The sequence below is a fragment of the Oreochromis aureus genome, linkage group 3 (genome assembly GCF_013358895.1).
Source record: "Oreochromis aureus strain Israel breed Guangdong linkage group 3, ZZ_aureus, whole genome shotgun sequence".
Lineage (NCBI taxonomy): Eukaryota > Metazoa > Chordata > Actinopteri > Cichliformes > Cichlidae > Oreochromis > Oreochromis aureus.
The window spans coordinates 70693905-70765993 of NC_052944.1; the positions used below are offsets into that span (position 1 = coordinate 70693905).

A 72089-nucleotide genomic window follows, 5' to 3' on the forward strand; every position below is an offset into this window, starting at 1 on the left:
ATGTTTCACTCCTGTGACCTCAGTTTGACGAAAATATGTCCAAGAACCGACGGCCTGTGGAATAATGGCTTTATGTGTCGGCATTATCATACACACATGCACTGACAGCATATTATCTTCAGTTATCAAAAGAAAACCATGGCACCTGTGACAATGGAAGAGTATACAGATATAGGAGTTGTGTTTTCTGCAGGACATGTCCGACCTTTGTGGCTGTGGAGGAGAAAAAGGAGATTATATTTTTACAGCAGAGCCATATCTGTGTAAACATGTGGGACTGCTAGTCATTAACCTGCAGTGACTCAGGAACGTGCAACCATATAAAAAGGTGAGTCATGAAGGTGGGCGAGCAGAAATAAAGAAGGATGAAATTTCCTGTTCAGTGTGAAAGACCAACCTTTGTTTAAAGATGAAGAATGAAACCCTGTGTGAAATGTTTGGTTTCTGACCTCGAGCTCAAAAGATGGCAGATGATGGCATGAAAGACTGAATGTGACTGAAGAGCAGAGCTGGAGAAAGCTGCATGTGTTCGCTGTCATTCAGGGATTCATTTTGTTTACAATCAATCAAGTTTTTTATCAAAGTTTCATCGCTTGCTCGGTGCATTTAAGACATTTTAAATCGAGTGTTACCAGAGCTGTGACCTCTTCGAACCTCATCCTCCTCTCCAACATGAACCTTTTCCAAAAATGTGTCTGTGACTCTCAGAGTAGAGCTTTAGGCCAATTCATACAGCAGCCACGAGGCTTTATGGTTTCTAATTCCTGAAGATCATTTCAGCTCTACTACATGTCAGAGAGTGAAGATAAAACCTAATCAGAGGCAAATCTCATGGCTGCAGTCGGCTCTCTTCCTTCTTGTTTATTCTGGGTTTATCCACAGTGACAAACATAAAAAAGGCTCAATTTCAGAGCAGGAGAAGCACGCATACTTTCTTTAAGAAAGTCTAAAACGATTCAGCTAATGAAGTTAAACCAGCTTCAGCTCAGATGAAGACTGAAACAGGTTTAATGAAGATTTTGGGACTAAGGAGGTACACAAGTCAAGAACAAGTCATTTTATTTATTTAGCTTGTTTAAGCACAGCAGACATTGATCAAAGTGCTTACAACAAGTACAAACAGAAGAAACAATAAAAAGATTTAAAGCAATAATAGTAATGTTTTAATAAATAAAATAGGAGGATAAAATACAAATGCGCCACTGCTACACCATCATGATCGCTCATCTCAGAGCTGCAGTGCTCTGGTGAATTTCATCCAGCAGTGTCAGCATCCAGGTCCTCCACAGGAGGTTGTAGCACTGACACATCAGCTCCCAGTTTATGTTTATCCAACTTAGACTGAAAGCATCTTCTTCTTACACTCTATTCAATTAAATTCATTTTATATGGCACCAAATCACAACAAAAAGTCACCTCAAGGTGCTTTATATTGTAAAGTAAAGACTCTGCAATAATACATAAAAACCCCAACAATCAAAAACCCTATGAGCCAAGCACTTGGTGACAGTAAGAAGGAAAAAGATACATTTTAATAAAATGAAATCTTTAGCAGAAACAGGCTCAGGGAGGGACAGTCAGCAGCTATGATGGGTTAGGGTGAGGAGAAAGACACAAGATAAAGACATGCTGTGGAGGAGAGACAGAGATTAATAATAACTAATGATTAAATGGAAAGTGATGCATAAACACATAGTAGCTGAAGAAGAAACACCCAGTGCATCATGGGAATCCCGCAGCCTTCGTCTATTGCAGCATAACTAAGGGAGGATTCAGGGTCACCTGGTCCAGCCCTAACTATATGCTTTAGCAAAAAGGAAAGTTTAAGCCCTAATCTTAAAGTAGAGATAGTGTCTGTCTCCTGAATCCAAACTGGAAGCTGGTTCCACAGAAGAGGGCCTGAAAACTGAGGCTCTGCCTCCCATTCTACTTTTAAATACTCTAGGAACAACAAGTAGGCCTGCAGAGCGGGCGAAGTGCTCTAATAGGGTGATATGGTACTACAAGGTCATTAAGATAAGATGGGGCCTGATTATTTAAGACCTTGTATGTGAGGAACAGGATTTTGAATTCTGGATTTTAACAGGGAAGCCAATGAAGGGAAGCCAGTACAGGAGAAATCTGCTCTCTTTCTAGTCCCTGTCAGGACTCTTGCTGCAGCATTTTGGATTAACTGAGAGGCTTTTCAGGGAGTTTTAGGACTTCCTGATAATAATGCATTGCAGCAGGCGTCACTCTGAGACAGGACGCTTCTAATTTTACAGATATTGCACTGATGGAAGAAAGCAGTCCCGGCTCAACAACGACACAAGGTTCCTCACAGTGTTACTGGAGGCTGAGGTAATGCCATCGAGTAAGTATCAGAGATACCATATTTCTAAGATATTTACAAAATATTTTAAAAGCCTTTGTATTGCCTATGCAGCAGAATTCTCTTCTTGCAAAATCTGTAATAAGATTGTTTGGTTAACAACACACACACCGCAGCAGTGCCAAGTCCTGTTTCTGAAGAAAAACCACAAACCCACACATTAAGTAAGAGCGCACCCTCAGGCTACTCTTCAGAAACATCAACCACATGAACAGGTTGTGTTGCAACACTGTCTTTGTTTCACATCAGGTCTGGACACAGCCCGCTCAGAAACATATTAGCATTAGAGCAGGTTTATAATCTGCAGCAGTGAGGACATCAAACGTTAACACTGATAACAGCTTCAGAGGTAAACATGAACTGTCCCAGGAGTCTTTGCACTTGAAAAATCAGTAATGACATGTTTGTTCACTGCAGTCCTGTTTCATCAGGTATGTTTTCAGATCATCAATTAGCAAAAGGAAAAATTAAACCCATGAAAAAAAAAAAATTAAAAGTGAAAGAAAAGAGAAACTGAGAAAGGATCCGTCCTTTATTAAAAGGAAACACGTGAAATATATTCTCGGGTTTGATGTCAGACCCTGAATTAATTTAAATATGAGTTTCTGAAGAAAAGCCATAAAATCAAACAACAACTCTGACGGCAGCCTCGGGTAAGTTTTCCTCAGAAACAACAGGCACGCTAACAGGGTGTGTTCAGCATCCACTTCAGGTCTGGACACAGAAACATCTTAAAAGCATCAGTCTAAAATTTATACCCCCCTCCAGATTAATAAGAAGAGAACATTTTGGAAAGACTGAACATGAATTATTGAGATACAAAATTCAGCTCTCTGGCGATTAGACTCAGATGAGTCCAGATGCTGCTGGTGACAAAGATGAAAATGTACAGTCACATTTTGATTGATAATAATTTATTTATCCCGAGGAAATTGTTTTAAAGGCTGTCAGATGATCCAGTGCCAGGAATAAGTTGAACAAAGGTTTTACTTTGAAATTAATTAAAGCTGCCAATCCCAGTAATGCTCCAGTTTTTTGTGGTTTGGGGTAAATGTTGTTTCATGTGAGTCAGAGGGTTGATATCAGAGTCACTCTGGACTCTGACTCACTGATGTGCCAAATCTGACCACCACAATTATGATGCATTCAAAATTTATGATGGTGAGATTTCATGAAAGCAGATGGTTGGATGGATTTAGGTGCAACATCAGCACAGTCAGCTGAATGCAGTGGGTGTCTGTTAACTGAAGTCACTGAAGTGTTTGTGGTTTTGGTGACTTTTGGAACATTTAATGCAATTATGACCTGCTGTGTGGTACACACCATTTAATTGTCATGGTTTTTCTAATCTGATGAGCAGATTCAGACAGCCGGGAGAAGTTTGAAGAGTTTATTTAAAACTGAATAATTGATAGAAGCAGACTGATGGAGCAGGTACTAGCTCCTATGTACGATGTATGAGAGGATTCACAGAGAGGAAGATGTTATCAGCAAGAGCTGATAATAAAAGGATGTGCTTCAAGAGTCTTACTTATGTTTCCTTATTTCGAGTTAGATTAAGTCGAGAAGAGAGAGGGGACACAGGGGATCAGGCTGGAATCTGGAGATGATACAAGGTTGAGTGGAGACTGGGGAGCAGGTATGCTTCTGTGAGCAGAGAACTAGGAAGCAAACAGAGCAAAGGAATTATTGAGGGGTAAGAACAACAGCTAGAGATTAACAACCATGGTGGAGAGAATGATCTGGCAGAGAGTGACTTACACAGTCGGTCCTTAAACACTCAGCTAATGATGAGCTATGAGCTCCAGATGGATGAAAGCAAGCTAAGGAAGGGTAGTTTCACCCACAGGTGGAGACATGAGAATCTGCCCACCTCTAAACCTGACAGAGGAGAGAAAATCTGAACACAAACAAGCAGTTACCCGTGCACTTTATGAACGCAACCTGCTGTTCTAGTGTTAGTGTAGTACAGTTTAACTACAGTGTCAGCTCATGAGTTAGCAGCCCAGCCTCCACATTGTGTCACTTATGGCCAGAGTTATTGTAGTTTTGTTTTTTCTGCTTAGATTGTATTTTTTAATTTATTTTTTATTACTGTTTAGTTTCAGTTTGTTTCCACAGTAAGTTGTCTTATTTCATCCCGGTTTATATTGTTTAGTCTTTATTAGTTTCAGTATTAATTTTAGTCTTTTAATTATTATTATTGTATATTCATATGTCAGAGGCCGGATTTAGAAAATTAGTACAGATATTACAACAACAACACAAAACCTTCTGAAAGCAGCCGACTCAGTGTTGTAGACACCCAGAGACTCAGTAAACACCAAAGCCTCATCAGACACACTGTAATAAGATTTTTACCGAGCTAACAGATAATAAAACTAAGAATATTCCCTCTGTACCTTTTATTACATGTTAGTTGGTTTTCCAAGTTCACAAACTAATTTCAGTGAGTTTACTTAATGTTCTGACTCTGCATTTAATGGTCACAGGGCAACAGACTCTGGACAGGTCACTGACCTGTCACATGGCTCTTTGACAGAGTGAAAGCGAGGGAGTACAGAGCACACAACTCCTCTGACTGGATCCTTCTTGTTGAGAGGCAACCATAATAATCACTGCACCATCCTGAACACAGTAAATCCTAAGATGCTGTTTTATATTGTTAAAACCAACGAACTGTTTATTAATATTTGTATGAACCCTATAGTTTAAGTCACAAATGACAAGTAATAAAAGCCGAGCTGATATGAAAACATGGAGAAAGTTCAAATAAAAAGGTTTCACAGCACATCAACACTGCAGTAAACCTGAGGCTCAGACTTCACCTGTGTGGGACTCAAGTAAATGTTAAAAAAAAAATGAATGTAAACACTGCATTAAAAGGATCTGGGTGGGGATCCTGATCCTTCTGTGCTGCACAGACGTGAACTCAAGAATAACTTTCACTCACAAAGGTGCTGAGAGCTGAGTGACACACAAAACTGCCCGAACAGGTACAAACAAAAACTGAGTAAACACTGAGACTAACTACCCTAACGAACCAACTAAACAACTTCACCTGTATTTTACTGCATTCAGCACCTCTGTAACGGTAAGAATATCAGCCCCAAAGTATGTGCTGTGCAAAGAAACCAGTAATCATGTTGCTACACTGATGTTTTATTCTTGACTCTTTATTTTATTTAAAATTTTTGATTATCTGCGAACTATACAAAAGTATTAAAAGTAGTCATTCTGTCTGAAAATGAAGAATTACTGTGATATTTTAATAGTGACGTAAACATGTAGTGTTGTGATGGTAGCTCAGTGGTTCCTAACCTGTCATGGTCCTGTTTTTTTTAGTTTGGGACTTTCTATTTTAATTTGTATTAAATATTGTTTGTGGATTCTTAGTTTGCTCTCATGTTCTATTTAGTATCTTCCATTTATTTGTTTATTTATTTGCAGGTTAAGTTTACTCATTTATAGTAACCTGTCATTTTGAAGGTCAGTTAGTTTTCTGTGTACTTTCTGTTCTGGGTCAGTTTGCACGTATTGATTTCCTTCTTTCAGTTCTCTCACCCTCTCGTGTTTCCTGTGTTGTTAATTCTCAGTTTCTTTGTTAGATGTTCTTTTATTTTATCACTTCCTGTTTTATTCTGACAGCCTGCTGTTCTTACATTTAGTTTTACTTCCTCTGCCTTAGTTGTGTGATGCTGTCTTGGCCTTTCAGAGACTACAGATCATTGTCTTCACATTGTGATCTGTGTTGGTTTTAACTTCCTTGTACAGTCACATTCAGTGAGGTCAGGTACAATATTCAGGCCAGGCATTTGACATCGTCCCAGGCTACTCTGTTCATACAAATCACCACACTGCTAACTTTGCAGGCTAACACCACCTTCTGTTAGGGACTATCTGATGTTCCAGTGTTTTACAGTGAAACACCAGGCAAGATTATTTAAAACCTTCACACATAGATTCACTGAAACTGACCCTGAGGTCCAACAATGTAAAATAAGCTGTTCCTTTTTCAGCTCTTGTTTTAGTCTGACCTGGTTTCTAGCAGGCATTTATCTCATTTCAGTCTCTAACTCCCCATCTTTCTCCTTTTATGTGATCAACCTGGTTCATCCTGTCTGCCTTGGCAAAGAGAGAGAGACACCAAAACTATGGAGTCAGTGTGGGCCATAAACTGTTAATTCAGGTGACTGTCCAAAACTACCCTTTGGCCTCAGGCAGGTACTCCTGATTGGTCAGTCCACTCCTGGTTGTGTGTTAACAGGGTAACAGGTCACATCCTACACCCCAAGAAAGAAACCAGTGATCACAGAAATGAGGTGAAGGTCTTAACATTCATATTAGCCAAAATGTGCTAATAAAACTAAGACTGTAGACAGTCACTGATCACCACACGCAGAGTATTTGTCAGTTATGTACTGACCCTTTTCCCTTCGTGAAAATTCAGCCTGAAAACGGACATCAGAAAGTCCAGCATCAAAATACAACTGAGGACAAACTCAACACCAACAACTCAGGGGATGTGTGTGATATTTAGTTAGTGATGTTCACTAACTGACAAACCCAGACCCAAAGTGGTGCTGCAGCAGCTGTCAGATGATCAGACTGCTTCTCCTCTCGTTGAACAAAAACACCAGAAGGAGCTACATCCCATCCACCACCAAACATCAACCACATCTTCAGGGGTTTGACCCAGTGTTTTTAAATTTGAGTTCAAATTTTTATTAAATAGACCTTAAATACCTTTAGTTTGTTTTTCATTTACTATTTTTGAGCTTTTGTTTTATTTCTTTTGTATGCTTATTTTTGTTATTTGTGGCAATTTTGAGATCTGTTCATTTTGCTGTGTAGTTTCTATTCTTGGTTATAGTTTGGTGTTCCTTCTTCTGGCCTCATGTGTCTTCCCTGTTTCCATGTTAGGTGTCCTGTTGTTTTGCTTCCTGTTGTTTGTACCTGCCTCATTTGTACCATCTGGTCATAATGTCTTCACCAGATGCCTTTGGTGACTGCAAATACTTTGTAATTTTATATTCCTTCTAAAAAAAATAAATCCATCCATTCATTCTTTTCACTTATCCAAATCAAGGTCACTGGAGTCTATCACAGCTGCCACAGAGGCGAGAGGCAGGGCACCAGTCTAACACAGAGAGATAGAGAACCATTTGCACTCACATCCACACCTATGGACAATTTAGACTTCAATCAACCTAACCCCACTAACTGCATGTCTTCACACAGAAAGGCTAGATGGTGCAGTTGTTTGAATTCAGCTCTGTAGATTGATAATTTTCATTTCCATCCAACTATGCTTAGCATCCTTTTGTTGGTAACACACTACCCAGTGCATATCAGTGTAGAAATCCAGCATGTTTTTTTTCCTATTAAGATCTGATGTGCTTTCAAAGTATTCCTATATGTTTTTAAGCTGTATATTTACAACTGAAAACCACAGTGACTGGCTTGGCCACTGAAGGACGAAATCAGAAAACTTAGAATTCATCTTGTCAAATCATCAGTAAACAGTAGTGACCCAGTTTTCACATGGCCATGCAATAACACTGCCTCCATAAGTCATTTCTCTCCTTCTTCATACCTTTCTCTTCCCACCATTCTGTTAAAAGTTCAGCTTGGTTTCTTCTGATATTTTTCAGATCTCTGCAAAGCCTTTTAAAGATCTTTTCATCAAAGTATAAATTGCTGCACTCCTCAAGTCTTCCCAAGTTGGTTACATTAAAGTTTGAAAACACATATTTAAAAAGGCATTTTTTTTTTCAACTGCAAAATATTCACATTTCTTTACAGCAGAACAGCTCAGGGGTTATAGTTAATTACATTTAGTTAATGTAACGTTTAGGGTTAGAAAACAAAGAAAACCCTTGCCCTTGTTTGGCACATTCTAAAGGAAAGAATTAACTTGAGACAGTTGTTTGACAAACCTGCTGTTATCAGACAAATTTCCTTTCAAATGTTATTTAAATATTTAGTGAAATATAAGTGCAGCTGGAAACACAAATCCATCGTATTGATTGTGTGGCCAAATTAAACATCTTGGCGCTACCCACTGTGTAAACGGAGCAGCTAAAAGTAGTTTTCTTTATTAGTAACATGTTATGCACCAAGAGCAGGTGGAGCCATTTCTCTACTCCGTCCTATTAAACTGCTGCAGAAAGAAGAAAGCACAGGACAATGACCTCAGATCTCTCATGGAATAAATACAACAGTAATTTAATATTTTAAACATATTTCAGGTGACAGGATGACAGTTCATACAGAAAACAAACAAAAAACAAAACACGATTATGTGGAATTAAGAAAAACATTGATGCGCTGCATCTGTTTTCATTCAAATAGAAAAAAAACCCCAAATGCCGAGTGTTGAAAGATGGTGTTAGAGGGTATTTGAAAGTATTTTTTATCAAGTACTGAGGACTTTGAGATAAACATTTATACTTTTATTTTTTACACAGATATATGGGAAGTGATTATGATCAAAGTATTAGAAAATTACTGTGGTGACTGAACAGCAAATATTTCTTTTGCACAAATGCAGCAGAAACTACATCCCTCCATCCTGACTTTTAACCATGTGCTAAACCACAGAGTTAAAATCTGTTCTGAACTTTTAAACTGCTGAAAATATCAAAAATAATCCAACATGTCCAAGCTGCTGTGCTCCAAAACTTAATTTGGTTCTCATAAAACAAACACATAAGCAACACACACCGTACTTCACACAGGTTCATTTTGATCAGCGTTGGGTTTCAGTTCCTGGGCTGAGGGTTCAGAGGACTTCTTTTTGTTTCTGCAGATTGGAAAACAAAACTGTGTTAAAAAAGTCATAACTGAGCAGAAATGTAGTGCTGTGAATTTAAGTAGTGGAGTGACACATGAGTATATTTGAATTATACTTGCCGATATGGCAACATAACTACAGCGGGCAAATTCACCCAATTTTATTATGATTACATGACAAAACGCTAAACTGTCTTTATGAATAAATCGTGATGTTTGCTGTTTAACCATCTTCATCATCCTCTGCAGTGTGTTCCTCCTCTTTCCTCAAAATAAGCTTTAGTTCATTTCAGTTTGTTTCATTAATATATTAAAAATAAAGTCAAATAAGCAAGACTGTAAAATGACAGTCACACAAAAATATGAGAATGTTCATAAATACATTAAACTTACTTTTTTATTCTTGATGTAACACCAGACAAGAATCCCAACTACAACAGGAAGAACAACAGCAAGAACAATAGCAACAACAGCTACAATCTTCCATGGTTCTGGAACAGAAGAGAACACTTTGGTGTAACTCAGACTGTGACTGCATGTTAGGAACAAACAGAAGGTTTAAACAGCGAGCTCAGTGATGTCAGCATGGATCCAACTTCCTGTTTCTGCTGCTCGTCTCCACAGCTCACAGGCTGGTTCTGGTTCTGCTCTCAGCTGTAAAGATGATGTTGGAGTTTTGTCTTGTATGAAGGATGTTTGAATCTGTGCTGCTGCTCACAGACTCCTTACTTTTTTTTTTTTTTTTTTTACAAAGACTCACATCTGAAAACATGTGTGAGTTTGTCTGTTATCGAGTTTACCTCAAAGATTGCAGAAAACAAGGAATATGTATCTGTCAGCATAATGACCGCCTGCTGCACTGTCAAAAAATGACTCTCTGCACCGGAGACCGTTAGGATCATTTTTTTTTTTTATGTATGCCGAAAAAAAACAAAAAACTTTTGATCCCCATATAACACCTCTTCTTAATAATTTCTGCTGGTCTTTGGTCTAGTAAAGAAAAGTTATTGCTAAAGCCACAAAAAAACAAAAACAAAAACAAAAACAATAACAAAAACAATAACAAAATATTTGTGACCATCATATGATATAAAATGAGAATACTGTTGTGCTCAGTGGTGGGATCATTACTCAGAAAAAAAATTAACGCATTGCTTTTCTTCTTTATTCCTGGAAGAAAGTAATCATTCAACACTACTGGGATAGGAAATTTGTAAAAACAAGCTGAAGAAAACTTCAGATAATAATATTTTGCAAATTTGTCTCCACACAGAAACAGGTGTAGGTAGAAATGGAGGACAATATTACACGCCTGACTCCTCATGACAGTTTTTGTGTTAAAGTTTAGGCTCTGGATGCTGGGCTCGAGTCAAAATACAATCATATTTAAATCAGTCTTGGTTCTCCCTAACTTTATGTAAGCATGAGGCAGATGAATTTGCAGATACTTGCAAAATGTGAATGTCACATTATCAGGATCCCAAAGAGGTTGACTCTGTTCATCTGGACACAGCATTTTCAGTGGGAGAAACATTTCGTCAGTCATCCAGGTGACTTCGTCAGTCTCAGCTGAATAAAGGTTTTCCCAGCCTTATAAACAGTACATTTGGACAATGACTGAAACTTGACAAATGTCTAGCTTGGATAACCACATTTACTCAGGGCCTTCTTGACGTGATGTTTTGCTGCTTCCCTGGCCGCTGTGTCTGTGGGGATGGTTTTGCTCTGTTGTAGCGTCTACACACAGTTTGTGCTCCAGTGAATGGTGAGAGTCAAACTTTAAATACAGACGTAGACAAATTGTTGGTACCCTTCGGTCAATGAAAGAAAACTAGCGCACAACCTCAGGGTGCTAGACTTGGGGTGAAACCCTCCATGCATGGTAAGGAGCTTTCTTGTCTTGATGTCAGTGGCTTCTATCTCCTCCTTTGGCCAGCCTATTACCCCAGCAGGGTACCTGATCACGGGCAGGGCGTAGGTGTTGATGGCCCCGGATCTTGTTCCCACTGCTCAGCTGACTCCTCAGGACTTGCCTGACCCTCTGCAGGTACTTGGTGGTTGCAGCTTTCCTAGCGGCCTCTTCATCGTTCCCATTCGCCTGTGGGATCCCCAGGTACTTGTAACTGTCCTCTATGTCTGCAATGTTGCCTTCTGGTAGTTCAATCCCCTCAGTTCTGACTACCTTCCCTCTCTTTGTTACCATCCGACTACACTTCTCCAGCCCGAATGACATTCCAATGTCATTGCTGTATAACCTGGTAGTGTGTATCAGTGAATCGATGTCTCGTTCACTCTTGGCATACAGCTTGATGTCATCCATGTACAGGAGGTGGCTGACAACCGCTCCGTTCCGTAGTCGGTATCCGTAGCCAGTCTTGTTAATGATCTCACTGAGGGGGTTCAGGCCTATGCAGAACAGCAGTGGGGACAGAGCATCTCCTTGGTAGATCCCGCACTTGATGGTGACTTGTGCTATGGGCTTGGAGTTGGCCTCTAGTGTTGTGTGCCACATTCCCATTGAGTTCCTGATGAAGGCTCTTAGGGTCCTGTTGATCTTGTACAATTCTAGGCATTCCAGTATCCAGCTGTGGGGCATTGAGTCATAGGCCTTCTTGTAATCAATCCAGGCTGTGCACAGGTTGGTCAGTCTGGTCTTGCAGTCTCGGCTGACTGTTCTGTCTACCAGTAGCTGGTGTTTTGCGCCTCTGGTATTCTTGCCAATCCCTTTCTGTGCCCCGCTCATGTATTGACCGATATGATGCCTGACAGGAGCTTCCATGTAGTACTGAGGCAGGTTATTGGTCGGTAGTTGGATGGGACCGGTCCCTTCTTGGGGTCCTTGGGGATCAGGACCGTCCGTCTCTCGTTAACTAGCAGCTGGTTCATTTGTGCTGCCAGACGCTCGTGGAGTGCAGTCAGCTTCTTCAGCCAGTAGGCGTGAACCATGTCGGGCCCTGGTGCTGTCCAACTCTTCATACTGGAGACCCTTTCTTGGATGTCTGCCACTGTGATGGTTACTGGACCCTGTTCAGGAGGTCGCTATGGTCTGCCCTCAGATCCACTAGCCACTGAGCATTGCCGTTATGGGTTGCGTCCTTCTCCCATATGCTCTTCCAGTATTGCTCCGTCTCCAGCCTTGGTGGTGCTGTTCTCTTATTGTTCCTTGCCACTGAGAGTACACCTTTGCTGGTTCTGTGGAGAACAGCTGGTTTATTCTCCTGCCTTCTATCTCTCTGGTGTGCCTCCTCACAGCCTTGGCCAGCCGCTTGAGTCTTTGCTTGGCAGTTTCAAGGCCTCAGGTATGGACAGCTTGCTGTATTTCTTATGCACCTTCTTTGTCGCGCCTTTCTGCAACTCCGTTAGTTGGCTAACCTCCTTCGTGCTACTTTGATCTTGCCCTCTAGGCAAGGCAAGGCAAAACAAATTATTTATATAGCACAATTCAACAACAAGGTGATTCAAAGTGCTTTACAGAGACATTAAAAACAAAATAGATAAAAAGCATGATTTAAAATTGATTAAGACAAGCAAACAAACAAACAAACAAACAAACAAAACAGTAGATAAAATCAGTAGTTAAAATGTAAGTTTTGGAATTTAAGCTTAAAAGTGTGGATTTGGTGATTTATTCAAAAGCAGCAGAGAACAGGTGAGTCTTCAACCTGGATTTAAATAAACTAAGTGTTTCAGCTGATCTGAGGCTTTCTGGGAGTTTGTTCCAGATATATGGAGCATAAAAGCTGAATGCAGCTTCTCCGTGTCTGGTTCTGACTCTGGGAACTGATAAAAGACCGGATCCAGATGACCTGAGAGATCTGGAAGGTTCATACTGGGTCAGGAGGTCACTGATGTATTTTGGTCCTAAACCATTCAGAGCTTTATAGACTAGCATCAGAACTTTAAAGTCTATCCTCTGACAGACAGGCAGCCAGTGTAAAGACCTCAGAGCTGGACTGATGTGGTCCACTTTTTGGTCTTAGTGAGAACTCGAGCAGCAGAGTTCTGAATGAGCTGTAGTTGTCTGACTGATTTTTAGGTAGACCTGTAAAGATGCTGTTACAGTAATCAAGCCTACTGAAGATGAATGCATGGACTAGTTTTTTCAGGTCCTGTTGAGACATCAGATCTTTTATCCTTGAAATATTCTTGAGGTGATAGTAAGCTGATTTTGTTATTGTCTTAATGTGTTTTTCTAAGTTTAGGTCTGCATCCATCACTACACCCAAATTTCTCGCCTGGTTTGTGGTTTTAGGTGTATAGATTGAAGTTCTCTGGTGACCTGTAATCGTTTTTCTTTGGCACCAAAGACTATTACTTCAGTTTTGTTTTTGTTTAGCTGGAGATAATTGTGGCACAGCCAGTCATTAATTTCCTCAATGCATTTACCAAGAGCCTGTACAGGGCCTCGGTCTCCTGGTGACATTGTGATATATATCTGTGTGTCATCTGCATAGCTGTGATAGTTTATTTTGTTGTTCTTTATAATCTGTGCCAGTGGGAGCATGTAAATGTTAAACAGAAGGGTCCCAGGATGGAACCTTGGGGAACTCCGCATGTGATACTTGTCTGCTCAGATGTGAAGTTACCTATTGATACAAAGTATTTCCTGTTTTCTAAGTATGTTTTGAACCAGTTTAGTACAGTTCCTGAAAGACCTGCCCAGTTCTCCAGTCGTTTGAGTAATATGTTGTGGTCAACTGTGTCAAATGCTGCACTGAGATCCAGTAAAACTAAGACTGACATTTTTTGCACTGTCTGTATTCAGACATATGTCATTAAACACTTTGGTCAGAGCTGTTTCAGTGCTGTGGTTCTGTCTAAAACCTGACTGGAAGGCATCATAGCAGTTATTCTGTGTTAAGAAGTAATTGAGCTGTTGAGAAACTGCTTTTTCAATGATCTTACTTAAAAATGGGAGATTTGAGATCGGCCTGTAGTTATTCATTTGTGTCTTGTCAAGATTGTCCTTTTCAGTATAGGTTTAATTACAGCAGTTTTTAGTGGTTCTGGAAACACACCTGATATTAAAGAAAAGTTTACGATCTGTAACAGGTCTGACTCAAAGTCTTTGAGACCTTTTGAAAAAAAACTTGTTGGCAGGACATCTAAACAGCAAGAGGAGGAGTTCAGTTGACCTAAGATGTCCTCCAGGTCTTTGCTGTTAATAGGGTGAAACTGGTTCATGGTATTTAAACAGTTTTTGGTGGACACAGTACATATCCTGGATCTGCTGTTGATGTACTAATTGCTTGTCTAATCTTTTGGATTTTTTGTGAAGAATTTGGCAAAGTCATTGCAGGCCATGGTCGAATGAAGTTCAGCTGCCACTGACACAGGAGGGTTTGTTAGCCTGTCAACTGTAGAAAATAAGACCCGAGCATTATGACTGTTTTTGGTGATGATGTCAGAGAAGTAGGACCTCCTTGCACTCCTCAGTTGTAAATTATAATTGTGAAGTTTCTCTTTATAGATGTCATAATGAACCTGGAGGTTTGTTTTTTCTCCATCTGCGCTCAGCTTTCCTACACTCTCTTTTTTCATTTTTTCACCAGTGTGGAGTTTCTCCATGGAGACTTCTTCCTTCCAGAGATAACTTTCACCTTAATGGGAGCAATAGTGTCCATTACATTTAACATTTTAGCATTGAAGCTAGTGACGAGCTCATTGACTGAACCTCTGGACAGGTCAGGTGTTAATGGGAAGACCTGGTTAAAGATCTCACTACTGTGTTCAGTTATACACCGTTTTGTGATTACTGCTGTTGATATATTTGTGTGGGCTGAGATTTTACTTTCAAAGAAAACACAGTAATGATCAGACAGGCCAACATCAGACACAGTAACCTTTGAAATGCTCAGGCCCTTGGAGATCAGTAGGTCAAGAGTGTGTCCTCTATTATGTGTGGCCTCTGTTACATGCTGAGTCAGCCCAAAGTTGCCCAGAGTGTTACTCAGGTCTTTTGTCCCTTTGTCCTGAGGGTTGTCCACATGGATGTTAAAATCCCCAACAATAATTACACAGTCGAAATCAACACAGATCACAGACAGCAGTTCACTGAGGTCATTAAAAAAGTCTGTGCAGTATTTGGGAGGCCTGTAAACATTAAGGCACACAACTTTGGATGGGGCCTTCAGCTGTAAAGCCACATATTCAAAAGACTGAAAACTACCAAGAGATAACTGCTTACATTGAAATGATTCATTAAATAAGACAGCAACCCCTCCTCCTCTCCTGCTCACCCTGGCCTCACTGATAAAACTGTAGTTAGGAGGGTCGTCTCGATGAGAACAGCTCCACTGTTACTTTGGTCCAACCAAGTTTCAGTTAAAAACATAAAATCAAGGCTGTGCTCGGTGATTAAATCATTAATTAAAAATGTTTTCCCAGCTAAAGATCTAATGTTTAATAAAGCCAACTTAAGTGTTTTAGAGGTATTATTTGCCCCCTCGTGTTTGGGAGCAGTCTGTGGCACACAAGGTATGTTTACTATATTTAAAGATCTTTTAGAGTGCAGCTCTCTGTGTTTTGACCAGGCCACATGTCTCCTTCTGTCACCTAAAAGTACAGAAATTTTAAAACCTTCTAATAAACAGGGTCCCAGCTTCTCCTGGGAAAAGTCACCACTGCCATAATCCTCACAGCCTGGACCCTCCACACATCACACATCAGACTGCGGAGACAGAGCATGAAGGTGATAAGGAGGAACTAAGGGGGGCGAGGCTGCGCAATGTAACTTCGATTGCTCTGTTGAGGGCGGGGCTCGATGGCGAACCTTTGGCTGCTCTGGTGGGGGGTTTATGGGGGACAAAAAGGGATTGGGCCGGGGGGTAGATCTGAGCCCAGCATTGACCCGCTCCATCATCTCCTCAGTGAATTTCAGGTGTGGGAGGAGGGAGAAAGGGAGGGGAGGAGGGTGAAGGCCTATCAGGGGTTTGGGGGACTGGGGAGGTCGTGGTCCCTGGTCCTGGTCGTTGGTGTTGTTGAGAGAGTTGGAGGCAAATAGGGACCCCTCTTCTTGCCTCTGATGTCTCTCCTTTCTGAGGCTCTTCCCGGGTGGGGGCAGATGGAGCTCCTCCTCAAGGTTTCTGCTGGGCTTTGTCTGTTCTTGGAGTACTATTTGTTCCTCTTTATGAGATAACTCCTCGTTTATCTCAGCCTTGGCACCAAGCACAGATGGATGACGTGCTGGAATAAAACAAGTTGAGGTGAACAGTTTCACCCCAGACTTGTTAAAATTAAATCCGTTTGTTTTTAAACAGATGCCTGCGTTCCCAAAAATATTAAAGTTGTTGATAAAATGCACTGAGTGGTCAGTACATGCTGATATGAGCCATTTATTCAGTGCAAACAATCTGCTGAATCTCTCGTCTCCTCCTCTGACGGGCGGTACAGGTCCACTGATGAATACAGCTGCATTCAGAGAGTTTACAGTATTTAATAATCCAGTAAAGTCCGTTTCAGAACCTCCGACTGTTGTTTGGACACATCGTTTGACCCTGTATGCAGAACAATGTTTGTCACAGTTGGATATTCATCTGCAATCTGAAGAATTCTCTCCTTCAGGTTGTTGACCATATCCTTAGGAAAGCAGAGGACTTTAGTGTTCTTACCGCACATCCTTTGTACATCCTTTACGGCAGAGTCACCCAAAATCAGAGTTTCAGGCCTAGCCTTTAGCTTTCCCTGTGGCCTTTTACTTTTCAACAGATTTTCAGACCTTACTTCGCTACTTTTAGGTGGATGGTTGTCCGATATAGATCCAGGGTCCTTTGATAGTGGAGAAAATCTGTTCTGCAGTTTCACATTCAGTTGTTTTGGAGGTTTGTTGTTAACCTTCCTATTCACGGTTGTCCAGTCCTGTTTCCTCCCGTATACAGGGGTAGAAGAGCTTCTCTGTCCCGTAGGAAGTGAAGGCCAGTCGGTTTCAGAGATTTCAGCTCGCTGTGCTCTGCCTGTGATACGTCCTCCCCTTCCAGGAGACATGATTTATGTCTTGGTTTTGCGCCAAGACAGTCCAAGGGGATTATGGCTTGAGGATTTATAATAATGCACAGAGTCTACTTTCTTGGTCATGTTATCTGTGCTCCTTAGCTGTGTACTAGCTTGCTCATCGCCATTGCTTTGAATCAAAGGCAAGGTTGTTTCATTTCCACACAGTCCATTTACCTCCACGTTTACTTCTAAGCGATGCATTTTTGTCTCCAGTACTGCAATCTTCTGCAGGAGGCTGTGGTAGTCATCTGTGGAGAGGGAAGGCATCTTGTTGCTAGTTAGCCTAGCGGTTAGCACCTTACCAGGCTATTGAGGCTGTTCGGTGTCCAGACGCTGTAATCAGGCTTCAGCTGTGTCTAGGCCACAGACACACAGAGCGCTGAGGATAAGGTAACTAGAAATGTTGCTGTTTCTGTTAAGAACACTTTAGTCCTAATGATCTATAAGTGTCCAGAAGCTCTCAGAGGTAAGCTCATACAGAAAAAGGGGAAAAAATCAGCATAAAAATCAATAAAAATCAATAAAATCAATAAAAATCAATAAAAGAAGCAAAGCATTTGAAGAGCAAAGAGAGGAAGCGTCCACACTCACGAAAAAGGGGCGGAGAGCTAGCCTCCTTCTCCATGGAGGGTACTGCCCCTTGTGGCTGTTCAACTTGTAACCAAGCATCTCACTGATCACTGCTGCCGTAGTGTAGATCAGCTTGTTAGTGTCGGTAATCGTGCGTTGTAGGTATCATCCGTCAGAGTGCATTAACATCATCTAGCAGACCTTCTGAGGGTACTTCACGTAATCTTGGTAACCGCCAGGGGGGGGTCCAGGTTTCAAGCTTGGCCATGATCCTATCTTTCAGGTCAGTTCCTCTCGCACTCAACGATCCTTCTCCCTATCGCACTTGGGGCTATGTACCCAATCTCGGTGGGGTGATGATATCTCCCCCTGACCTGGCGCCCTGACTCCTCCTTGCCGTAGCATTTATGTTGTACCTCGTCAATCTCTAGCTGTGAGAGCAGTCCCTTCTTTCGAATGTTGGAACACTGAGCTACTAGTTGTTTCGCCGTCATTGTGGATGTTGGGTATCGAAGAATCCATAGGTCCCTCATCCTATTCATGTAACCCCTTCCGCCAGGGTTACTTGCGTAGTAACATTCAACAACGCCCTGTTTTCATCTCTTGCCCACCGATGCCTTCTTGTTCCAGTAGCCCACTTGTCGTCAGGGTGCCCTGGTTCCTCAACACCTGACGCGGACCTTGTTGTTCCGGGCGACGCCCAAGCCGGCATGCCTTCATATTTATCTGTCTCGCTCATGTCTGCGGTAGGCTCACTTTAGCATAGGGGTCTAGCCTTAGGACCCTTACTGGATACAGACGCCCAGGCAGGAATGGAACTTTGCGATCTTCTGCTCCAAAGGCGTGTAGTCTAACCACTCACGCTATCCAGCTGATATGGTGCATTGGCCGGGAAAATATATATATATACATATATATATATACACATACATATATATATACACACACACACACACACACAGTGACTACTCCAGGTAGTCACTGTGTTGTTTGCTGACATGGTCAACATGGACCAGAGGAAGCAGAGGAAAGAGTTGTATCAGGAGACTGGAAATAAAATCATAGACAAGCATCTCAAAGGTAAAGGCTATAAGACAATCTCCAAGCATCTAGATGTTCATGTGACTACAGTTGAACATGTCATTCAGAAATTTAAGATTCATGGGACTATACCCAACATCTCTGGATGTGGCCACAGGAGGAAAATTGATGACAGATCGAAGAGACGGATAATCCAAATGGTAACAAAAGAGCCACAAAGACTTCTAAAGAGATCCAAGCTGAACTTCATGCTCAAGGAACATCAGTGTCAGATCGCACCATGCGTGGTCGTTGTTTGAGCCAAACTGGGCTACATGGAAGACGACAAAGGAGGACACCATTGTTGAAAACAAATCATAAAAAGCCAGACTGGAATATGCCAAACTACATGTTGACAACAAAGATTCTAGGAGAATGTCCTGTGGACAGATGAGACAAAATGTAACTTTTGCCTTGGCACATCGGCTCCAGACAGAAAAATGAAGCATATCAAGAAAAGAACGCTGTCCCAACTGGGGCTGCTTTGCACAGGGTGTCTTGAATCTGTGCAGGGTACAATGAAATCTCAAAACTATCAAGGAGAGAATTGTCCTGGTCAGTGTCAGAAAGCTTGGTCTCAGTCACAGGTCATGGGTCTTACAACAGGACAACGACCCAAAACACACAGGTAAAACACAAAACAACAAAAACAAAAAAAAAAAAAACCCCACACCAAGAATGACCAAGAGGAAAACATTGGAGTATTTCAAAATGACCTTCTATGAGCCCTGACCTCAATCATATTGAGCTATTGAGCATTATTGGAAGGAACATTAACATGCAGTCTGGTAAAGGCAACCTTCAAGTGGAAAAACTAGAGTAGTTTGCTCATGAAGAGTGGGCCAAAAATATCTGCTGAGAGGTACAGATGTCTCATTGACAGTTACAGGAATCATTTGATTGCCTCAAAAGGTTGTGCAACAAAATATTAAGTTGTGGGTACCATCATTTTTGTCCAGGCCTGTTTCATGCATTTATTTTTTAAATAATTCTGTTGAAGCATGGTAAATGGCCTGTATTTATATAGCGCTTTAATAGTCCCTAAGGACCCCAAAGCGCTTTACACATCCAGTCATCCACCCATTCACACACTGGTGATGGCAAGCTACGTTGTAGCCACAGCCGCCCTGGGCGCACTGACAGAGGCGAGGCTGCGGACACTGGCGCCACGGGCCCTCTGACCACCACCAGTAGGCAACGGGTGAAGTGTCTTGCCCAAGGACACAACGCACCGAGACTGTCCAAGCCGGGGTTCGAACCGGCAACCTTCCGATTACAAGGTGAACTCCCAACTCTTGAGCCACGATCGCCCCTTGTTATTACTTTTGTCAGAAGTTATTTCTGTGATCATTGTGAGTTTTTCTTTCATTGACCGAAGGGTATGGATCTGTATGCATAGTTTTACGTTACACATGAACTTTTAAATCTCAGACAAAAGAAGACAAAAATTTCATTTTTGATAAATTGTTTTTATATTTTATACCCTCCACTCTATGAGCATATACTTACTTTTCTTTCAAAAAAGAACTATTTAGTGGTTAACATAAAACTTGTCATGCGCATTTTTCACTCTAGTAATCCTCTTCCACTTGTTCTTATCAGAATTGTGACAGCTGTCTACTACTGATAAAATATCAAACATCTGAAAAATCTGAAAAAATATCAAAGAATCCTATTTTGCATGGTTGGATCTTAACAACGTTCCAAGGGGAACTTCAACATGCAACAGAAAGAAATGTGAGTGAGACAAAAAAAATTTTTGAGCATGCAATTTATTGAAAACAATGTTTAAACTCAAACAGGCTGTTTTACAGCTGATCAAAAGTTTAGGTCACATGCCTTTAAAAGGCCAAATTTGTATTCATTGTCATTGTCTGTCAAGTAGTCATACTGTCATGACTTTCTGATGGCAAAGGCAAAAAAACTTTCCCTTTTTGAACGTGGTGTGATCCTGAGGGCTTTGGAACAAAAAAGTCAAGTGGAAGACCCCCCAAAATTTCACCAGCACTGAGCCGGAGCATCCAGCTAGCTGTCCGTTAAGACACTGGACGATCCTCGACCCAAATTAAGGTCGTTACAGGTGCTGACTGCAGCCCAAACCATCAGATGGCATCCGAGACTGAAGGGCTTCAAAAACAAAACAAAAAGTCTTCAAAGGCATTGTCTCCTTGAAAGCCACAGTACTGTTTGGACTTTGCAAGAGAGCACCACACATGGGAAATTGAAAGGTGGAAGAAAGTTTTATTCTCTGATGAGAAAAAAATTTAAACCTTAACGGTCCTGATGGTTTCCAATGTTACTGGCAAAACAAGCAGATCCCACCTGAGATGTGGAGGGGGCACCATAGTGGTCTGGGGTGTCTTTTCCTTCGGTGAAACAATGGAACTTCACCTTGTTAAGCTCCAGCCATGCAAAATATGATTTCTAGCCATTTTTCAAGTGGTCTTAAACTTTTGATTGGGACTGTATCGTTCTAAAGCATTATATTCTGTAAAGTTAATAAACCAGGGTGCACTAAAGTAGCTTCTCAGATGAAAGGTGAGACGCCTGTATGAGACTTAAAGCAGGTTTACGCCTTTCCTTTCAAGCTCTTTACTATACTGATAACATTATAAGCTAAATTGATTATTTCTAGCCATTTAACACAACACTACGTTTATTTTATAAACTATTATTCCATTAATATTAAAATAAAGATAAAGCAGAGTTATGTGATGAATAAAATTCCACTCACCATCAGGGACACAGGTCTCTGAAGGAATCTGATGCCATATGGCCATCTGTGTTGCTACACAGCGGTAGCAGCCGGGCTTAGTCACACTAGTTTGGATGGTGATGTAAAAGCGATTTTTATCTTCTATGTCTTGCAACGTCTTAGAAAAAAAGTGTTTTGTTATCGCTGTCCTGCCACTCTACTGTAGGTTTAGGATAAGCCCCTGGAACTTCACACTCCAGCAAACCTTTTTCCTTAAGCAATTTGACATATGGCTTTGGAGCTGCACCTGTGAACACATCATAGACAACAAACATACTACTGAGCTAACAGTGTAACAATATGAATTAATACAGTAAAATGGTTCTCAGTGCACAATCAGAAGAAGCAATTATTGGTGCCTGACATTCTGACAGGAGTGATAATAATACAAAATCCATCATTCTTATTCACAGATACAAAAGTAGTTAAGACAACCATCAACCTTCCCAGGAAAGTCTGACCATGCAATCCTCAAAGAAAAAACCCAAGAGCTCCATCTCAGACTCTACAGGCCTCAGTTAGCATGTTATATATTAAAGTTCCTGGCAACACAATTAGAAAAAGACTGAACAACTATACCTTGTTTGGTAGGATTGTTAGGAGAAAGCACCTTTTTACTAAAACAACATGTCTTAGGATTTCAAATTTGCCTTTGAACAAATGTCAGTGTGAGTGAGATTAAAGTTGTTCGAACAACATGTCTTTGCCTATTAATAATACGTTCAGACATAACACTGGACATAAATGTGGGTGACATCCTCAAAAAATGACTCACCTGGGATGTTTTCCTTTGTTCTGTCCTTTAACCTTTTAAAACGCAGAGGTTTTATGCGACCCAAATTTACATGTAAAAACTGAAAAATAAACATACTGTGTATTATTTATGTTGACCGGAGGCATCGATATAGTCATATTATACGTCGTTTGAAAGCTCAGGTCTTCGTTTTGCAGTATATTCATGGATCTTGCTGATTAATTTACGATATTAAAATAGTAACGTCTTAATTTCTGGCCGTAAATAGATGGCAACTTTACTCCTAGCCGGTCGCACTCAGCGTTAAAAAGAAGTTAGCTGGGCTAAAAACAGGCTTTTAAAGACAAACACCAGGTGGTTGAAAGAACAAAACCCAGATTACCTTTAGCTGATTTAAGTTGGACCCGAAGTAAAAAAAAAAAAAAGAAGATAATCCCCAAAACTGAAATTATTCTATCAGTAAGATTTATCGAAGCTACTAAAAACTTTCAATACAACTACATTAAAACCAATTTTAAGTATTGATAAATAATTTTTACCAATAAGGATCGGTATTTTTAAAACCTCTAATCGTCCACGAGCAAAATTAACCAACCAGGATCTTTCTCCGACATAACGTGACGCACTCACGAGACCGTTAATTCAATTAGCCAATCAGAGAAGAGTATCTATACATTTACCGATGAGTGTTTGATTGATAGCTACTGTCATCCAATAGAAAGTCAACGCAGTGAAACCACTCTCCGTTTGAAGCCGGGAAAATCACCTGTCTGACCATATATGGAAGTTAACGTATTTGGCCTTGCTGTTGCAATAGAACGAAAATAAATAATAGAAAACTATTTTATCAGTCGAAAAAGCCCCGAATAAATTATAATAAATGTGTAAATCTTTATTTAATTTTTAAGGAGAACATTTTGTAGTTGAATTTAGCATTTAAAAACATGTGAATTGTAAAAAAAGAAAATTAATCCTCACATTTTTTTACTTTGGAGAGATTTTGTGGATATTTGAATTAATTTCTTAGAGATGCTCTGCTTTGCAGTTTGAATTGAAGTATGTAATATCTTAGAGCCAACTTTCTGTATCAGATTGAAACCTGGCACATTTATTTGAGATAAAATTTAGATTATATCCTGTAAATTTCAGCCTCCTAGCCCTCATAATGACTGATTAGCTGTCATTAACATATGAAGCAAAAGCTTAAAAACAACAAGGCTTCAGTCAATACCTGTATAATCCTCAAAAAAATATCTGTGTTAGCGCTAAAGGTAAAACTAACAGACTACATTAATTATCGCAGATATTACTTCACAGTGATCAAACAGGCAGGTATCAGATATTTATGGTTTTAAAATTATTTACAAGTTTATTCTGGTAGTTACAGACATGCAGAAGTGCACAAGACTGTGAGTGGCTCTAACAAGTTAATACAGGCTCTGAAAGGAAAAAGAACATATGTTAACTGTGACTCTGGTTTCATCAACTCAGCAGTCAGATAAAACTGATGAAAAATAAACTCCAAAGTGCAAACCTGCCATATTAGACATATTTTTGTAATCCCAAACTAAAAAAAGAAGACAGTCACAAATTAAAAACAACAACAATCCTACTACATTTAAACTGGAGGCTGATTTATGGTGGTGAATGGGTTATGATCACACAGTGAGTCACACTTTGAACAGCTATGCGTCTGAATATTTATTTATATTTATTTTGTTTAGTGAAAACTCTATGGACACCTCAGATTTTTGATAAGTCGACAGGTGCGGAACCAGCATGGACATGGGAAGACCTCAGGGTTCCAAAAGTAAATCATAGATTCCTAACCTCTTTTTCCAGGAAAGGTGGGTGGGATAACTAACAAGGAGTTAGGAAAGAGAAGAGAAAAAGAGTAGAAAAGAGAGGTGCGCTAACAGTGGGAACACTTTACACTAATCTGTCCTTCATGATGTGGCGCTGGATGTCCGCTGTGTTGAAACTGCAATTTGAGATGGACTAAAAGCTGAGTATCTTAATTCAGCACCATGTGTCATAACTCTGATGGCTGCAGGGCACGTAAACAAGAACAGCTTGTGAAAAATATTCCTTCATTACAATGATTGGAATTTTAAAGAAGGAACATTTAGGGTCAGATTTATGAACGTCTGCTGCAGCACAAAATCTTCTTTTGACATTGAAGAGCTGCTGGATTGCCCTTATGGCATATGTATTTTTCCTTTTGGGACGAGAATATTTAAAGAAATCAATTATTAAGTTTGCAATAAAGCACAGAACATTAATGCAAAATATTATAAAAATAGTAATCAGGTGATTTCTAAAAGCACTCACCAACAACAAGCTCAACTTTGAATGTCTTACTGCGGTTTGGAAAAAAACAGGTGTAGTTTCCTTTGTCCTCCCGCTTAGTTTCTTTTATTCTTATGGAGGCATTGCCGTGCTTCAGCTCTTCTGGAAAATGTGTGACTCGACTTTTGAACTGCTCATTTTGATCATTGTAATGGGCACCCTTATTATACACGAACACCTGGACTGTTTCTTCCTTCTTCCAGTCAAACACCATTGACTCAATGTTCTCATTGGTGCCGAGGAACAGGGCAAAATGGCATCATCATCTTCTTTCACAATCACAGATGTCACTGAAAGACAAAAGACTTAAACAGTGAGTTCATACACAGAGTGATGAGTATACACTGAAAGTCAGGTATAAGAAGAAAACTGGCTTAAAGCAAAGCTTTTCAAACATTTTTTCTCATGTTTCAGAAACTTACAAAAAAATCCAAGCTTGATTTGATCAGAAATGTTTTTATAAAGCACATATAACCCACTTAATTTACCACAAAGCTGCATAGGCAAATTTTGAAATGATTTCTGGCTCATTGCAAATATTTTTATATTTTGTGTTTGAGGGAAACATTGTCTGAATCCTCATTATATTCACTGACATATTTCCTTACCCGTTAATATAATCTTTCTCTGTCTCTTCCTCACTGTGTTACCCCTGCTGCATCTGTTCACGGATAGTACTATCAACAGCCTCCTGTTACTGTGAGGCCTGGTTACTAGATGTAGCTAGGACTGCTGTTCAGGGTGCAGCTGAAGTCTGACAACTTACAAGTCGGTTAGTTTGACACATTTTGCAGCTGCATCTCTCACAGCATTTCACTTTTATTTGTCTATGTTTATTAAACACTACTTCTACACTAATCCCTGCATTAGAAGAAGTAGTGGATATTTTATTCTGAATGAATGTCATATTCAGCCGTAAACAAATGACACGCAGTCTCCAGGAAGAAAACAGTTGTCATTGTAGGAAGCAGCACACTAACAAAGACGCCAAACCTACACCTTAAAACTCCTCCAAATGTAATAATTTGTATCTGATCATAAATAATAATGTGTCATTGTTGAAGATGCTGCTCTCTCATTATTTCAACACTAAAATGCGGCTGCGTTAAAAGCTGATGTCACAGGTGTAGATGCCGCAGTCATCCATCCACTAACGCAGCAGCCTGATCAGCGTTAAAGCTCCATCCGCTGCTGTGAAACGTGACTGCGCTGCACACATGATCAGTCTAAATCAATGAGTTTCTTACCGGATTCAGCACCAAACGTCGGTCCGGACAAAGTCAGGAAACAGAAGCTCAGAAACAGAAGTGGTAGAAGCTCCATGTCTGCAGAAACCCTCTGAGGATCAAACGTTACTGCATCTCTTAAAAAACAAGGAGCTCGGAGCCACTCCTCCTCCCAGCGCACTGGCGCACTCCAAAACACTTTCAGTTTCTGTTCTCTTAAAGTAGTAAACCATAATTGCACTTCCGGTGGCTTTGTGTCAGACATAGAGAAAGCCTGGCGGGAGAAAGATTAATGAAAGAAATGACTGGTTTCCTGAAATTATGAGGAAACATGAAAAAAAAGAAATGCTCATGGCTTCCATTTTGGATTTAATTCAAATTTTATTTTTCCATCCATCCATCCTCTTCTGCTTATACTTGTCAGGGTCGCAGGGAGGTTTTGTGTGTGTGTCTTTGGGGGAGGAAGAGTGTGAGAGGAAGCTAGAGTATCCAGAGAGAAACCCAAGAGAAAGACCACAGCCTGATGGCAGAATCGAACTCAGAACCTTTTTGCTGTGAGATAATAGTGCTAACCACCGTTCCACCGTGCTTATTTTCCCTTTTCAATTTTCTTTTTCATTGCATGAAAATAAAATTTGTCAAAAACTGCATTTCCTCTAGTGGAGACAGTTGAGCTGCTTCAGGCGTCTGACCATAATGCCTCTTGTATGTGTGCCCTTTAGAGAGGAGGCCCCAGACCAGACCCAGGACATGCTGGAGAGGTGAGGAGCTGGAGGAGGTGGCTGTCGAGAAAGATCTCCTTAGGTTGCTGTCCCCACAACCCAAACCTGGATAAGAGGCACAGGATGGATGGAAGATGGATTATTTTTAGGGTGAAATTTGGATGAATCCATCCATCTATCAATCCATCTTCTTAACTGCTTGTTCATTTCAGGTACACTGGGGGCCAGTCAGCCAGTTTTGGCTGTCACAGGGTGAAAGCTGAAGTAGACATGAACGGGTCACCAGTCTATCATAGAATTTGTTGATTAATTGATCATTTATTTTGTATATGGTCACTTCTGGCTTGAACAATCACTCAAACAAACCAAAAAAACCCCCAAATAAACAAACATTTAGTTTCAGTGCAAAACCAATGGGTGGTTTCACAGTAACGACATCCATCTTTTAAATCCATCATTTTATATCCATCCATTTCTAAAACAGGCTTCTGAGGTTGAGGAGCTGGGGATGAGGTGAGCTTAAGAACAGCAAAGGCCAAACCTGTCACGTGGCATCAGAGAGGTTAAAAGGCAGTACTCTAGGAGGATTTCACAGAGGTTCATGGACAGCAGAGATACTCGGAAGCTGTGGCACAGACTACAAGCCCACTCCGCAGACCACAAGCCCACTCCGCAGACCACTGTCAGTTACACCTCTCTACCAAATGAGCTAAACGAATTCTTCGCTCGCTTTGAGGCACAGAACTACACCTCTGCACAAAAGACTCCCCAATCTTATATAAGATTGTATTTTATATAAGACTTTTATTTTATTTTTATCTTATTATATTTACAGTACTGTGATAAAAGGTTTTAGGCAGGTGTGAAAAATTGCTGTAAACATAGAAAGCTTTCAGAAATATAAATGATTGTCTATTGGTCCCAAATGTATTCTGCAGCAGAAATAACGCCAAACATACAGCCAAAGTCATAGGCAAAGATAGTCAATAACTATCTTCCTTGTAACAAAGAACTATAAGTACTGGAAGTGATGGTGTGCTGTGGCGTGTCCAGCAGGGTGGCCTGGGGGGGCACAGGCCACCCCCCAACCAGACTGGCCACCCAGGTGCCACCCCAAAGCGAAAACAATAAAATTCAATGAAATATCAAATATACGATTATGTTTTCACAGTGAAGCTTAGATATCCGAGTGTAAGTGAATGCAGCATCGGCTTCTGCGCTATGAGCATCATGTTAGCAAAGGTAGGAGAACCAAGCATGAAAGACAGCACCACAGAAAACAGTTTTTCGGCGAAAGATTAACAGGTTAACATAGCTGGACTGGCCATCGGGCATACCGGGCATTTGCCCGGTGGGCTGATGACTTTTTTTTTTTTTTTTTTTTTTTTTTGTAACGGCATGAACAATGAGAGGTGGTGGATTGGAGGTGGAGCTGGCCGATGTGTAAAAATAACTCAGTTGTTTGGTGGTGGCTGTGGCGGAGCTTCCACAGATTCAGTAACATTAGCAAGTGGTGGAGGCCAGCTGGTGCATGACAGAAACGGGAGGCAGGAGGAGGAGAGACCCGAGGCGGCGGCTGGTCCGAGTGTCAGGTGAACTAAACTTCAGGTAAGAAGTTATGACCTGCAGTTTATCTGGGTCAGATATAAACCAAGTTTAGGTGGAGTTTATTTTTGTTGTGCTGACTGTTTACAGTCAGTTACAATAACTCGTACTGCGTACTAGCTAGCATGATGGAGTTTCTATTCAGCTGGGTGGGTGCTATGATGTTACTGATAGTGAACTTTATTTTATTCATAAGGTTAGTTAGTAGAGTTGCCAACGGCTCCTTAAAAAATGGAATGGTCCCTCATTCAGAGAAAATATTACACGTTTCATATTGAGCTAGAGAGACGCAGTTTGTCCCGGACTTTAGCTAGAATGAAAAAAAGACACAAAGCTGGAGTTATCTTTGCTGCACAGCTGCCTCTTCTTCTCTCTCATCTCTCCTCTCCTGTTGCTACTTCAATCATGAAACTGATCAATGATCAGCTGATCGGCTTTTTCTCTCTTGTTTATCGCCCACTTTGCCCCAGAAAGAGGAAACCAGCGGATGTCGCGCTAAACAACAGCAACACGTTTAAGCTTGATCAGCTGTTGTTAGAATTTATTTAATATTAATTTCTAGTATCAGCTGATGTTTGCTGGAGCCACAGCTGTAAAGCTGCTGGTCATGATGTCGGTTTGGTTATCTGGTGAGAGGAAACATGAAGATGAGACCAGGAGATGTCCTTACTGAATCATCAGAGCTGAACAGGTGATGGAGAAACAGGTTTACCTTTTGGGTGACATGAATGAGTTGAAGAGAAGTTATGAACTGTTTCTGAGAGACAAATAACACCAGGATCTGTTTCTAAGTAGCTGACAGCTGGTAACTGTGCAGGGGGCGGGTCTAGCAAAGTTTTGCCAGGGGCCAGGTAGGGCATTAACAGGGAAGGGGGGGGACAAAGAAATACTTTTCTTTCTTATTCTCATTTAAAATGTCTGGCTGTTATTAAATAACTATCTGAATCTTGCTAACAAAGTTTTTATCTGACAGTGTACATCACTGTCACAACAGCGTTGTTTTCATTCAAAGGCTTTATGGCTTTAATACCTGGTGGGCGATCTCTGGTCAAAATGCCTGATTTTTTGTCCCAGTCCAGCCCTGCAGGTTAATACTGGCAGTGTCACCATGCCAGCTGACTGTATTTCATCATCAGCCAGTGTTGTTCTTTATGCATCAATATTACCAAAGTTTACCATAAGGCAGCATAGAAAGTATTTACTTGCTTTCAGGTTTCATTCAAATGTTAGTCTTTTCATTTGTTTCCCCACTTTTTCCTGTTTCAAAATCAAACACCAGTTTGTGAGAAGATTATCTTCTTTTTTAATAGGCAGATAAAGTTTTGCATTGGCTAATTTGCCAATTATATGTTAAAAATGTTTGTATTTTAATATTCAAAAATGTTTTTGCCCAAAACATATGTGCACTATATGTCAGTAAAAATACTATGCAAATATATCTGTCCTTGAATGCTGAATAAACACTGACAAAGCACTGATTGTATCTTTTCTACTTCATCAGCGCAGTATCTAAAAACTTTGCACCGTAGTGGTTAAAACCTCATTCTAATAAGAGTTAAAAGCGCATTCGGTTATTAGGTTTACAGGGTTATTGAATTATGGTTAACAGTTGGTAGAATTTTTTTTTAACATTATCTGCAAATTACATCTGCCACCCTTCTCCAAATCTGTGCCCCTACCTGGCCCCCCAACAAAAATTTTCTAGACACGCCACTGATGGTGTGGCCCCACAGAACCCTGATCTTAACATCATCGAGTGTGTCTGGGATTACATGAAGAGGCGGAAAGATGTGAGGAAGCCGACATCCACAAACGATCTGTGGTTAGTTCTCTGAGATGTTTGGAACAACCTACGAGCAGTTTCTTCTAAAACTGTGTGCAAGTGTACCTAGAAGAAGGCAAAGGGTGGTCACACCAAATATTGATTTTGATTTTCTTGTAAAACAAAGGGGCCTAGCACAAAATGTTTGGGAACCACTGTTTTACTGTAACACTGAGGGCTGAGGGAGCACTGCAATTTCAAATTCCTGTGTATGATCTGGACAGTTGAAACACGTTGACAATACATTTGACAATAAAGCTGACTTAAATGAAAGCAGTTGGCAGTGGCAAAGAAAACTCTCTTTAATAGTAAGAAACCTCTGGCAGCCCCAGACTCAGCTGTCCTCCATCCTTCCGAATCTCTCTCATTCAGAACAAAGCTGGAAATAAACAGATAACAGATAAATCTGGGTCCATATTTCTGTCTGCATGTAGGAATGTACAATTACCCACCGGCAGATGATAGTACACACAGTGAGGTTTTCATGAATCTGAATGCTGGAAATGACATTCTGATGGCATCAGATCCCCACTCAGGAACTGAATCTAGTGAAAGGAGGAGAGTGAAATTTACATTTCTTTTAAACATAAACTGAGTGTCTGAAAAGTGAGACTAATCAATTTAAAATTAAACATGAGATTACGACTAGTCTGAGAATTCACTACTGAATTTTATCTCAAAGTCAAACAGAGGAATGATACTACAAACCAGGCTATGAAGTCATTAAACAAAGAAAAAAGATTTCACCTCCACTCTCACTTTCACTTTAAACGACAGACTTCCTGTCAGGAAATTAGATTTCACAACAAGCTGGCCATCATCCAGAAGGCCAGACTTCCAAGAACTGACAGCCTTTGGAATAATAACCGTATGTCAGCAGCTGTACTGATCCATGCACTGACAGCATATTATCTCCACGATGCAGCCTCTCTGCTATCAAGGAAACTGCAGGCATTCATGAGAGCTGATGACACTTGTAGGAGCCATATGAGTTGTTCCTTTTTTTATTAAGTGGGTTGGTTTAAATGGACTCACTGTATTGGTGCACGGTTGTGGGGCGTGTCTCATGGGTGTGGTAGATGATAAATGTGGTTGCACTCACCTGTTCACCGCACCTGATGTTGATGAGCAGAAAGGTAGGGTGAGCATGAGGCAAAACTTTCTGTTGACCGCAGCTTGAGCGCAGCTTGAATGATTTGATAGATTTTGACTGTAACTTGATGGTTTTGTATAGTTATGAACTAATTGATGCCATAGGCCAAGTTGTAGTTTGGCATAGTAGTTAGAGCCATTCTTTGTGAGTTGCAGTTATTTGTTTGTGCAGCCTGTGCATTTGTTTAAGAGTTGATCCCATGTGCTGATTTGTATATTGGACAGTTGCATGTGGAATAAAGGGGCAAATGTTACAGAAGTGTATTTTATGCGTTTATTGTTGCGCGTCATCTGTGTCCTCATGTTTAGCCTGCCACGGCCGTAGGTTGGAGGAGCCATAATAACACTAACAGGAAGAAGTAAGATGAGTTTATGACTTGTTTTCTTTTGAACCACTTTTCAATTTTCATGTGAACAACATGGATGAAACTGTGGGACACACTAGTTATTCTGTTTTGTTGTCATCTACTGTTCAGAAACCCTGATTACAATCAGAGTTAAACCAGTGACTTAGAAGCTTATCACACATATTCACAGCAATCATCCAGAAGGCCAGACTTCCAAGAATCAGATTCAGATTCATGAAGGCAGAAGAGCAGAGAAAGAAACAAGTGAGAGTAAAAAAACAAGCTTCATAAAGAATGAAACCCTGGCTTTGCTCTGTTGTGCATTCATATTTATATATTTGTATTTGGTTTGAAAAAGAGCGAGCTCTATAATAAACTCTCTATAGGCTCCTCTGGGTATTATCATTCATTCATTTATCTATCTTTATTATTTACATGAGTACATGTGTAATATAGCAATAGAGCTGATAGGCTGGAAGGGAGAAGAGAAAAACAGACAGAAAGGAAAAAGAAAAATTGGAGAAATGAGAGAGAGAGAGAAAAACACAAGCACAAGTAGAAAAACACATCAACTCACCAACTGTTGGAGAAAATACAAAAATAAAAAATAAACAGCAGCACAAGAGCACCAAAGAGCTGAGTAGACATCTCGATGACAAGTGTGTGCCCACCCCAGCAACAGAAGGTGGGAGGCCTCAGGACAGGCGCCCTCACAGCCAAAGACCAAGAGCCCCACAGAACCACAGGCAGCCAGAGGCCCGACCCAGGACCTGAGAACTGCACCTGGGATGTTGATGCTGTAATGATGATACACTGCTGAAGACATCAAGTTTAAATCTGCAGTAAATTTATGTGATGTAATATGTTCTGTAGATATTCTAAAACTATCCATCCATCCATCCATTCGCTTCGCTTATCCTTTCCAGGGTCGCTGGGTGGGCTGGAGCCTATCCCAGCTGTCATAGGGGCGAGGCGGAGTGCACGCCTGGACAGGTCGCCAGTCTGTCGCAGGGCTAACACACAGGGACAGACAACCATTCGCACTCACATTCACTCGCACATTTACACCTAGTGGCAATTTGGATTATCCAATTAACCTATCCCTACAAACTGCATGTCTTTGGACGGTGGGGGGAAGCCGGAGAGAACCCACGCAAACACGGGGAGAACATGCAAACTCCACACAGAAAGACCCCGGCCTGATGGTGAAATTGAACTCAGGACCTTGCTGTGCGGCAACAGTGCTAACCACCGTGCCACCGTGCTGCCCTATTCTAAAACTAATTCTTCATTAATTATTAAACTGTATTCATTAAAAAAATTCTTTCAAACGTTTACTGAATGAATTAGTTTAATTAATGACTAGCTGAAAATGTAAAAGTACAAACAAGAACAGAGCTCTTAAGCTCTGCAGGCTTACTTGTTGTTCCTAGAGTATTTAAAAGTAGAATGGGAGGCAGAGCCTTCAGTTTTCAAACCCCTCTTCTGTGGAACCAGTTTCCAGTTTGGATTCAGGAGACAGACACTATCTCTACTTTCAAGATTAGGCTTCAAACTTTTAATAAAGTATTTAGTTAGGGCTGGACCAAGTGACCCTGAATCCTCCCTCAGTTAGGTCTAGGCTGCTGGGAGATTCCCATGATGCGCTGCTTAACTCACCTTTTTTCACTCTGTGTTTATACATCACTACTGTGTTCATTCATTACTTATTGTTAGTCCGGCTCTCTCCCACTGTGTGTCTTTGTCCTGTCTTCCTCCGCTGTCCCCTGATCAGTCATGGCAGATAGCCATCCCTCTGCCTGTCATACAGCACAGTGTGCACAGCTTAAGGAGTCAAAGAAAATGTCCTCGCTAAAGCACCAACTTGCTTCAAGTGTTTTCAACATGCGGAACATTTAGAAGAAGAAATATTCTCCTCATCAGGTGCCAACTGGAGATAATAAGTCGTATCAAATGCTATCATTACTAACAATCTTTGCAATGTTGTTGCTCAACTAATCTTTTACTAGGAAAAATCAGTAATAACAGTGTTTGGCTGACAGTGCAGTCTCACACTGCAGCAGTGCCCAGTCCTGTTCCATCATGTATGTTTGCAGATCAAGAAACAAAAATTAAACACATGAAAAATTAAAACCAGGAAGAAAAGAGAAAAGAGAAATGATTTAAAGATAAGTTACAATTATATTCTATATTCTATGTGTTTCTGAAGAAAAATCTCAAACCCACACAGTAAGCCAGAGTGCACCCTCAGGCTAATCTTCAGACACATAAACAGGAAGTGTTGCAACACTTTTGTGCCGCTGCAAGTGTGGACACAGCACTGAGGAACTCAAACATTAACACTGCTAACAGCTTCAGAGGTACAGTCCGAGAGTCGTTGCACTTTCTGAAGAAAAATCAGTAATCACAGTATTTGGCTGACAGTGCAGTCACACACTGCAGCAGTGCTCAGTGCTTCAACAGGTATGAAGGAAAGAGACAGAGACAGAGCCGTTGCCACAACAGTTTAGTGATTAAAATGAAGATCTGACCTAAACTCTTAAGAAACATGAACTCACCCTTAGAGCGAGAAACATCTGGTTACAGCAGGATTTACAATCAGTGCTATTAGGAAATCCAAAATTATAAAACAACAATATCCAGATCAATAAGGAGAGATCATTTAGAAGAACCAAACACAAATCATTGAGACAGAATTCAGTTATTTCTGGTGACACTTCAATGACCCATCGTGGCAGAATGGAACCCCAACAGAGAACAGATTAGGACAAGTTATAGTTTCTGAAATCAATGAGCAGACAGACAAGGAAAGTAAAATAAAAGTACATCAAATGTTATTTATTTAGGACCTTTGAAGATAAACAAAGTACTTAACAACAAAATGCTTGAACATAAAATCAAAGTTAACCAAAAGCAAGTTTAAAAAGATGGATTTTAAGTTAAGTTAAGATACCTTTATTAGTCCCATGCGTGGGAAATTTGTTTTTAAGGCTGCCGACTTTTGCCAGCGCCATCTTACCCTTCTGACCATACATACATTACTCAAACATCACATGGGGAAGACAGGTCAGAGAGGTATAACAATGAAAAACGCACAACATGAGGAAAGACAAGGAGAAAAAAATAGCTCCCCCAGACTGAGCTCCATCAGGGAGATCAGTTTGAGAACAGAGAAAAAAAACACCTCAGCACATGAATCAGCACATCTCACAACATAGAAGACATAAGCTTCGAAGGCATTTGGAGGGGGGGGGAGTGTAGGTCTGTGTCAGTGTACATGTATATCTGTGAGTGTGTGTTCCGTGTTCAACCGAGAGAAAGTGTCCCTTCACCCGATTAGGCAAAAGTCAACAGTCTTTGGTCGACGCGGGTGGCCTTGAATGAGGAGGGAGAAAGTCACAACACAGTCTTGTTATCGAAGGGAGAGTTTTGTTATTCCTGTCAGCTTTTGCCTTGAGCATCCAGCTGGCGTCAGGGGGGCCACATGAAATGAAGATGGTAGCTGTTTTGGTTAGTGCAAACAAACTGCTTCCAATTTTACAGTTGTCTAATGTCCGTCACTGGTCACAAGTTTCTTGTTGGAGAGCTGTGAGCCTCTCCATGATGTTATCCATCCATGCCAAGATGTTATCCAGTTTGCTCATAGGACATGAGTGCTCACGACAGCCGTGAGCCTCTCTGAGATGTTGTCAAATGTTGTCAGATGTCAGATGTTGTCAGTCGGTCTCAGTACTCACAAGAGCTGCAAGCTACTCCAAGATGTCATCCGTGCTGCACCTGATGAGCCCATTCTGAGAAGCCACAGCTCGCTCCATCGTTCCAATCAACATAGCGGCAGCCTTGTGAGGATTTGAACAGCCATTTCCGCTTTCTTTATCCTTTGATGAGCCAGGGCCAAGCCAGCGCCGATCAGCAAGAACCCTGTTATCATGGTTCGAGAAGGTGTCTTCAACGTCTTGTCACAGGCTCTCGAACCCAGGCTTCTCGTCGAGGGTGTCAATTGCATTCAGGGACCAGTTGATCAAATCCATAATTCTTTAGGCTTTTTAGAGAACAAGTCTGAGAGACTCTCTTAGGGTTAGAGAATAAGCAAGACTATACAAAAGACATGAGAAGCCAAGCAGGAAAGATAAGGGAGAGGGAGAAGGAGAAAGTGCGACCGCCTCCGTCAAGAGCAGAGAGGTGGTAAGGTGTTTTTGGAAAGAGTCCACTGAGTCGACAGACTTCAAGCTCAGAGAGAAAGATTTCCGGGGTCTGGGGCCCACTGTGGCACAAGATCTGCTTTCATTAGTTTGTATGATACACAGATCACATGACCTCAGGGACCTGGGGACATCCAGATGTAAAGGTTCAGGTATGGATGCTGGTGTTCGTCCATGCAGAGCTCAAAAGATCGAAATCTGAATTTTCACGTTGACTCTGAATTTAAGGTGAGCTAGCACAGCTGAGTCAGCAACTGTTTGGCATGAGTGTAGTTAGCAGCAGCGAAATTAATGTGGTTTTATTTCATAAGTGATAAAAACAAGAGAGAATCAGTGACTTGAAATAAACTTTAAAAAGGTAAAATTTACTCTGAGGTCCCCTCACCACACTCCTTCCGTGGCTGATGCCGTCAGGCATCGGTGAGCTGGTGGTTCTTGGTGTCTGGCTGGGCACTCAGGTATGCACCGGCTCACTCCCGGTGGCTGCTTGGTGGGGCCTGGCGCCTGTGGCTCGGTCAGACCTCCTTCTGGGGGTGGGGGCCATCAGGCCTCTGGGCCTAGGGCTTGGTCCACTCTGGGCGGATTGGCAGAGCCCGCTGCTTTTGCACCCAGCAGCCCTGCTGCAGCCTCCTGTGGCATCTGCAGCAGGGCTGCTGGGTGACCCCTGTCAGGAGGAGTGAAATATTATGCTGCTATTGTTGCTGCTATTTTTATGATCATTATTACTATTCCATTAATTATTAATATTGATATTGCATTCAGATGTTTAAACATATTGGTATCATATAAGTCTTTATTACAGGTCCAAGAGGAACCACTTTAAACTGTTGAGTTGAATCTATAATTTTAAAGGCTTTTGAATGTTTTTATATTTTTACACTGAAGACTTCAGTGGGTGAGAGACTGAGTTGCAGGCTGACAGGAAACGCCATGCTTTGCAAAAGTGAAACTGAAAGCAGAGTCTAGGTGTAAGTTATTTTGAGCAGGTTATTTTATTATGCATTTATATCTTTGATTAGGCTTTGATTAAGTTTTAAGTAGTATCATTTAAGTGTGACATTTATTCTAGAAATTACACATATAGTTTCAGCTGTGTACGTATTGGCCTTTTGTCTGAAGATGAGCAGAGGTGCGAGGTGAGCCAGGGTGCAGGAGAGGTCATGACATGTACACAGCACACACACACACAGCAGTAGACTCATTTAGTGGGGGAAAGTTTAAGTATGTTTTACTAGGGTTGCAGTTTCTAGGTTGGTGTACGTGACTGTTTGATGGAAAAGCAGGTGCAGGATGTTCCAGAGACAAGCGACAGCGAAGGCGAGCTGTGGGGAAGCACCTGGGTTCGAGCCGAAGACAATGTTCTTTTTAAACTATGTCAAAGTTAACTGAACAGTTGTGGTTTTGGATTGACATATGCTGTATTGAGTCTGCCTGGCAACAGAAGGGGGCTGTACTATTTTACCCCTATAAAGTCTTTGTTCTGACTATTGTAAGACAGTTCAATACTGAATCTGCACAGTATTGGCTCCACGCTGCGTGTATTCATTAAACCTTCGTCTAATTGCACCCGGCCGGATCAGTGGTCATTATTTTGGATTCCTCCTTCAATTTCTGAACCCTAACACCCTCATCTGGGGCTCTTCTCAGCTCTTCCCGGAGGGTGGCACGGATGCCCCTCAGTGGTCATCCTTGGGCTCTCGCACTCTGGGGCCTCTGAAGTCTGGGGCCTGGATCTCCTCCATACCGGCTTCATGCTCTGGGGGACGGGGCTATGACTCCCCACACCCTCTAGCAGATCGTTACATGGATAAACTTTTTTTTTAATACAAGCGCCAGTGAACACACTGTTCACACTGGTGTTCACTGAGCACAGACCACACATTTCTTGGCTGCTACCTGAAAGCACATTGTGTGCTGTCGGGTCTTGCGTGCTGCACAATAAAATTTAATATTTACTCTTATTTACACTTAGCTAGATTATTGCTATGGTGTTGTGTTTTTCTGCTGCTCTCTTTTTGCTAGTTTTCTTTTCTTTTCTTCTCTCAACAGGTGATCCAGTTTCTGTGTTGGGTGTTGCTTTATTACTTCCTGTTTTATTTTGGCGAGGCCCCTGTTCTTTGTGTGCATTTAGTTTTAAATCCCTGACTTGTTTGTGTTAGCCGATCCTCTTCCCGCCCCTTTGAGTCTGTGTTTGGGTCCGCCTTCATTCTTTCTTGTCCCTGCTCATGAACAAACGTGAGGATAGGAACGTGGACTGATCAGTAAACCACCAGCTTCACTTTTATGCTCAGTTCTCTCTTCACCACAACAGATCACTGCAGCGTCTGTGAATCACCACCTTATCATGGTGCAGCTGTTTGTCCTTTACAGTGATCCTCAGAGCACTGTTGTCGAAACAGTTTGTGACTGGTGGGGTGTGCCAAGGCAAAATTGTCTTGAATAAGGGCCAGACAAAGAGTGACTCAGACAATGGTTCAGGCTTTGTTTAAAGGCTTGAGGATGAGTCAGGCCTTATCCCATGGCGCAGCTGGGCTCAGCCTGACATTACATGGGTCCATCCTCCTGTGGGCCTACCTTCCTCAGGATGGGGCCTAACGTGTAGCCAGCGGTGGCGGTAAAGCAGGTCCAAATGCCGACTGCGGGGATGCAGCTTGCAGACCTGCAGACTGTCGGAGCAGTTTTGCAAGCGCTGGGGCATTGTACAGGGCTTGGCAGAGGCAGGACCAGGTGATGCAGGAGCAGGTGGTGCCTGACCACTGGTGGAATGGCAGCCACAGGCGGTGGAACTGGTGATTGCCGCACTGCAGGTGGCGATGTAGATACTGCTGATGGTAGAGTAGGAGGTGGCTGAGCGAACTCAGAGCCATCAGTGGACACGAGGATGTGCTGGAGCGGTTCTCCTGAACCTGAACTGGAAGATGTGAACAGACACTGGGCACGTCACGGAACTGCTCTGGGGTTGGAAGTCTGTGATCGGACCTTGAGTGTCCATCCTAAGCGGGTTTTCACTGCTGCAGGATATCCAAATGGTCCATGTCTAACTGGTGCAATAGGCGTAATAAGGTGGGTATGATCAGAGCCTATGAGCAGTAGTGGAGCTGCTTTGTTAACAGCTGGTAATGGGATAACTTGGAGATGCTTGTATTTCCTTTGGAGAGATGATACGGGTAGGTGTGTTCTGAAAGTGCTAAGTGACTTGTGGCGAAGGCATTATTAAGTGTGTAATTTTTTCTCTGGATGTGCACTTTGAGAGATCTTGAAACTTACAGAATAACCTTGAATGTTTTCAACTTCTTGATGGATATTTCAGAGTGACAAGTTCTCAGTTTTCCCAGTTAGGTGGAGATGTTGAGCTACTGATGTCAGAAGCATGGTGCGTTGGGAGCCATAGTCAAGTACTGCATATGTTTCAAGGGTTCTTTTGCCATTACGCGGGAGCACTTTCACAACCTTTAATACTACACTTTGGCTCACGTTCACACTGCAGGTGTTAATGCTCAATTCGATTTTTGATCAAATCCGATTTTTTGTCTGCTTGTTCACACTACAAATAAAATGCAAAAGCGCTCTAGTGTGAGCGCTCAAAGCGCCCGCATTCGGCAAAAGAAGGCGTCACACACTGGCGCTCCGTTTAGGACCCAGAGCAAACAGTATTGTTTGACTGATGGCCCTTAATATAAAGACTTGTTTCGGACTTTACGTTTCCCAATTTTACTTTAGGTTATAAAGTTATTTTGTTATTTACATATGACCTAATAATGATCCTTATTGCTGTTTTAGAGAGGAGGCGGTCGTCAAAGGATAGTTGCAGATTTCTGTCAGAATCTGCAGATTATACAGTACAAATAAAATGTTCACGTTTCTCCAACGTTGTCTTCCAAACAGTTTCACTGGATGGCGAGGGACAGCGTTCACGATGTCTTCTCCGGAGCTGATAATTGGCGTCTGTCTTGTGTCAGTGATGTGAAGACGGATTCAATGCAACATGACCCCAGTGTTGGGCAAGTTACTTTGAAAAGGTAATTAATTATAGTTACTAGTTGCTTCTTCAAAAAAAGTAACTGAGTTAGTAACTGAGTTACATTATTCTAAAAGTAATTAATTACTTACAAAGTAACTATTGCGTTACTTTAAAAAAATGTTTAACCCTGTGGGGTCCAGGGTATAATTGGCCATTTTTAACTACTTTTGATTTTCCCTCCACATTTTACCTTTAAAAACTGTTTATTTGCCTTGTTTGGTCTCATTGTTTTCAGCACAACCTCATGTTATGTTTTCATTTTTTTACATACTATATTAACACAATTGATCTAAAATCAGACAAAAAACATAAAATCAGAGTAGAAAAAGTTATATTTTTACTGTAACAACCACAAACATGTTTAATGAATCATATTTCATAACTTTAAATGCAAATATAAATTGTCAATTTTAAAATCCCATGTACAAGTTTTGCAAACAAAGTTATTTGCATCCATTTACCTTTTACCCTTTTTTTAAATAACCATTTCAAACTATTTACAGAACAATCAGCTGTTCTGCGTTTAATAAGGTGCCACACAAATTATTTGTGCCATTCCAAAAAAATCATTTCTGTCCACTATAAAGGAGAACATCACAGCCTGATACCTGCAGGTCTGACAGCAGCAGGTGTATCACTCCTGTTTCTGTGTCTGTGTGTGTCTGTGTGTCTGTGTGTGTGTGTGTGTGTGTGTGTGTGTGTGTGTGTGTGTGTTCTCTGAGGGGTTTCTGTGCCATTCGTTTCAGAAGTCTGTGGGAGTAGTTAGTATTTCACAGAAGGGCTGATGTTGAGTTTTGTGCTTCCTGAGTTTAAATTTAAGGTTTTCTCATTACACAGAGGAGAAAATGAAAAAAGAGAAATGTCGTGATCATTCTTCCCCAGGAGCAGAGCTTTTGTCCTACAGTGTGTGTGTGTGTGTGTGTGTGTGTGTGTGTGTCTAGAGCTGTGTCCGAATTCAGGGGAAGGATGCTTAAAATCTCATATTTGGATGCAATTACGTCACAGCGACGCGACGAAGGCTGTCCGAATTCAAAGAGTACTCAATGTGGCGACAAATGCGTCCTACTTTGCCCTGAATTCTAAGGATGGTCCGATGTATCCTTCATGTCCTACTATATCCCAGGACTCATTGCGGGTCATAGAGGAGATTTGTTTCTGATAACGATGGTGGTCGAAGCGGAGAGGAAAACACTTTCAAATGTAAGTATATGAAAATCTGGTTGTACAAAAGTTAAATTGTTATAGCGGTCGTTTTGTTAAGCTTTGGGCATCTGCATAGACATGTTTCTTTTCTTTAAAATAACCTTAAACCAGCTTGTATGGCGGGTCTCGCGATTTTTCATGTATTGCCGCTTACATACAGCTAATTTAGATTTTTCGAATTAGTGATATGTTGCGGGAACAAAGACCAAACAGCTTAATTTATTAAAACGAGGGAAAACGATCACCTCTTCACTGGGGTGAAGAATTGGGCTGCTATGGCGTGGATGTACAAGAATAAAAAATTTACACATCATATTCATATGAGTACGGTCCTATTAACCCTCATGCTGTACAGCAGCGGTCCCCAACCTTTTGCGCCACAGATCGGTTTATATGTCAGACACGGAGCGGCCTTGAAGGTATCGCGGATAAATATAACCACATAAAATGATCCGACCAAAAGAAAAACTGTGGTATTTTGTAAATATAATAATAAACGTGAATGTACTGTGTAATTGTGTAACTTTATTAGCAGCGTCCTCTGAAAATGCGCCAACATTGAGAGTAACATCTTCCTCTCTGTTCTGATACTATTTCATGTTGGAAAAGTTGAATCTTTGTAGAGATTGCCATAATTGTTGTACATTATATTTTGTGCAAATAATTAAAAAAATAAAAATCCTCCTCTCTGCCGCTTAATGCTCTCTGGTCGCTATGGTAACGTGTAAATATTTCTTTCAAAATAAGACACACAACTACAACAAGGGAAAAGACTCAGGGAAACCGAGTTAACGATAAAACCCCTGAAAACCATAAATTTCACACACGGAGCCTCAACTCTTTGGCCCGGCACCAAACAACTCACGGACCGCTGCTGTACAGAAGCTGTGATGTCCAGGACGGTGTTCCTCTGGTGTTCTGCTGTGAAAAACTTTTGGATTTAGGGATTAACATAGTTGCCATGGTTTCCTTTCTTCTCTTATTTGTTGTGTGTGATCAGGACAATTCTGGAGAAGATGGGCCTGCAGGGGAAAGTCACCCCTTGCAGGCCAGAAGACATGAGATAACTTTAAAGAATACAAAATGCGTATGTGTGTTATCAAGAAGATAATTCTTAAGAACACAAGTTAATAAATGTGCAATTACTAAGAGTTGTTGTGGTGTTTTTATTTGCCTGCTGTCATTTTTGATTTCCTCTGCCTTTAGGTTGCAAGTATCCAGGCTCAGGAGAGGGGTCAGTGGGAAGCCACTGCTGCTACTTGGCCCTGGTTTGCCCTCATGGATGAGGTGATGGGACAGATGCCTTCATTAAGCCTCCTGTCCTAATGTCCTCTCCCTGAGGACACTCCAGGGCCAAGCACAGCAGTGGTGACCAAACGACAGCGATGATGACGGCGAGTCAGCCACCTCCGACAGGGAGAAAGAGGAAAAGAGATGATGAGCTGCTAGATCTCATCAGAGAGGACATGAGGCAGCAAAGAGAGGCTGAGGAGAGGAGAGCAGGGAGAGGACAGACAGACTGTTTTCACTTCTAGAAAGATTAGTTCCCAAATGAGTTATGTACTGAAATTTATTTATTTGAATATATTTGTTACATTGTTATATGTGTTGCATTAGTTTAAGGTTTTATGTTATTAATAAATTGATTCAAACAAACAGTAATTGTCACTGAACTCAATTTGATTTACAGGCATTTTAACATGTATGAACACAACGCTAACTTTGAACAATATTACTTGGATATTTATTTGATAGCAATAAAGTAAATAACAATAACAATTAAACAAGAATATTTCAAATACACAGTATGTAAAGATGGAAAAACAATATTTTCAGTTGTTCACACAGGATTAACCTGAGTGACCTGTTCCTGGACCGTTTCTGTAACAATTGTAATAGATTACAGGAAGTCTCTGGCAGTGTTGCTGAATCTGCCCGAGCAAGATCAGACATGGATGGTGCTGCAACTGAGACCTGCGGTTTGTCTTTTCTGGTTGGCGAGTGGAGAATCACACAGGGTGGTCTGCAAAGAGCTTCAGGATGCTTCCTCCCACTGTCCACGGCATCGTCCATCCACAGGGTTTGCAGGGTTGGCTCACTCGTGGCTGCCACACCACTAAGATGTTTTCAGAAATATGCAAGCAGGAGACGGTGGATGCTATATTATTAGTATAATACTTGTAACTCTGTAGCAGACAACAGTTTGATAAAGTGCTATGTAAAAACAAACAAAAAGATTATATTCTATACGTTTCAAAGATATTTAGTACAGTACATGTGTAAGAATGACCGATGTTGTGCCAAAAATGATCGTCTGCCAAAAACTGATTTCGGTTTTGCCCTAAACTGATTAACTCGTATGTAACCTGCTATAAATAACTTTGTCATGTTTCGGCTGTGTGCAGGCAGGAGAAGGACCCAAGCATAAAACTCACCACGCGGGAATTAAACTCAAAAGGCTGCTTTATTGCAGAATGGCATGAAAACCATAACAAAACTAAACTGGGACATGGATAAACTGACACATAGGAAAACACAGCCATGAGGGAGACTACGACACTGACAAAGAGAAACACAGGGCTTAAATATACTGGGGATAACGAGGGAATGAGAGACAGAAGGAGAGCACAGCTGGGAGAAATCAGGCTGGTCGAGACAAGGGAAGCGAAACTAGAAACACTGACATGAGACACGGACCTTCAAAGTAAAACAGGAAACACACTGACTGAACTCTTAGACCTGTAAATTTAGCAGCAACTGGGAGACAGAACATAGGAACCAAAACATGGTACAGAAGGCACTGTAGACACAACATGTAACACAGTAAAGCCATATTATAAGAACTAAGCCTATGACAACCATAACTGAAACCTAGGAAATAATAACTATAAAGACCAAAACAGCACAACCAACATGAACATAATGAACTCACAGGGAAAGAGTAAAACTAAATACAGTGAACATAGAAACACAAGACCTCTTCAAAATAAAACAGGAAACATAAGGCGCAGACATGACAACCTGAACTTGACAATGTAAGACACAGACATGAAACACATGAAGGGCAAGGGAGACTTAACAGGGTGGAAGACACAAGGGAATCTAATAACAAAAGAACTATAACAACCTAGGCATGATAAAAATGAACTTAGAAAACCTAAAGGGCTTAAACATAAACCATAAACTAAAACTCAAAAGCGCTGGGTCAAAAGACCCAGGATCGTGACAAACTTGTTGTTCTAAAATACGTGAAACATAAGTCAAATGTTCCTCATTAATGATATCAAGTCACTCTTAGCCACCAACAATTTCGTGTAACAAGGTAGAAACTGCAATCAGTTTTTGGCAGTGACTTTTATATATCCTTTATTTATCAGTTCACAAACAATCTTGTTGACATTACAAATTTATTTTTAAGAGTAATCTGGTCAAGAGGACAGCAGACAGCGCAACAAATATATCAATGTACCTACATTATAACCAGAGTTATAAAGATACTTGAACAACAGGTAATTATTGTATATATAAAACCCTTTGTAAACCATGTTCACGAAGTCTATTTTACCAACATACATAAAGATATTACACATACACACGGAAACATTGAAATCAGCTTTGGCAGGCGAACACTTTTTGGCTGCTTGCCGGCAATAATTCAATTATCCATGTAATTAGCTAAGTAATTCCTAAATGCGTGTAGATTAAAAGAAATGGTTTTACCTGGATATGATTGTCTCTGATGAGCCTAAGCTAGTGATGTGATCGTTCTGTATCGAGGCTTCAAAGCTTAATGTCGGTAATGGAGGGGCTTGCTTCATTTATGGGAGAGCTGAAAATGATGACGTCCGAAGCCTCGCTGCCCGGCTGTACCACGTGACTGGTTCAGGAAATGGTTCGAACTTTGCCATGAGCTATGACAGCGATATAAACCCCTCAGACTTCATTCATAATGTGGGTGTTTGATGGACAGTTGCGGTTAGTGAGAGTTTGGAGACAGTTGGGAGGTTTAGGAGAGTGAGGAGAGAAAGTCAGGAGAGAATGGAGCCAGCTAAGAAAGAGGAGGATGTCCTCCCCTGTGTGAGAACATTTTGATTTTATTCCTCCCAACATGGTATGTAAATTTCTACAGAAGATGTATTTTCATAATACTGATGGTGCAATACAATTTATGTTAAAAGCGGCTTTACTTTTGCACAAGGTGAAGTGTTTGCTATGTGCCAGGAGCTGGGATATAACAACAACACCTCATCCATGCTTAGGCACTACAGAGCTTTGCATGAGAATAAGGGAACACTGATTGTGGAGCAAGACCAGGTGAGCCATCAAATGCCATGATAATATAGCATGCAGTAATGTTACTAAATGATATAACAATATTATACAACTGTAATAAATTCACGTGTGTGATATTTATATTTGTGCTTTGCTTTTTTATTGTCTTTCCTCAGGAGAACAATCTCCAATAGATGAAGACCTGGTTAGCATGGTGATTGAGGACTCCCAGCCATTTAGCATTGTGGAGGACAAAGGATTTAAAGATTTGTTAAATCATTAAATCCTAGCTATGTTCTCCCACTAAAAAGGCCATAAAAGCAGTGTAGAAATGTAGTTTTACAGATTAAAATGTGAACAGTGTGTTACATACCTCAATTACAAAAGCACAACCACTGTCCATACCCCAACCACACCTCACCTCACAGTAAATGATCATTTCCATTTAAGCATTTCCAAATAATCATTTTCCATACTGTCAGTATAAATATACACAGTATACTGCCATCACTACAGTATACATGTTTTAAACACTCCTGTTGTTGTTGACATTTACAGGCTGTGTACAAAAATGCCACAGTCTTCAAATTCATGCCAACTAATATTTTTCGTCCACTAGATGTCCTACTAGAGCAATGAAGCTTCAAGCGGCTTTGCGCTGGGGTGAACCAATTGGATGAAAAGCTTCAGTGCTTCATGAAGCTTCATCTGCCCATCACTAGCCTAAGCTACAAAGCGTGCGGCGCGACGGCGATAAAGTTTTTCTAGCTCCTCAAGAAATAAATTGTCCAAACAACGGAACAACATTTCTGGGTCCATTTTAAAGTTTTTAGCACTGTGGCGCTAGCGACGGAAAAACACGCCAAGTAAGGCGGAGTTGAAGGCTGAGGAGGCTGTCCACAGCCCATCTGTTATGTTGTATACTCATTGTTTGTTCAATAAAGTTTCTATGGAGAAAAAAGGGGCTGTCACAGCCGCTCACTTCCTGACTACCCGTCCGTCTAAGGACACTACCTTGTGACGTAGGTAGGTGTGTCCTTATGAGCATCCTTCCCTGAATTCGGGACACGGCACAGGATTTACTCTGCTATACAGTACCTGTACCTATGACGGGCGTGCCCACCTGTTCCTCGTTACCTGCACTTTGTGTCCCGGCTCTGCTGTGCAGTCGAACAGTTCAGGCCAGAGTTTTTAAAAACTCGCTGTAATATCAGAACCTGCTGAATGTTTCCAGCTCCGTCCTCCAGTGAGTCTTTTCTATGTTAGTTGTTAGTTTGTTTAGTTATGTGTGCCTATGCAAGAGGCACATATTACTATTCGTCGGATTTATTATGTGCCATGCCTATGCCAAGAGGCACACATATTACTATTCGTCGGATTTATTATTCTTATTATGTGTGCCTATGCCAAGAGGCACACATATTACTATTCTCTGATTTATTATTATTATGTGTGCCTATGCCAAGAGGCACAATATATTACTATAAGTCGGATTTATTATTATGTGTGCCTATGACAAGAGGCATATTACTATTCGTCCGGTTATTATGTGTGCCTATGCCAAAAGGCACACATATTACTATTCCTAGGATTTATTATTATTATTATTATTATTATTATTATTCTCCAGTTTCCGCCTGAAATTTTGCAGTTGATCTCGCCTGCAGTTTTGAGACAAGCTTCATATATGTTACCTCATTTTGTGCGGCCGGATCTGGAATGGTGTGCTATGACTTTTTGGTGTTTATGAATTTATAGTTTTTAAATATTAATATTTTAGTGAAAATTTTCCGCTCCTCTGCCAAACAGTTTTGACATTAGGTTACATATGTTAGATCATTTTGTGCGGCTGGAGCTGGACTATTATGTTATGACTTTTGGTGTTTATAACTTTTATAGTTTTTTAAATATTAATATTTTAGTGCAATTTAGGCCAATTCATCTTTTACGCCAAATAAACAGACTTCATTTGTGGTGTGTTGGCTCTCTCTCTAAGTGGTATGCCGAGGTGGTACAGCCCAGTACCCTTATTTGGATTACCGTGATGACAATTTCAATGGTGCTGCACAGCCGCTGCTTTCAGGAGCCCTTGGAATTTTTAACGTTGTAAATCATTCAAAAAGTTACGGTAATGCTTGGTGAGAAAACTCAATATCCCACAATTCATAGCACGCCTCTACAGAGTGAACAATGGCGCCACCACTACGTTTTATATGTCTTTTATTCGTGTTTCTAGGTCACAAAATGTTTTTTAAGATATTTTCAGGCGAGAATGTAGGTGTGTAAACTTCAAATATCTGCTTGTTTTATCAAGACATCCCATATTTAGCGACAGTGCTCTGACTAACGCCGGTCCTGCCTGACAACTAGCTTGGCTACCTAGCTGGCTACCTGGCTGCTGCCGCGACTTGGCTGCAAATGGATAGCGAGGACTCTCTCTCTGTCGTTTCACCTCCCTGGTCTCTCTCGCCAAATGCTCGCATAGAATCAGGAGTTACAGCTGGATGTGGAAAAAAATAACTGAGTTGTTTGGTGGTGGAGCTACAACAGAGGGCAGCTACCCACCGAGTGTGTGACAGAAAGGACATGCATGCGAGACATATGAGGCCGGGCAGGCGATTGCTACGCTGGTGGTCAATCATGGATCAGGGAAAAGGCAGGGCGCGAGGTGAACTGAATTTCAGGTAAGAAGTTATGAACACACTCTATTTGGGTCAGATATAAAACCGAGTTTAGGTGTAGTTTATTTAGCAGCAGTTCTCTGTATGTGTTGCTGATAGCTGGCTAGCTAGCTAAGCGCCGCTAACACATAGTTAGCATCGCTTCGCTAACAACGTATGTAACACCCAGGCTTGGCTTATATTGAATTGAAACTTCGTGTCAGCACCCGATTAAACTCTCTATTTGGGTCAGATATAAACCGAGTTTAGGTGTGGTTTGTTGTAGCAGTTCTCTTATGTGTATGTATGATAACCCGTAAGCTAGCTAGCGCCGCGTAGCATAGTTGGCTCAGCGGCATTAGCAACAGCTTCGTGAAAAAGCACTTGGCTTGGCTTATATTGAGGCGGTGAAACTGGGTGTCAGCACGAGAAAGGTGGACATAAAGATATACTTTTCTTTCTTACTCTCATATAAAATATTTAGCTTTTATTAAATAGTTATCTGAATCTCACAACCAAAGTTTGTATAATAATACACAAGATTGGCTGTAGACCATTGTTCATAATTCAGAACACTGTGTAGAAATAACAAAAAACAAAAAGTGAATGCATGTGTGAAAAGTGGTCTATAATGTAATGCTTCAAAGCGTGTTCATGCAAACATTGTCGGGTCTGCCGTGGTACAATGGGACTTCTCATGAACCTGTGTGCACAGCGTCTGCAAATCGGCGCTGTACAAAGTAACTTCATCTTTACACAAAACTGTAAGCTGTCATCTGTGAAGCGTGAGCGGTGTTTGTTTTACCATAGTTCATGGTGGAGAATGGCTGCTCTTCTGAGTTTTTCTGTCTGTAGCCGTATGAATGGCAACTACAGTGATTAGCAGCGGCATAGGCACACATAAAATTTCTTCTGAAATTTTCGCTTTCTAGTTATTATTATTATTCTTCAGTTTCCGCCTGAAATTTTGCAGCGAAACGCCCGCAGTTTTGAGACAAGCTTCATATATGTTACCTCATTTTGTGCGGCTGGATCAGGAATGGTGTGCTATGACTTTTGGTGTTTATAACTATTATAGTTTTTTAAATATTAATATTTTAGTGAAAATTTTCCCCGCTTCTCTGCCAAACAGTTTTGAAAATAGGGTTACATATGTTAGATCATTTTGTGCGGCTGGAGCTGGACTAGTATGGTATACACTTTTGGTGTTTATGATTTTATAGTTTTTGAAATATTTAGATTTTAGTGCAAATTTAGGCCAATTTCCATAGAAACAGACTTTATTTGTGGTGGGTTGGCTCTCTCTAGTGGTATACCGGGAGTAGTACGGCTGAAAATCTGTATGCTTGTTACAAAACTCCATATCCCATAATTCATAGCACCCTCTTCCGAAAGTTAAACAATGGCGGACACCACTCGTTTTATATGTCTTTTATTCGTGTTTCTAGGTCACAAAATACACTTTTAAGATATTTTCAGGCGAGAATGTAGGTGTGTAAACTTCAAATATCTGCTCGTTTTATCAAGACATCCCATATTAGCGACAATTCTCTTAAGTGTTGCTGATAGCCGGTTAGTTAGCTAAGCCGCTAGCTTAGCTAGCTAGCCCCTTCGTGAAAAACCACCCAGGCTTGGCTGATAGTGAGGTGGCTAAAATTTGTTTAATCGCCTGATCGCTTGGCAAGGGTCTGTGTCTTAGCTGGACTTATTTTTCGTTTATATGGGCCGATGATGCTGGTCGATGTGGAAAAAATAACTGAGTTGTTTGGTGGTGGAGCTACAACAGAGGGCAGCTATCCACGGTGTGTGACAGAAAGGACATGCCGCGAGCGAGACATACAAGGCGGTGAGGCTACCGCCGATCGTCCGGTGTTTGCTAATGCGGAGGTCAATCGTGGATCAGGGAAAGCGAAGGCAGGAGCGTGAGGTGAACTGAATTTCAGGTAAGAAGTTATGACCTGCACTCTATTTGGGTCAGATATAAACCGAGTTTAGGTGTAGTTTATTTAGCAACAGTTCTCTTACGTGTTGCTGATAGCCGGTTGGCTAGCTAGAAAGCTAGCGGCTAGGACTTCGTGAAAACCACCCAGGCTTGGCTGATAGTGAGGTGGCTAAAATTTGTTTAATCGCCCGATCGCTCGGCAAGGGTCTGTGTCTTAGCTGGACTTATTTTTCGCTTATATGGGCCGATGATGCTGGTCGATGTGGAAAAAATAACTGAGTTGTTTGGTGGTGGAGCTACAACAGAGGGCAGCTATCCACCGTGTGTGACAGAAAGGACATGCCATGAGCGAGACATACAAGGCGGTGAGGCTACCGCCGATCGTCCGGTGTTTGCTAATGCGGAGGTCAATCGTGGATCAGGGAAGCGAAGGCAGGAGCGTGAGGTGAACTGAATTTCAGGTAAGAAGTTATGACCTGCACTCTATTTGGGTCAGATATAAACCGAGTTTAGGTGTAGTTTATTTAGCAACAGTTCTCTTACGTGTTGCTGATAGCCGCTGGCTAGCTAGCTAGCCTTCTAGCTAGAAGCGGCTAGCGACCCTTCGTGAAAAACCACCCAGGCTTGGCTGATAGTGAGGTGGCTAAAATTTGTTTAATCGCCCGATCGCTCGGCAAGGGTCTGTGTCTTAGCTGGACTTATTTTTCGTTTATATGGTCCGATGATGCTGGTCGATGTGGAAAAAATAACTGAGTTGTTTGGTGGTGGAGCTACAACAGAGGGCAGCTATCCACCGTGTGTGACAGAAAGGACATGCCGCGAACGAGACATACAAGGCGGTGAGGGTACCGCCGATCGACCGGTGTTTGCTAACGCGGAGGTCAATCGTGGATCAGGGAAAGCGAAGGCAGGAGCGTGAGGTGAACTGAATTTCAGGTAAGAAGTTATGACCTGCACTCTATTTGGGTCAGATATAAACCGAGTTTAGGTGTAGTTTATTTTCGTTGTGCTGACTTTTTCAATCACTTACAATAACTCGTACTGCATGCTAGCTAGCACCACGGAGTTTGTATACAGCTGTGTGCGCGCTAAGTTACCGATGTTACCGATGTTGAACTTTATGACAGCCTTCCCTGTCATTCTCTCGCCTGTTGAAACTTCAGTCATGAAACTGATCAATGATCGGCTTTTCTCTCTTGTTTGTTTATCGCGCTAAACAACAGCAGCACGTTTAAGCTTGATCAGCTGTTGTTAGAATTCTTTTGATTTTAATTTCTAGTATCAGCTGATGTTTGCTGGAGCATGAAGATGAAATCAGGAGATGTCCTTACTGAATCATCAGAGCTGAACTGGTGATGGAGAAACAGGTTTACCCTTAGGTGACATGAATGAGTTGAAGGAAGTTATGAACTGTTTCTGACAGACAAATATACACCAAGCTCCTTTTTTGTGTAGCTGACAGCTGGTAACTGTGCAGGGGCGGATCTAGCAAAGCTTTTGCCAGGGGCCAGGTAGGGCATTAACAGAGAAAGGTGGACACAAAGATATACTTTTCTTTCTTACTCTCATATAAAATATTTAGCTTTTATTAAATAGTTATCTGAATCTTACAACCAAAGTTTGTATAATAATACACAAGATTGGCTGTAGACCATTGTTCATCATTCAGAACACTGTGTAAAAATAACAAAAGACAAAAAGTGAATGCAAAAGTGCATAAATATTTATTTTACGTGTTTGATGTGTGTGGCGGGCGTGGTCTGCAGTGCCGCTGCAGGGGAGGTGGACCCACCTGAGCGGCATCTGCAATCACGCCTCGGCGTTGTCTGTGCTCTCTCGGCTGTTTTAGGGTGTGTGTCGGGCTGTAAGTTGAAAAGCTACAGCCGGTTGTGTGGGTACACCAACCATGTGTGAAAAGTGGTCCATAACGTAATGCTTCAAAGCGTGTTCGCGGCAAACATTGTCGGGTCTGCCGTGGTACAATGGGGACTTCTGCTCATGAACCTCTGTGCACAGCGCCTGCAAATCGGGGCTCTACAAAGCAACTTCATCTTTACACAAAACTGTAAGCTGTCATCTGTGAAGTGTGAGCGGTGTTTGTTTTTACCATAGTTCATGGTGGAGAATGGCTGCTCTTCTGAGTTTTGCCCTAAGCAGCCGTAAGAATGGCAAACTACACAGATTAGCAGCGGCATAGGCACACATAAAATTTCTTCAGAAATTTTCGCTTTCTAGTTATGTGTGCCTATGACAAGAGGCACACATATTACTATTCGTCGGATTTATTATTCTTCTTCTTATTATTATTATTATTATTTTCCTTTTTCCGCCTGAAATTTTGCAGTGTATCTCGACCCGCAGTTTTTGGACAAGCTTCATATATGTTACCTCATTTTGTGCGGCTGGATCTGGAATGGTGTGCTATGACTTTTGGTGTTTATGAATATTATAGTTTTTAAATATTAATATTTTAGTGAAAATTTTCCGCGCTCCTCTGCCAAACAGTTTTGACAATAGGGGTACATATGTTACATCATTTTGTGCGGCTGGCGCTGGGCTAGTATGGTGTGACTTTGGTGTTTATAACTTTTATAGTTTTTGAAATATTTAGATTTTAGTGCAAATTTAGGCCAATTTCTAGGCTCCTGAGAAAGATTCTGCTTTTGGCACCATAGAAACAGACTTCATTTGTGGTGTCTTGGCTCTCTAGTGGTATACCGGGAGTAGTACAGCCGAAAAGATTTTATCCTTGTGTTGAAAACTCCATATCCCACAATTCATAGCACGCCTCTACAGAGTGAACGATGGCGGCCACCACTTCGCTTTTATATGTCTTTTATTCGTGTTTCTAGGTCACAAAATAAACTTTTAAGATATTTTCAGGCGAGAATGTAGGTGTGTAAACTTCAAATATCTGCTTGTTTTATCAAGACATCCCATATTTAGCGACAGTGCTCTGACGACGCCGGTCCTGCCTGACAGCTAGCCGGCTACCTAGCTAGCTGCCGCACTTGGCTGCAAATGGATAGCGAGGGACTCTCTCTGTCGTTTCACCTCCCGGTCTCTCGCAAATGCTCGCACAGAATCGGAGTTACAGCTGGATGTGGAAAAAAATAACTGAGTTGTTTGGTGGTGCTATAACGCCGGAGCTACAACAGTGGGCAGCTATCCACCGTGTATGACAGAAAGGACATGTCGCGACCGCCGATCGACCGGTGTTTGCTAACGCGGAGGTCAATCATGGATCAGGGAAAGCGAAGGCAGGAGCGTGAGGTGAACTGAATTTCAGGTAAGAAGTTATGACCTGCACTCTATTTGGGTCAGATATAAACCGAGTTTAGGTGTAGTTTATTTAGCAGCAGTTCTCTTATGTGTTGCTGATAGTCGGCTAGCTAGCTAGCGCCGCTAGCATAGTTAGCTAGCACCGCTAGCGACCCTTCGTGAAAAAGCACCCAGGCTTGGCTTATATTGAGGCGGGTGAAACTCGTGTCAGCACCCGGTCGTCGCCGACAGTATGTGTTTTAGCTGGACTTATTTTTCGCTTATATGGACCGATGATTTATTTATTTATTCATTTTAGTAACGGTATAAACAGTGAAAGGTGGTGGATTGGCCAGATGTAAACTTCAAATATCTGCTCGTGTTACCAAGACATCCCATATTAGCTCTGATGTTTTCGGTGCCTGCAAAGAGCTAGACAGGTAGCTAGCTAACCCGAGCTGGCTGTCTTTTTGACTCAGGGTCATAGCTGGACTTATTTTTCGTTTTTATGAGCCGATGAGGGTTTTTTTTTTAGTAACGGTACAAACAGTGAAAGGCGGTGGATTGTCCAGATGCTGGTCGATGTGGAAAAAATAACTGAGTTGTTTGGTGAGTCGCTGACGCGGAGCTACAACCGAGGGCAGCTATCCACGGTGTGTGTCAGAAAGAACATGCGGGAACGAGGCGGCGGTGACCGCCGATCGACCGGTGGTAGATCGTGGATCAGGGAAACCGAAGGCAGGAGAAGCAGGCGGCTGCCGGTCGGAGCATGAGGTGAACTGAATTTCAGGTAAGAAGTTATGACCTGCACTCTATTTGGGTCAGATATAAACCGAGTTTAGGTGTAGTTTATTTTCGTTGTGCTGACTTTTTACAATCAGTTATAATAACTCGTACTGCGTGGTAGCTAGCACGATGGAGTTTCTATACAGCTGTGTGCGCGCTAAGTTACTGATGTTGAACTTTATGACAGCCTCCCTGTCATTCTCTCGCCTGTTCAAACTTCAGTCATGAAACTGATCAATGATCGGCTTTTTCTTGTTTGTTTTTATCGCGCTAAACAACAGCAGCACGTTTAAGCTTGATCAGCTGTTGTTAGAATTCATTTGATTTTAATTTCTAGTATCAGCTGATGTTTGCTGGAGCCACAGCTGTAGAAGCGGCTGGTCGAAACCAGGAGATGACCTTACTGAATCATCAGAGCTGAACTGGTGATGGAGAAACAGGTTTACCTTTTTTTAGGTGACATGAATGAGTTGAAGGAAGTTATGAACTGTTTCTGAGAGAAATAAACACCAAGCTCCTTTTTTTATTTAGCTGACAGCTGGTAACTGTGCAGGGGCGGATCTAGCAAAGCTTTTGCCAGGGGCCAGGTAGGGCATTAACAGAGAAAGGTGGACACAAAGATATACTTTTCTTTCTTACTCTCATACAGGGAGTGCAGAATTATTAGGCAAGTTGTATTTTTGAGGAATAATTTTATTATTGAACAACAACCATGTTCTCAATGAACCCAAAAACACATTAATATCAAAGCTGAATGTTTTCGGAAGTAGTTTTTAGTTTGTGTTTAGTTTTAGCTATTTTAGGGGATATCTGTGTGTGCAGGTGACTATTACTGTGCATAATTATTAGGCAACTTAACAAAAACAAATATATACCCATTTCAATTATTTATTTTACCAGTGAAACCAATATAACATCTCCACATTCACAAATATACATTTCTGACATTCAAAAACAAAACAAAAACAAATCAGCGACCAATATAGCCACCTTTCTTTGCAAGGACACTCAAAAGCCTGCCATCCATGGATTCTGTCAGTGTTTTGATCTGTTCACCATCAACAATTGCGTGCAGCAGCAACCACAGCCTCCCAGACACTGTTCAGAGAGGTGTACTGTTTTGCCTCCTTGTAAATCTCACATTTGATGATGGACCACAGGTTCTCAATGGGGTTCAGATCAGGTGAACAAGGAGGCCATGTCATTAGTTTTTCTTCTTTTATACCCTTTCTTGCCAGCCACGCTGTGGAGTACTTGGACGCTGCGTGTGATGGAGCATTGTCCTGCATGAAAATCATGTTTTTCTTGAAGGATGCAGACTTCTTCCTGTACCACTGCTTGAAGAAGGTGTCTTCCAGAAACTGGCAGTAGGACTGGGAGTTGAGCTTGACTCCATCCTCAACCCGAAAAGGCCCCACAAGCTCATCTTTGATGATACCAGCCCAAACCAGTACTCCACCTCCACCTTGCTGGCGTCTGAGTGGGACTGGAGCTCTCTGCCCTTTACCAATCCAGCCACGGGCCCATCCATCTGGCCCATCAAGACTCACTCTCATTTCATCAGTCCATAAAACCTTAGAAAAATCAGTCTTGAGATATTTCTTGGCCCAGTCTTGACGTTTCAGCTTGTGTGTCTTGTTCAGTGGTGGTCGTCTTTCAGCCTTTCTTACCTTGGCCGTGTCTCTGAGTATTGCACACCTTGTGCTTTTGGGCACTCCAGTGATGTTGCAGCTCTGAAATATGGCCAAACTGGTGGCAAGTGGCATCTTGGCAGCTGCACGCTTGACTTTTCTCAGTTCATGGGCAGTTATTTTGCGCCTTGGTTTTTCCACACGCTTCTTGCGACCCTGTTGACTATTTTGAATGAAACGCTTGATTGTTCGATGATCACGCTTCAGAAGCTTTGCAATTTTAAGACTGCTGCATCCCTCTGCAAGATATCTCACTATTTTTGACTTTTCTGAGCCTGTCAAGTCCTTCTTTTGACCCATTTTGCCAAAGGAAAGGAAGTTGCCTAATAGTTATGCACACCTGATATAGGGTGTTGATGTCATTAGACCACACCCCTTCTCATTACAGAGATGCACATCACCTAATATGCTTAATTGGTAGTAGGCTTTCGAGCCTATACAGCTTGGAGTAAGACAACATGCATGAAGAGGATGATGTGGACAAAATACTCATTTGCCTAATAATTCTGCACTCCCTGTAAACAGCAAGCTCCTTTTTTTGTGTAGCTGAAAGCTGGTAACTGTGCAGGGGCGGATCTAGCAAAGCTTTTGCCAGGGGGCCAGGTAGGCCATTAACAGAGAAAGGTGGACACAAAGATATACTTTTCTTTCTTACTCTCATATAAAATATTTAGCTTTTATTAAATAGTTATCTGAATCTTACAACCAAAGTTTGTATAATAATACACAAGATTGGCTGTAGACCATTGCTCATCATTCAGAACACTGTGTAAAAATAACAAAAGACAAAAAGTGAATGCAAAAGTGCATAAATATTTATTTTACGTGTTTGATGTGTGTGGCGGGCGTGGTCTGCAGTGCCGCTGCAGGGGAGGTGGACCCACCTGAGCGGCATCTGCAATCACGCCTCGGCGTTGTCTGTGCTCTCTCGGCTGTTTTTGGGTGTGTGTGTTGAAAAGCTACAGCCGGTTGTGTGGGTACACCAACCATGTGTGAAAAGTGGTCCATAACGTAATGCTTCAAAACGTGTTCATGCAAACATTGTCGGGTCTGCCGTGCTACAATGGGGACTTCTGCTCATGAACCTGTGTGCACAGCGTCTGCAAATCGGGGCTGTACAAAGCAACTTCATCTTTACACAAAACTGTAAGCTGTCATCTGTGAAGTGTGAGCGGTGTTTGTTTTTACCATAGTTCATGGTGGAGAATGGCTGCTCTTCTGAGTTTTGCCCTAAGCAGCCGTAAGAATGGCAAACTACACTGAATAGCAGCGGCATAGGCACACATAAAATTTCTTCAGAAATTTTCGCTTTCTAGTTATTATTATTATTATTTTCCTTTTTCCGCCTGAAATTTTGCAGTGTATCTCGACCCCCAGTTTTTGGACAAGCTTCATATATGTTACCTCATTTTGTGCGGCTGGATCTGGAATGGTGTGCTATGACTTTTGGTGTTTATGAATATTATAGTTTTTTAAATATTAATATTTTAGTGAAAATTTTCCCGCGCTCCTCTGCCAAACAGTTTTGACAATAGGGGTACATATGTTACATCATTTTGTGCGGCTGGCGCTGGGCTAGTATGGTGTGACTTTTGGTGTTTATAACTTTTATAGTTTTTGAAATATTTAGATTTTAGTGCAAATTTAGGCCAATTTCTAGGCTCCTGAGAAAGATTCTGCTTTTGGCACCATAGAAACAGACTTCATTTGTGGTGTCTTGGCTCTCTCTAGTGGTATACCGGGAGTAGTACAGCCGAAAAGATTTTATCCTTGTGTTGAAAACTCCATATCCCACAATTCATAGCACGCCTCTACAGAGTGAACAATGGCGGCCACCACTTCGTTTTTTATATGTCTTTTATTCGTGTTTCTAGGTCACAAAATAAACTTTTAAGATATTTTCAGGCGAGAATGTGGGTGTGTAAACTTCAAATATCTGCTTGTTTTATCAAGACATCCCATATTTAGCGACAGTGCTCTGACGACGTCGGTCCTGCCTGACAGCTAGCCGGCTACCTAGCTAGCTGCCGCACTTGGCTGCAAATGGATAGCGAGGGACTCTCTCTGTCGTTTCACCTCCCGGTCTCTCGCAAATGCTCGCACAGAATCGGAGTTACAGCTGGATGTGGAAAAAATAACTGAGTTGTTTGGTGGTGCTATAACGCGGAGCTACAACAGTGGGCAGCTATCCACGTGTATGACAGAAAGGACATGCCGCGACCGCCGATCGACCGGTGTTTGCTAACGCGGAGGTCAATCGTGGATCAGGAAAGCGAAGGCACGAGCGTGAGGTGAACTGAATTTCAGGTAAGAAGTTATGACCTGCACTCTATTTGGGTCAGATATAAACCGAGTTTAGGTGTAGTTTATTTACCACCAGTTCTCTTATGTGTTGCTGATAGCCGGCTAGCTAGCTAGCGCCGCTAGCATAGTTAGCTAGCACCGCTAGCGACCCTTCGTGAAAAAGCACCCAGGCTTGGCTTATATTGAGGCGGGTGAAACTCGTGTCAGCACCGGTCGTCGCCGACAGTATGTGTTTTAGCTGGACTTATTTTTCGTTTATATGGACCGATGATTTATTTATTTATTCATTTTAGTAACGGTATAAACAGTGAAAGGTGGTGGATTGGCCAGATGTAAACTTCAAATATCTGCTCGTGTTACCAAGACATCCCATATTAGCTCTGATGTTTTCGGTGCCTGCAAAGAGCTAGACAGGTAGCTAGCTAACCCGAGCTGGCTGTCTTTTGACTCAGGGTCATAGCTGGACTTATTTTTCGTTTTTATGAGCCGATGAGGGTTTTTTTTAGTAACGGTACAAACAGTGAAAGGCGGTGGATTGTCCAGATGCTGGGCAGCTATCCACCGGTGTGTGTCAGAAAGAACATGCGGGGAACGAGGCGGCGAGGCGACCGCCGATCGACCGGTGGTAGATCGTGGATCAGGGAAACCGAAGGCAGGAGAAGCAGGCGGCTGCCGGTCGGAGCGTGAGGTGAACTGAATTTCAGGTAAGAAGTTATGACCTGCACTCTATTTGGGTCAGATATAAACCGAGTTTAGGTGTAGTTTATTTTCGTTGTGCTGACTTTTTACAATCAGTTATAATAACTCGTACTGCGTGGTAGCTAGCACGATGGAGTTTCTATACAGCTGTGTGCGCTAAGTTACTGATGTTGAACTTTATGACAGCCTCCCTGTCATTCTCTCGCCTGTTCAAACTTCAGTCATGAAACTGATCAATGATCGGCTTTTCTCTCTTGTTTGTTTATCGCGCTAAACAACAGCAGCACGTTTAAGCTTGATCAGCTGTTGTTAGAATTCATTTGATTTTAATTTCTAGTATCAGCTGATGTTTGCTGGAGCCACAGCTGTAGAAGCGGCTGGTCGAAACCAGGAGATGACCTTACTGAATCATCAGAGCTGAACTGGTGATGGAGAAACAGGTTTACCTTTTTTTAGGTGACATGAATGAGTTGAAGGAAGTTATGAACTGTTTCTGAGAGAAATAAACACCAAGCTCCTTTTTTTATTTAGCTGACAGCTGGTAACTGTGCAGGGGCGGATCTAGCAAAGCTTTTGCCAGGGGCCAGGTAGGGCATTAACAGAGAAAGGTGGACACAAAGATATACTTTTCTTTCTTACTCTCATACAGGGAGTGCAGAATTATTAGGCAAGTTGTATTTTTGAGGAATAATTTTATTATTGAACAACAACCATGTTCTCAATGAACCCAAAAACACATTAATATCAAAGCTGAATGTTTTCGGAAGTAGTTTTTAGTTTGTGTTTAGTTTTAGCTATTTTAGGGGGATATCTGTGTGCAGGTGACTATTACTGTGCATAATTATTAGGCAACTTAACAAAAAAAAAAAATATATACCCATTTCAATGATTTTTTTACCAGTGAAACCAATATAACATCTCCACATTCACAAATATACATTTCTGACATTCAAAAACAAAACAAAAACAAATCAGCGACCAATATAGCCACCTTTCTTTGCAAGGACGCTCAAAAGCCTGCCATCCATGGATTCTGTCAGTGTTTTGATCTGTTCACCATCAACATTGCGTGCAGCAGCAACCACAGCCTCCCAGACACTGTTCAGAGAGGTGTACTGTTTTCCCTCCTTGTAAATCTCACATTTGATGATGGACCACAGGTTCTCAATGGGGTTCAGATCAGGTGAACAAGGAGGCCATGTCATTAGTTTTTCTTCTTTTAAACCCTTTCTTGCCAGCCACGCTGTGGAGTACTTGGACGCGTGTGATGGAGCATTGTCCTGCATGAAAATCATGTTTTTCTTGAAGGATGCAGACTTCTTCCTGTACCACTGCTTGAAGAAGGTGTCTTCCAGAAACTGGCAGTAGGACTGGGAGTTGAGCTTGACTCCATCCTCAACCCGAAAAGGCCCCACAAGCTCATCTTTGATGATACCAGCCCAAACCAGTACTCCACCTCCACCTTGCTGGCGTCTGAGTCGGACTGGAGCTCTCTGCCCTTTACCAATCCAGCCACGGGCCCATCCATCTGGCCCATCAAGACTCACTCTCATTTCATCAGTCCATAAAACCTTAGAAAAATCAGTCTTGAGATATTTCTTGGCCCAGTCTTGACGTTTCAGCTTGTGTGTCTTGTTCAGTGGTGGTCGTCTTTCAGCCTTTCTTACCTTGGCCGTGTCTCTGAGTATTGCACACCTTGTGCTTTTGGGCACTCCAGTGATGTTGCAGCTCTGAAATATGGCCAAACTGGTGGCAAGTGGCATCTTGGCAGCTGCACGCTTGACTTTTCTCAGTTCATGGGCAGTTATTTTGCGCCTTGGTTTTTCCACACGCTTCTTGCGACCCTGTTGACTATTTTGAATGAAACGCTTGATTGTTCGATGATCACGCTTCAGAAGCTTTGCAATTTTAAGACTGCTGCATCCCTCTGCAAGATATCTCACTATTTTTGACTTTTCTGAGCCTGTCAAGTCCTTCTTTTGACCCATTTTGCCAAAGGAAAGGAAGTTGCCTAATAATTATGCACACCTGATATAGGGTGTTGATGTCATTAGACCACACCCTTCTCATTACAGAGATGCACATCACCTAATATGCTTAATTGGTAGTAGGCTTTCGAGCCTATACAGCTTGGAGTAAGACAACATGCATGAAGAGGATGATGTGGACAAAATACTGATTTGCCTAATAATTCTGCACTCCTGTAAACACCAAGCTCCTTTTTGTGTAGCTGACAGCTGGTAACTGTGCAGGGGCGGATCTAGCAAAGCTTTTGCCAGGGGCCAGGTAGGGCATTAACAGAGAAAGGTGGACATAAAGATATACTTTTCTTTCTTACTCTCATATAAAATATTTAGCTTTTATTAAATAGTTATCTGAATCTCACAACCAAAGTTTGTATAATAATACACAAGATTGGCTGTAGACCATTGTTCATAATTCAGAACACTGTGTAGAAATAACAAAAACAAAAAGTGAATGCATGTGTGAAAAGTGGTCTATAATGTAATGCTTCAAAGCGTGTTCATGCAAACATTGTCGGGTCTGCCGTGGTACAATGGGACTTCTCATGAACCTGTGTGCACAGCGTCTGCAAATCGGCGCTGTACTGGCAAGTAACTTCATCTTTACACAAAACTGTAAGCTGTCATCTGTGAAGCGTGAGCGGTGTTTGTTTTACCATAGTTCATGGTGGAGAATGGCTGCTCTTCTGAGTTTTTCTGTCTGTAGCCGTATGAATGGCAACTACAGTGATTAGCAGCGGCATAGGCACACATAAAATTTCTTCTGAAATTTTCGCTTTCTAGTTATTATTATTATTCTCCAGTTTCCGCCTGAAATTTTGCAGCTTAATCTCGCCTCGCAGTTTTGAGACAAGCTTCATATATGTTACCTCATTTTGTGCGGCCGGATCTGGAATGGTGTGCTATGACTTTTGGTGTTTATGAATTTTATAGTTTTTAAATATTAATATTTTAGTGAAAATTTTCCCCCGCTCCTCTGCCAAACAGTTTTGACATTAGGGTTACATATGTTAGATCATTTTGTGCGGCTGGAGCTGGACTATTATGTTATGACTTTTGGTGTTTATAACTTTTATAGTTTTTTAAATATTAATATTTTAGTGCAAATTTAGGCCAATTCATCTTTTGGCGCCAAATAAACAGACTTCATTTGTGGTGTCTTGGCTCTCTAGTGGTATGCCGGGAGTGGTACAGCCTGTGTACCCTTATTTGGATTACCGTAATGATGACAATTTCAACGGTGCGCACAGCGTCGCTGCTTTCAGGAGCCCTTGGAATTTTTAAGGTTGCGCAAATCATTCAAAAGTTACGGTAATGCTTGGTGGAAAACTCAATATCCCACAATTCATAGCACGCCTCTACAGAGTGAACAATGGCGGCCACCACTTCGTTTTATATGTCTTTTATTCGTGTTTCTAGGTCACAAAATAAGCTTTTAAGATATTTTCAGGCGAGAATGTAGGTGTGTAAACTTCAAATATCTGCTTGTTTTATCAAGACATCCCATATTTAGCGACAGTGCTCTGACCACGTTGGTCCTGCCTGACAGCTAGCCGGCTACCTAGCTGGCTACCTAGCTAGCTGCCGCACTTGGCTGCAAATGGATAGCGAGGGACTCTCTCTGTCGTTTCACCTCCCTGGTCTCTCGCAAATGCTCGCACAGAATCGGAGTTACAGCTGGATGTGGAAAAATAACTGAGTTGTTTGGTGGTGCTATAACGCGGAGCTACAACAGTGGGCAGCTATCCACCGGTCTATGACAGAAAGGACATGTCGCGACCGCCGATCGACCGTGTTTGCTAACGCGGAGGTCAATCGTGGATCAGGAAAGCGAAGGCAGGAGCGTGAGGTGAACTGAATTTCAGGTAAGAAGTTATGACCTGCACTCTATTTGGGTCAGATATAAACCGAGTTTAGGTGTAGTTTATTTAGCAGCAGTTCTCTTATGTGTTGCTGATAGCCGGCTAGCTAGCTAGTGCCGCTAGCATAGTTAGCTAGCACCGCTAGCGACCCTTCGTGAAAAAGCACCCAGGCTTGGCTTATATTGAGGCGGGTGAAACTCGTGTCAGCACCCGGTCGTCGCCGACAGTATGTGTTTTAGCTGGACTTATTTTTCGTTTATATGGACCGATGATTTATTTATTTATTCATTTTAGTAACGGTATAAACAGTGAAAGGTGGTGGATTGGCCAGATGTAAACTTCAAATATCTGCTCGTGTTACCAAGACATCCCATATTAGCTCTGATGTTTTCGGTGCCTGCAAAGAGCTAGACAGGTAGCTAGCTAACCGAGCTGGCTGTCTTTTTGACTCAGGGTCATAGCTGGACTTATTTTTCGTTTTATGAGCCGATGATGGGTTTTTTTTTAGTAACGGTACAAACAGTGAAAGGCGGTGGATTGTCCAGATGCTGGTCGATGTGGAAAAAATAACTGAGTTGTTTGGTGAGTCGCTGACGCGGAGCTACAACCGAGGGCAGCTATCCACGGTGTGTGTCAGAAAGAACATGCGGGAACGAGGCGGCGAGATGACCGCCGATCGACCGGTGGTAGATCGTGGATCAGGAAACCGAAGGCAGGAGAAGCAGGCGGCTGCCGGTCGGAGCGTGAGGTGAACTGAATTTCAGGTAAGAAGTTATGACCTGCACTCTATTTGGGTCAGATATAAACCGAGTTTAGGTGTAGTTTATTTTCGTTGTGCTGACTTTTTACAATCAGTTATAATAACTCGTACTGCGTGGTAGCTAGCACGATGGAGTTTCTATACAGCTGTGTGCGGCGCTAAGTTATTGATGTTGAACTTTATGACAGCCTCCCTGTCATTCTCTCGCCTGTTCAAACTTCAGTCATGAAACTGATCAATGATCGGCTTTTCTCTCTTGTTTGTTTATCGCGCTAAACAACAGCAGCACGTTTAAGCTTGATCAGCTGTTGTTAGAATTCATTTGATTTTAATTTCTAGTATCAGCTGATGTTTGCTGGAGCCACAGCTGTAGAAGCGGCTGGTCGAAACCAGGAGATGACCTTACTGAATCATCAGAGCTGAACTGGTGATGGAGAAACAGGTTTACCTTTTTTTTTAGGTGACATGAATGAGTTGAAGGAAGTTATGAACTGTTTCTGAGAGAAATAAACACCAAGCTCCTTTTTTTATTTAGCTGACAGCTGGTAACTGTGCAGGGGCGGATCTAGCAAAGCTTTTGCCAGGGGCCAGGTAGGGCATTAACAGAGAAAGGTGGACACAAAGATATACTTTTCTTTCTTACTCTCATACAGGAGTGCAGAATTATTAGGCAAGTTGTATTTTTGAGGAATAATTTTATTATTGAACAACAACCATGTTCTCAATGAACCCAAAAACACATTAATATCAAAGCTGAATGTTTTCGGAAGTAGTTTTTAGTTTGTGTTTAGTTTTAGCTATTTTAGGGGATATCTGTGTGTGCAGGTGACTATTACTGTGCATAATTATTAGGCAACTTAACAAAAAAAAATATATACCCATTTCAATGATTTATTTTTACCAGTGAAACCAATATAACATCTCCACATTCACAAATATACATTTCTGACATTCAAAAACAAAACAAAAACAAATCAGCGACCAATATAGCCACCTTTCTTTGCAAGGACGCTCAAAAGCCTGCCATCCATGGATTCTGTCAGTGTTTTGATCTGTTCACCATCAACATTGCGTGCAGCAGCAACCACAGCCTCCCAGACACTGTTCAGAGAGGTGTACTGTTTTCCTCCTTGTAAATCTCACATTTGATGATGGACCACAGGTTCTCAATGGGGTTCAGATCAGGTGAACAAGGAGGCCATGTCATTAGTTTTTCTTCTTTTTAAACCCTTTCTTGCCAGCCACGCTGTGGAGTACTTGGACGCGTGTGATGGAGCATTGTCCTGCATGAAAATCATGTTTTTCTTGAAGGATGCAGACTTCTTCCTGTACCACTGCTTGAAGAAGGTGTCTTCCAGAAACTGGCAGTAGGACTGGGAGTTGAGCTTGACTCCATCCTCAACCCGAAAAGGCCCCACAAGCTCATCTTTGATGATACCAGCCCAAACCAGTACTCCACCTCCACCTTGCTGGCGTCTGAGTCGGACTGGAGCTCTCTGCCCTTTACCAGTCCAGCCACGGGCCCATCCATCTGGCCCATCAAGACTCACTCTCATTTCATCAGTCCATAAAACCTTAGAAAAATCAGTCTTGAGATATTTCTTGGCCCAGTCTTGACGTTTCAGCTTGTGTGTCTTGTTCAGTGGTGGTCGTCTTTCAGCCTTTCTTACCTTGGCCATGTCTCTGAGTATTGCACACCTTGTGCTTTTGGGCACTCCAGTGATGTTGCAGCTCTGAAATATGGCCAAACTGGTGGCAAGTGGCATCTTGGCAGCTGCACGCTTGACTTTTCTCAGTTCATGGGCAGTTATTTTGCGCCTTGGTTTTCCACACGCTTCTTGCGACCCTGTTGACTATTTTGAATGAAACGCTTGATTGTTCGATGATCACGCTTCAGAAGCTTTGCAATTTTAAGACTGCTGCATCCCTCTGCAAGATATCTCACTATTTTTGACTTTTCTGAGCCTGTCAAGTCCTTCTTTTGACCCATTTTGCCAAAGGAAAGGAAGTTGCCTAATAATTATGCACACCTGATATAGGGTGTTGATGTCATTAGACCACACCCCTTCTCATTACAGAGATGCACATCACCTAATATGCTTAATTGGTAGTAGGCTTTCGAGCCTATACAGCTTGGAGTAAGACAACATGCATGAAGAGGATGATGTGGACAAAATACTGATTTGCCTAATAATTTTGCACTCCTGTATAAAATATTTAGCTTTTATTAAATAGTTATCTGAATCTTACAACCAAAGTTTGTATAATAATACACAAGATTGGCTGTAGACCATTGTTCATCATTCAGAACACTGTGTAAAATTAACAAAAACAAAAAGTGAATGCAAAAGTGCATAAATATTTATTTTACGTGTTTGATATGTGTGGCGGGCGTGGTCTGCAGTGCCGCTGCAGGGGAGGTGGACCCACCTGAGGGGCATCTGCAATCACACCTCTCGGGCGTAGTCTGTGCTCTCTCGGCTGTTTTTGGGTGTGTGTCGGGCTGTGAGTTGAAAAGCTACAGCTGGCTGGGAGGGTACACCAACCATGTGTGAAAAGTGGTCCATAACGTACTGGTTCAAAGTGTGTTCGTGCAAACATTGTCGGGGTCTGCCGTGGTACAGAGGGACTTCTGCTTATGAACCTGTGTGCACAGCGTCTGCAAATCCGGGCTGTACAAAGTGACCTCATCTTTACCCAAAACTGTAAGCTGTCATCTGTGAGGCGCGAGCGGTGTTTGTTTTTACCATAATTCATGGTGGAGAATGGCTGCTCTTCTGAGTTTTGCTGTCTGTAGCCGTATGAATGGAAAACTACACAGATTAGCAGCGGCATAGGCACACATAAAATTTCTTCTGAAATTTTCGCTTTCTAGTTAGATGCTGCTCCAGCCAGCCAGAGAATCCCCCGCCGCCCCGCCCTCTCCTCCCTGTGCCGCAAGCAGCAGGCGCACCTCGCAAACGCAGGGCGCCCTTACTCCCAGCAAATGGGCGATAGAAAACCGATCGGTGCCTATGACATTCGCAATATGCGCTGGCTGCCGTCGGGGCAGCATGAGTACGATTTTTTTTTTTTTTTTTGCCGATGCCCGTGATGCCGCCCCCCATCACGATGCCGCCCCGGGCAACCGCCCGTGTCGCCCGTATCTAAAACCGCTACTGGGTGCAAGTCTCGGACGACAGTACACCTAAAGCTGGGCATACACTGTGCGATTTTTTCAGTCACGTTATTCAGCTCCTGCTCAAACTGCACAATTGACTCGCAGGGGTTATAAGTTCGTAGGTCACGATGCAGGGTCTCACACTATACGGCCCGATGCTCTGATGCGACCTGAGTGCTCAAACTGTGCGTCCATAAAATGAAGGTTATAACAGAAACGCTGTCTGTCGCTCTCCCTCTCTGTGTTTCACTCACACAGACACGCACACCACCAACATCAACTTTGCTAAATTGCTAATGAAAAACATTGATCAGGCAGCTGTGATTGAGCAGCAATGTAAATCCAACTAATTTCATGGTTGTTGTGGTCGTGATAATTTTGTGAGGCCACATCGAAAAGGCTCGGATGAGCTTTCCAAAGTTCTACAAGTTGTGCCTCCATCACTTGTGTCCAGATCACACGCTGCACAGCCGTGCTGCTCCGTCTTTTTCACCGACATTTACGTGTTCGGGAGCTGGTCGTGAGGTGTTAATCGCTTCTCGTTACCCCACGTATACTACACGATGCACGACGCACGATGAAGACCAAAATCGGGCCGATCACCAAATCGGTCGCACGACTCAAAAATCGGCTCAAAATGGGCCAAAAATCGCACAGTATAAGCCCAGCATTAGACCAGCAATGTTTGTTCCCCTCAGAGAAAGAAAAAAGGCTGCAAAAGTACAGGGAGGAATGGGAAAAGGAAAACACCTGGCTGGAAAAGTGCATGATAACACCTATAAAGCCCACTGCACTGTGTGCCGGCGCACTTTTTCCATAGGCATGCTTCTAATGGTGGGCACATGAAGAACATGAGGGGCGTGAAAGCTCGGGGAACCCTTAACCAATTTTTTGTCCACCAGGCCACGGCAGAAGCAGACATGGTATGTAAAGACAGGTTTGTTTTTTTTAAACCCTCTGGTTAAAGTTAATATGGGCGTGTGCAGTGAATATCAGCGCTATGTGGCCAGAAGTGTGATAATATAATTTATTTTGTGTAATAAACAACTGCAAGGATAGATGATTACAACAAATAGATGACTAATACATAAAAGTAATACATAGATTGTTCTGCCTTTCATAACTTAAACTGAATATTACGGTTGTAAACTGCCCTAGAGCTCCCTCTAGTGGCTGCTTTGTAATATGGGTTTGGTTACTTTGGGAAGGGAAAAAATGAGAACGTGAAGAAGAAATCAAAGATGGTGGAAAGTGATGCCGAAATGTTATCGTTCTAAGCTGATACGGACCTTAAAATGTTGTTGCCTTGGACAAGATATGTCTGTAAGTATGAGTGATGATAAAATAATGATTATCTTTTGTTTTGTGTAAAAATGGTACGATAATTTGTATATTTGAAAGTTTTATCTTGTTAGCTTGCAGTAAGAGTGTAACAAGGTAGTTTACAATGTTAGTCAGCTAATACAGTATTTTGTACTTTCAGTTTTACGATGGTCAAAGAGAAGGCAATGGTCAGAGGCCATTCTTCAATAAATCAGCGCAAAAAGGAAAATAAGTCTGGTTTTTGGAGCATCGTTATCTCGCTGTCTAGCTGGTGAAACTAAGAGACTCAGTGCGAGGACAACACATAGATGAATAATGATGATGAGTTATGATGCGTAATCATGGGAACAAGCGGGTTTACAAACGGCAGCAGCTGATTAGCATTAGAAAAGCTGAAATAATGCCTCAACTGAAGCCAATTGTACTAAATGCACTAAATGTGCACTGTTACAAGACTGTTTTTCGTTCTATTGTTTTCTATAAATTTCTATAATTTTAAGTTAAGCAGGACAGAGTTCTTTTAAAGAAAGATTTACTTATATTCTCAAAAGTTAAGCATGACAGGCTTCTGTTTGAGAAAGAGACCTGTTTTATTGTGTTAATGTTGTCAGTTTGAGCTACAAATAAATGGCTAAATGATCATTTGTTTCCCATGTGTTCATATCACAAAGAATATGCATCTACTTAAATCAAATTCAAGTCAAATGGTTAAAAAAATAATTTCACACACAAAAAAAGAGCTACAAAATTCACCACACTGGGAAGGGTGAAGACAACTGGGTTTCCCGGCCCTGGCCACGAGGTGTCCCTTATTTATTTTTCAGAGAGTTGGCAACCCTAATATTAAACAGAGTAATTAATATTATACTTCTACTTACGCAGATTCACTAAATGACATAAGACTCAAGTCATACAGTTTGGCTACCTAGAAGTCCACTGTCAGGCCGCTTTGCAAGGTGTTGTTACGTATTAGTTTAACCTCCATGCTCTGGACCATGTGCTCAATAACGCAACTACACTCTCTTACCACAAGGGGGCTCTCACACACAGTCAACAGCGTTGATGTTCTAGAAAGCAGCTAGATCCTGTATTATGAAGTGTTGAGGCGACTGTTGTTGATTTGGCGCTATATAAATCCAGTTGAATTGAAAAAAATTGGACAGCATTTCCAACATTTTTAGATACAAAAATATGTAAAATTTTATATTATTTATTTATTTTCTGTTTCAATTATTTTAAGCAGAAATGATGCCCTCAGTACAAACATAGATATATAAAAATAAATCTCCACTCACCCTGTGGGCAGTCTTTAAGTTTGGGTCCTCTACCAGAGGCCTGGGAGTTTGAGGGTCCTACACAGTATCTCTGCTGTTCCTACGACTGTGGTCTTCTGAACAGAGACTTTATTAAAGGAATAACAAAGTTAAAACAAACTTTCCTCACTTTAATGTCCTGTTGTTTTTCATGTGAATTATATCATATTTTGTAATATACCAGCTGATAATGACATCATCACAGCACATCACACTTTATAAAGTATTAAATATTTGCTCATGATTAAAAATGTTTTTTTCTGATTAAGATTTCTTCCATCATCTGTTAGTTCACTTTGTACTAAAATTGATTACAGTAAAATTATATCAAGCTAGTGTTACGATTTTTAATACACCACAAATTCTATTTTAAATAACAGCAAAAAAAAAAGAAAAAACAATCCACCTATATGTGTATGTGCAGAGCTCATTGGACTTTCTTTGTTTTCCTTCATTCTGATTGGCTGTTGTAGAAGTGAACAGTTGTACTTTTAACCTCTCTGCTCTGTGTTGTTTCCTCTTTCAGACCAGAAAAACATCACAGCTGAGTCTGGACAGAACGTCGCTCTGACATGTCGAGCTCCAAACAGGGATGAGCAATTTGTTCCAGACAACCAGCATCCATCTTTTAAGAACCGGGTGGATCTGCAGGACAGACAGATGAAGGATGGAGACGTGTCTCTGATTCTGAAGAATATGACGACTGCTGATAATGGGACATACGAGTGTCGTGTCGTCCAGAGAGTAAGAAATCGATGGAAAAGAGCTATGCTGAAGACTGAGCCCAGCTGCATCATCTACCTGGGAGTTGTTGATCCTCCAGGTGATCCTCCATTTTTTTTAAGTATCAGAAAGTAAGTCATAAAAAACATAAATGCATATTAAACTTATTTGGGGTCATTACAGACCACACAATATATTCAAGCATATTTGAAGTGTCTAAATTATTCGACAAACTGATATGTGTGAATGCATAGTGCACTCAGATAAAATAAGCCACCATCAGCACTGTGCACAAAGATTAATCCTTTAACTGTCCCACACGCACATTAAAAATAGCAATAATAATGATAATAATAATAATAATGAGTAGAGTCAATGTGAACATGTTAAAATGTTCCATATTTGTCACAAAATGTGGCAAAAATGTGCAGCGTATCTTTTTTTCTCTTAAATGAGTTTGATCCCAAACATAACCAGCTCTGCCATGCTTCATGCTCCAACTGTTTCATGGCAGTCATTTAAACTGCATTTTCACTGCACTGCACCACTCTCTCCAACACAAGTTGACAAAGTATTTACTTTGCAAAGACAAGAATCATTCACTGACAAAATTAGAAATGTCTTGCAGAAAACACTTTAAAAAAATCAAACATGACACAGAGGAAATGAGGAAGCAGAACACAGCTATACAACATGAAATCTGGGGGCCCAAAGGAGAAATACAAACACAGCAATCTTTTGCTGTTGCCAAAGCAGAGAGAGGCTGTTAGTCAGCAGAATGACGCTCTGTGACACGAAATTCACGAGATGGAAAGAAATATTTAGCAAAGAGATATGCCAAGATGGAAGTGTCAAGAGAGATCAGGAAAAGTCACCATGAGGGACTGTAGAAGGAACTCAGAGCTCCTGTTTAACCTCTCAGTGAAGCTTGAAATTGTCCATTAATGACATTAAAAGTCTGCTGCCATTTAATGGTCAAACTGGGTATTACAGCATGGCTGCTCTACAAATAAGAGCAATGTGACCACTTTAAAAATCCAAAATTAGTTTCTTAGTATCACAGTTTATGACATATATCTCACTTTCCTTTTATTCAGCAGCTGCAGTCAGTAAATATTTTGTGCGTTTTCTTACATTATTTATTTATTTATAATTCTTCTTCTTCAGCCAAGAGCCCTGACCAGCAGAGCTTTAAGAGTGGTTTAATAAACAGCTTTGGGATCAAATCTACATTCACACACAGTCAGAGTGGAGTGTGAGGTCGTCTCTACACATCTACCTGTGTCTTTGAAACAACAACTGTCAAATATTTGCTTGTCAAATATCTGAGTCTACAGCCGGAGCAATCAGGAATGTGGTTGATATCAGCACTAATGTCACACAGATCTAAGGTGTCTCTGTTTTTAAACCCTGATCATCAGAGGAGTGTTTGAAGGTTTCAGAGATCCTTCAGAAAAACCGCAAATGTTTCAAATGAGCTTTCAGCCTTTAGATGAGTACACTCATGTGATTTACTAGGGCTGCACGATTAATCGTTAGAAAATCGCGATCTCGATTCATACTTATGTGCGATCTCATTTCCAAATGACAACGATTTAAAAAAAAAAAAAAAAAAAAAAAGACGACGACGACGATTGTACCGCATTTTGATCCGGGACGTAATCTGTATGAAAACAAGCGCTCACCCTTCCTGCTCAACAAATGACATGGGCGGAGCCTTATACCACGTGATACAGAAGCTGTGCCGTGATGCTCAAATTGGCAGGGAAAAAACAATGGAGAACACGTCAGGGATGACGAGAAAGTGACAGGAGAAAATTTGTGCCGGTCAACCACCCAAACATCAATAACGGGAACCTTATACAGCGCTTCCCTATACACGTCGAACTCCCGCAGGCACAAAGAAATTACGGAGGCTATTACTTATCACCTGACCAAAGATATATCAACACTGTGCAAAACAAGGGATTTAGGGAAATGATCAACACCCTAGACAAACGCTACACAGTGCCGTCCCGCAACTATTTTTCTATTGTTGCACTACCTGCTCTATACACGCAGTGTCGAGCAACGGTGGAGACGGAATTACAAGCAGTACAACATTTTGCGGCAACCACAAAATGTGAGGCATTTATTGTTTTTATGTTTATTTATTGTTTTTATGTTCAGTTTCAACTGTTATGAAGTTGATGTGCAGTTAATAAGTGCAATAAATATTTATATTGGAAAAGAAAATCGTGAGAGAATCGTGATCTCAATTCTAGGCAAAAAAATCGTGATTCTCATTTTATGCAAAATCGTGCAGCCCTATGATTTACTGGAAGTGCTGCAGCAGCTGCATGC

At 41.5% G+C, this 72089-nt stretch overlaps 1 protein-coding gene and 1 long non-coding RNA gene across 5 annotated transcripts in view; one reads left to right on the forward strand and one right to left on the reverse strand.

Annotated features, from left to right (window-relative positions):
- Positions 1-8550: 8550 nt before the first annotated feature.
- LOC120437630 lies at positions 8551-24902 on the reverse strand. The gene is made up of 4 exons (XR_005611305.1): positions 24649-24902; positions 21543-21810; positions 9560-9657; positions 8551-9176 (listed from the first exon to the last, which is right to left on the reverse strand). It is a non-coding gene; the product is annotated as an uncharacterized LOC120437630 (long non-coding RNA).
- A 28940-nt stretch (positions 24903-53842) lies between these two features.
- Positions 53843-72089, forward strand: part of LOC120437466 — a 22428-nt gene continuing 4181 nt past the window's right edge. For 2 of the 4 annotated variants that reach the window (XR_005611150.1, XR_005611151.1), the window contains exon 1: positions 72039-72089. This exon is cut by the window's right edge. Coding sequence is in view for 2 of the 4 variants with exons in the window: in XM_039608054.1 (XP_039463988.1) it covers positions 69684-69846 (163 nt within the window). In the remaining 2 variants the exon portion in view is untranslated. Of the gene's footprint in view, positions 53892-63174; positions 63232-69549; positions 69847-72038 lie in introns of those variants that run through there. The other 2 variants (XM_039608054.1, XM_039608053.1) reach the window with 2 other exon arrangements.